This window comes from Lathyrus oleraceus, chromosome 4, assembly GCF_024323335.1.
Source record: "Lathyrus oleraceus cultivar Zhongwan6 chromosome 4, CAAS_Psat_ZW6_1.0, whole genome shotgun sequence".
In the NCBI taxonomy this organism is placed as follows: Eukaryota; Viridiplantae; Streptophyta; class Magnoliopsida; order Fabales; family Fabaceae; genus Lathyrus; species Lathyrus oleraceus.
Window position 1 is genome coordinate 411,965,026 of NC_066582.1, and position 72,089 is coordinate 412,037,114.

A 72,089-nucleotide genomic window follows, 5' to 3' on the forward strand; every position below is an offset into this window, starting at 1 on the left:
GGCCATTATTTCAGCTTCCTCCCCAGTTGATTATCTGGATGGAACCACTCCCCTTGAGTTATATCCTCATTGGGTTAAGTCCTTTGATTGACCTTTTCTTTCTAGATCTTACCTAGATAGATGCTTTTGGTCCCCTAAGAGCCTATTACCCAGCAACTGGTAATATTCTTCTCATGTTTATCACTTTTTCCCAATACCCGACAAAGGTAACCTTGTTTCCCTAGCGGATTCGTTTCCACGTCTCCCAAGAAGTATATCTTTGATATGTTCATCCTAACCAATGACGGATATTTTCTTCCCTTGTTTGAGTCTATCCTTGATATGTTCATCCTAACCGGTGACAGATATTCTCTCCTTTTGGTATTCTACCCAGTAACCGGTAGTTGTAATCCCTATTTTGTTCCCCATAGAGTTAATCCTTGATATGTTCATCCTAACCGGTGATGGATTTCCTTCTCTTTGCGGTCTTCTGCCCAGTAACCGGTAGTTGTAAATCCTGCTTTTTCCCCTTTGCAGATTTTGCCCAGTAATCCTTGATATGTTCATCCTAACCGATGACGGATACCCTTCCTAAATTCCCCAAGCAAGTCTATCCTTGATATGTTCATCCTAACTGGTGACGGATTTTCTTTCCTTTAAGTATATCCTTGATATGTTCACTTTAACCAGTGACAGATATTCTCTCTCTTTGGTTTTCTGCCCAGTAGCCGGGAGTTGTAAATCCTATTTTGTGGCTTTTCCCCAGCAGTTTATTCTTACCCAGTAACTGGTAACGAATACACCTCCTGGTTTCCCTCAGCGAGTCATCCTTGATATGTTTACCCTAACCGGTAACGGATGTCATCCCTGTCAGACCTTGTTATTCCCTTACCCAGTAACCGGTAATGGATAATATGTTTCTGCTCCTCCTGTGTTAAAGATCTTTTCTTCCCCAGTTGAGTTTGAGTGCGTATTTCCTTAGTGAAATCGTTGTTTCCTATTTGGTTTGAGTAATTCAGCTTTATTCTGATCTACCCGCAGATGTTCCTCTTGTTCCCTGGATGAGTCGTTCCATTGATTTATTTTCATGGGATCCCTTGAGTCCCCCAATTGTTTTAAGTCGTAGTCTGGCCTACGCACAACCCTTTTTCCCCAGAGTCTCTGTCTACCTAGTGATTTCCTTATGGAATGCATTACACTCCTGTGGAATTTCGCTCTCTCTAGATTCTTTTCCTTTGTGGCAACATTTTCCGACAAAGATTATTTCAACATTTCATATCATATGCATCATACGGTCTCTTAGGGACCAAAATTTGTTTCTATATGTTGTTATTTAAGCCCATTCTACTGATTTGATGCAAAGATTTTAACCTTCATCTCCTAAGCTAGAACATCCTTAAATAGGGGCAGCTGTAAGACCCCAGTTTTAACCCTAAGATCCCTCATCTTATCTCATCATATGCATTAGCATGGGGATCACATCTTTGAATCCTCCTTACCCCTCATTCATTGGGTTTGCATTGGGAGAGATCACCAAGAACCATTTCATTGTATCATACTTTGTATTTTATCATTTTTACTAACCAAAATACCAAAAATATGTCTTTTTCTAATCTAACTCTTTTGTAGGTAGGGCACAAGGTCACCTTTGATCTATCAAACTCTCATATAGGGTTTAAGACCCTCAGTGCAAGGATTTCAATCAAGAATTGGTTTACTATGGCTCTAAGCATAATATATGAGTCCCCATGGACTTTACATGTTATTTTGATCAAGAATTCATCAAGAGTTTGGAGTTGGTTTGCCTTGGAAATCCTAATTCATCTAGGTATCTTGTGTAACTTCTTCCACAAGCTTCTTCACCAATTGATCAAATATTTCAAGGTATACTTAAAATTTCATCATATTATGCATATATGATCCTGCATGAGTCCCAAAAGTCAAGATAATATCAAGCTAGCAAGTTGGTTCATGGTGGTTGACCAGAGGAATTCATCTGATCAAAATAGGGGTTCCCTAGACCCAATCTCCTACAATATTTGTCATATGAAAATGATTACAAGAGGAAGGTTACTCTAAATTACATTCCAAACAACTTTCATGTTGAGGTCAAGAGCTAGTTTTGCTTGGAAAGTCATTTTTTGTGGTGAAAGATTATAGGTCATTTTGTCTAAACCCTAATTGGGAGGTCAACTTCCCAAGGACATAACTTGCTAAATTTTTATGAGATGAAAGCTATTCAAGTTTCACAATCAAATTCAACATGTCTAATTCAACTTTTATGTTTGGAGGAAGAGCAAATTCAATTTTTATGTGCATGTGATATGAGGAGACATTATAGGTAATTTTGGACCAATGCCATTGAACAAGTGATTTTCCTCAACTTCAAAAATGCATAACTACTTCATGCTAAATCTAAATAAGGTCAAATTTGTGGACATTTTTAATTACTTTGAGAGAGATACAACTTTGATGAAGGAATGTTTCTCATTTTAAGCTCACATAAAAAGTTAGCCAAGGTGGAATAAGTGAACATATGGCTTGACACTTAGAAACTTTTTTGCCATGTTTGATTTTCCCAACTTCCACCTCAAAATTCATCATGATCCAAGCTTCAAATGAAAAAGTGTTCAACAATAAAGTTGTTCCTCTTGATTTAACCTTTCTAAAATGTTTAATTTCATCCCATTTGGAAAAAATATGAGTGACTTGCGTATGGCTTGAACTTGAATCACCATTTGGCATAATTGAACTTGCATTCCTCATACACAATTGCATGGCTTACCAATGTGACTTCAGCAATGTTTGTACTTATTCTTGGATATGAAGAGATTATTACATGGGCCTATCACACGCCCATGCATCCATGCAATGTACATTGCTATTTTTGGAACTTAATTTCAAGTGTGCAAATAACAATCATTTGGCCTATAAATAGAGCCCTTCATGCTCAGAATTAAGGACCCTGTGCGCCAGCATTGAATCCCTAGCTCCAAACCCTCTCATTCAAAGGATAACCTTGAGAATTTCCATTGGAAATTGAGTTTGAATCTCCACTGTTTTGAGATTCAAATCTCCAAGAGTGTTGTGCCTTTTGTTGATTCAATTCCATTCTATCAAGTGTCCAGAGCAAGATCAAGAGCAATTGGAAGCAAGATCGTGTTCATACAAACCTGCATTGAAGGTAATTTTCAGAATTTTTCATCTCTTCGATTCTCACTCAATTCTCCGAAATTCTTCTTGATCTTTGGTTGTCTGAAGTCCTACCAATGTAGGAAACAAGATTGAGTTGCTTTGAGGTCAAATCGAAGCAACTCAGATTATGATCCACAAATTTCAACTCCCTGTATCTTTCAATATACTTGGAGTTATGAGAAATTGAGGCCAAATTCGAGCTCCTGAGCATTTTTACTTTAAATTCATGTCCTTCTTTTTTATTTTGGTGATGGTTGAGAGTGAATCAGTCCGGTGAGGCTCACCGGAGAAGGAGACCGGAGCTTTGGCTCCGGTGGTGTGTTGGCGTTCATCTGAGCCATGGGATCCTTTTAAATGTTCTAATCTCACGCGTTGGTTTTGATTACCTTTCCTACTGCACATTGACTAAAGTCTACTATGGAACACGCGCTAGGAGCCACTTGATCTGCCATCTCAATTAATGAGGGAGATCAAGTGTTCCACGTTTTTTGCTATTTTTTGTTTTTCATTTTATTTGGTTCATTTTCATTAATTCATATTAATTTTAATATTAATCCAAAAAATATGAGATTTCACCAAAAAAATTTAAATAAATTCCTCTTTCATTTTCTGAATTAAAATTATTTTTTGGATCATTATTAATAGTTTTCATGATTTAATTGTTTTTGTGAATATTTTTAATTGTTTAAAAATAGTTTTAAGTTTCCAAAATTAATGAAATTTTTTCTCCAAGGTCCTTTGACCTTGTTTGACCTATGATAAATCTCATGCCCGTTTATTTGTTGTTTTGATGAGGTTTTAGGATTTTGACCAACCATAATTTAATTTAATGCATTTTTTAATTGATTTTAATTGTTTAATTGCAAAATAAATTGTGTTGAGCTTTTGATATTGACTTGTTGAGTTTGACTTGTGTTGATGGGCTTTGATCAAGGTTGATTTGACTTTGTTGAATTAAAATCATTGGATTTAGGGGATTGTTTAAATGTACATTTCATCTCCCAAAATGAATGAATGATTTTAATTTGATAAAAGCCCTCCTTTGACCAATTTGTGTTGATTCCATTTCCCTTCCCTCTTCATCTTAATCCCATTCTCTTTTAATTCATTTCATGGACCTATGATGTCTCTATATCCTAAGGCTAGTTGATTGCAAAATCAACATAAGTGTGGATGAGATTAGGTTCACCCCTTTTGCATATTCTTTTAAGTGTGATATGTTTTAGGAGTATGCTTTATAATATCATATCTCTAACATGCATTAACACCAAAATTTCTATTGCCCGGCCTCAAATAGTTGTGACTTCTACATAAGTCCAATTACGATTGCTTAACATAGCGCTAAATTTTTGACACAAAAGGCATAGCATTCTAGTAAGTGAGATTGTAAGTCTCCCCTCTTTCATGGTATTGTGTGGAAACTTGGCCTTTTTTCCTTCCTTTGGAAGATGTCTTGGTTCAAGGATCCATGCTTGTGAATAGTGGGTAGAGTGTTCTCCAAAGAATGACTTAAACAAAAGAAAAAGCAATACTAACTTCTAATCAACTAACAACTAACATTTAATTTCAAGCCATTTACTTTTATGCACTTTAATTTTTAAGTCTTTATTCATTTGCCATTATTCATACCATTTAACTTGTTTACCTTAATGCCAGTTTCACTTTGCTTATTTGAGCCTTATCTTGTGATTATATTGTGATTGTATATACTTGCTTGTGTTTGTGGTCTTTTGACCTTAATGTACATAATAAAAATAAAAACCCTAAAAGACATTTGTGTAGACTGTTGAATTGGATCTGAGACATTAGACTTAAAATTAGGCAACACTCCCTATGAAAAAGGACTTGGCCAATGCCAAATTTCATGAAACCAAGTTCTTGTGAATTGAAACTTCATCTGAAGCAAGTATTGAAGATCCATTTGAGTTCATCTGCTACAAGGCGTTATTGAAGCTGTTACTTTGAACTTGTGCTTAGTGCCTATTTTTGAGTTCATCTGATACATGGGAGATTATGAAGAAGATCATGGAGTTGCTAAGCTTGGATGTGGCTATCTTTATTTAATGTCTTGCTATTTGTGTATTGATATTTCTTGATTCTAAAGTCCAAGGGAAATTTGGGTTTCTATATGACATTCTTGTCTATTGGATTGCAGTCCATTGGTCAGATCTTTTCAACTCTTAACTTTTAATTTTTGCTTAGGCTTAGTCTCTTCATCTCTTCCCCACTTCTTTAATTTCAAATCTCTCCCTCCTTTTAAAACCTTCTTTGCTTGTGTTTTTTAACTTAGACCATATTGGAAGTTAGAAACTTTGGCCTTATGTTATTGCATTTTTAAACTCTTTTCTTAATCAAACTTGTAAATGAACCTAACTATACTTGACTTAAAATTTCAAAAGACAAAAAGAACTCACACTCATTCAAAGCTTTTTAGGCCTTTTGTGCCTTTGTTAAACTTAAATTTTTGTTAAAAGCAATACACTCATTTTGAAATTGTTACCACGAACTACGAGGATTTGATCTCTCATTTTATGTTGGTACGTAGGCACAAGTCCGAAGGTCTTGTCAAACACAAAAATATAATTAATAAATTCTTTTCTCATCCCTCCACTCTATTTTTTTGCAAACATAATTTTATACAAAAACACATATGCACACAAAAAAGGGCTCCCTAGGAGTACCTAGAACACTTTGGATGCTAACATCTTCCCTCTGTGTAACCAACCCCCTTACCTGTAATCTCTGGCATTTTATTAGTTTTGATTTGAAAACTTCTTATCTTTGGGTTTTGTTCGTAATTTTCCTTTTTCCCTTGGAAACAATAAAAGCGCGGTGGCGACTCTGGTTTAATTGACGTCTTGTTTATCCATAGTTTGATGGTCATGAATTTACCGTTACACCTCCTTCTTGGATGACCCCAATTCAATAGTACATTGAACTTGGAAAACTTTCCCCGGACGCTTCCGAAGCGACCTTGGTGGTCGTAGGGACTTTATATAAAAGAGGCATGTCTACTCCTTTTATAAAGTGCTTAGGAAAAATAAAACCTGACTATGCTCTTTTAGATGTACATGAAGGGATAGTCAGGCAATAGTTGGGAGCTAGAATGTTAGCAAATAAAATTTTGAGACTCGGGTACTACTTTATGATCATGGCACAGGACGCCCAAGAATATTGGAAAACGTGTGATGAGTGCCAAAGGCACGAGGATGTTTTCAACACTCCCACCACCGAGTTTCATGTCCTCACATCACCATGGCCATTATTATAATCGAGACTAGATATCCTCGGTCGATTCACCTTGGAACCGGGGCAACTTAAGTACCTTATCATAGGAGTGACCTATTTCGCTAAGTGGATTAAATAGAAGCTTTAGAAAAAATCATTGAGGGGAATGTTTTAAGGTTCTTAAAAAGGAACATGTTGGCCCAATTCGGCGTTCCTTAGGCCATTGTGATAAACAATAGGGCCCAACTCATCAATAAAAGTTTACAAATCCTTTTGGAAGAGTTGAAGATCAAGTAACATTTCGCCTCATGGAGCATCCGTAAAATAATGATCAGGATAAGGTGCTAAATCGGGTGATAATAGAAGGTTTAAAACAAAGTCTATAGGAAACTAAAGGAAGTTGGGTCGACAAACTACCATATGTCCTACGGGCCTACCTGTAATACCCCAAAATTTACCCTTCATTTTTCCTGGAAGCATGGGATTATGTTTTACACTTCATTAGCATCAAATTAGGTCATACTCATTGCATACTGCATTAGTGACATGGAGATCAGGTTTTGATCGATCACTCCTTAACAGAAGGAGCCCACAAAAAGCAAGATTAAGAATTGGACTTAATTTTCTAAGTATACAAGTCTCAAGGGTCTCAGGGGGGGTCCAAGTATCTTATTATGGTCCTCAGTTCATCAGTGAAGGATTCAAAGCTATCAAAGTGTTAATCTGGATTTAATCAGAAATTAGGGTTTCATGGCTGCGTGCAACAGGAAATGTTTGGGTGTAAGTAGAGGAGCTCATCCATGTCATGATTAGAGAGGCATCTTGGCCTAGTAAGATTCACAATTATCTCAGAAAGATCCATTGGCAATTAGTGCAATCAGTTCCTGATCATTTTGCCCTAAAACTAGGGTTTGGTATAAAATCAGTTTATTTCTGATTCTTTGGGTGAAACTCTTTTCCATGGCCCTCCATATGTCCACAAGGGTCTACGTACAAAAAATCATCTCTTTATTTGAGCTAGAAGTGCTTCAATTGATCAATTGAATCGGGAATCAGACAGTTTGGGAAAAGTCAACTGTGGGGCCAGAAAAGTCAACTCCTGACATTTTGAGAGTGGAATCTCAAAATCCATGCCTAGGGGATCCTACATGTGAAATTTGATCAAGGTTAGATCATGGATTCATCATTTAATCAGGAATTGGAAAAGTTACTTAATTTGGAAATGGTTGACTTTCCATTTAGGGCAAGTTTTCATTATCGTTGCACTCACTTTAAGCCCATTTTGCATCAAGATAAAAGCTCCACTTGAAAATTTCTCCAACATGAAAGTTGTTCCTATTGTTCCAAGATTTCTAGAGATATAAAATTTTCTCCATTTGGATTAGAATTGAGAAAGTTATGCTTAGTCAAAGTGAGACATTTTTTTAGGACACTTAGAAAAATTTCTAAGTCCAAAATCTTCAAAATTTGTCAAGACTTCTTGGCCAGTTTTCTTTCACTTCAAGGCATTATTTGAAATTACTTTCATCACAACAATTGTACCTTGCCATGTCCTCTTTCACGTCCTTTTGGAACCATCTCATTTGGATCCATGGTTTGAGAGATACATTCATTTAAAGTGGGCATCATGACTTGATTTTCTAGGTAGATTTTGGGCCTGGCTGGCCCAATCAGATTTTCTAAGCATGCTGTACAAACCAGTCACGTTTGTTGCCTCTTTTGGCCATGCATTGGACATCCATTCACTTAAGTTTGGCCCAAAATAACAACATTTTACACCTCACTTCACACTTTTATTCTTATGGAAAAATCACTTATTAAAAAGCCCATGAGAACACCTAATCCACCCTATTTAAGAAGCTGAAACCCTAACCCTAAAGGAACATTGGAATTTCGTGGCAAGGAGGCAAAGCTTCATCACATATCAGATTCCATTCCACTTCGATTTTCCATTAGGTAATCATCTCTTCCATGGCCATGTTTTGATATATCTACGCTTGCTTACCATGTTCATCACCATTAATCCTTCCATTTTCATATTTCTTTTTCTTATTTAAAATATTTTCTTCGTCCATAAAATTACCCAAAAATATTTTTCAATTTTCTTAATGTTTTATTTAATTTTATATTATTTTTATTTTCATATTTTTTTAATATTAATATTTTATTTTAATTATTTATTCTAAAGGGTCCATTTTAACACACTTTTATTTATTTATTTTATTTTTATGACTTAAAATTATTTATAGTATTTGATTTTTGGGATGAAGGTTGACCACTGTCACATGGTCAACCTGACCTTTTCTTGGAATTTTATTTCACATTTTCAATTTATTTTTGATTTATTTTTTACCTAGTTTGGTTGGTGGACTTTTAATTTGACTTCTGTTTTATTTTAATTAATTCACGTACCAAATTTCTTTATTTTTAAAATCTTTTTGGGGGATGATGATGTCCTGACCCCACCTTATTTAGTTTGATTTTTCATAATTTTCTTGATTAATTTACTATTTATTCTTGATTTATTTCTAAACTAGTCTTATTAATTAACTTTTGGTTTGACCTATGTTTTGTTTTAATTAATTCACGTGCCAATTTTCATTATTTTTAAAATATTATTGGGGGATGATGATGTCCTGACCCCACCTTATTTAGTTTAATTTTTCATAATTTTCTTGATTAATTTGCTATTTATTTGTTATTTTTTAAGTTGACTTGAATTTTCAGTTGGCTTCTTTATGATCGATGTTTGACTTAAGGATTGCTTATGGCAATTGAAGAGATCTTTTGATCCTCCTTTGTTCATCTCATATGCCATGTATTAGAGGCCTTTTACCTTGATTTTATTTGGTCCTTACCTCATTTCCTGATTAAATTATTCAGTGGACTCTTTGTGTGCATATTTTCATCTGTTTGATTCATCTGTTATCTTTTATACTTGTTTCTCTCATTCATGCTTTCTATTGCTTGATTATTTAACATGTTCATACTCCCATGCATTGTTTAAATGCTCCATTATTTGATTCTTTGGTTTGATTATATATTTTTTATTTATCCGATCTGATTGATAATTGTTGCCTACTTGTATGATGTATGAGGCATATATTCTTATTGTTTGTTTGCCATGAACAATCCCCATTCATAACAAATGTACCCCTCTCCCATAAAGTGTATAATATTTATTTCTTTATTTCTTTAGTCACCTGTTAATACAAGAATTAAAACTAACATCTGATAACCATTTCAAAATAAGATCAAAAGCGCGATCCAACGTCGAGTAATCATTTTCAAAACTTAACAGAACCAACACGCATTCATCCATCCTCTTGTAAGTCGATTGCCTCAGGCATCGCCATCTACCTGTAAGTCGATTGCATCTGGCATCGCCATCTACCCTTATCCGTAACTCCTCTCCGCGCTCCATCCGTCGACTCTTGTCCCGTTTAGGTAGCACCCATTAGGTAGAACCCTTTGTATGATAACATAGGTACAATTCCCTTATTCTTTGCATGCTAACATTAGGTAAATGTTCCCTTTTGTAAATCCTAACACATAGGTCCATATTGCATGACAACTCTAGAGCAGACCTTCCCCACTTTTAGACTTTCCGTTCGTCTCCGATCTTGTGGCATGTCAGTTCCTTCTATTGCAAAGAGTTAACTGCCTAAGACTCTATTCAGCGAGCTGCGACACCTACTGCTAGGAAGTTGAACACACTGCCCACCCTCCTTTGACACAGCTGGTGTCCTCTTTTGTAAGTCCATGTTCATATGGCAATCCTTAACCCCTAGTTAGCCGAACTACGTTTTGCTCTGATTCTCATTCCAGACGAGATACGTAGGCATAAGACGCGACGTCTTACCGAGCACACTTCTATTTAACCCATATGTATCCGAGCTACGAAGACTCTGATTCTCATACTCAGATGAGATACGTAGGCAGTGGATGCGACATCCTTGCGAGTCATTTTCTTTTAACCTTCCTTTTAGTAAATAGTACTTTAGATATACCTACACCCTTTAGACTAGAACAACACTTATGAAAAGGGCTCCCTAGGAGTACCTAGGATGTTTTGGGTGCTTAAAACCTTCCCATTGCATAACCAACCCCCTTACCCAGATCTATGACATTTTTACTAGTTTTTGACTCGATAAAACTTTTAGGTTTTTGTTCGCTTTCTAACCATTCCTTTGGATAAATAGAAGTGCGGTGGCGACTCGACTTGTATGGTTTACCTTGGATTTAGTTAATATATCTAATGGTAACGAATACCCCGCTACAGAAAAGTGGCGACTCTGCTGGGGAATATCATTTGCCTAGTGGGTTTTGCCTACTTTTCATATTTGTTGTATTGTATGGTATATTGCTTTGTGACGTATTTTTGTGCAATTTGGGATTATTGTATTGTATGTAATGATTGAATTGTTTGAATATTAATTCCTTGTATGCTTGGTGATCTTTGTGAGAGAAGTTTTATACCCGAACTCGAGTGCACTTAGGATAGGAAAATGGCATAGTCTTGTTGACTTGTGTGGAGTTATTCCTTAGCAAGTTGACTTGCAAGCCCATTCACTTGGTAGAGGTTATGTTGGGATCAATAATGTCACACGAGTAGTCGTGGTTAGGCATTACTCTTTCCAATATATGCCTTAGAAGCCAAGGACCTTAGTTTACCACGCCCATCTTGGCCTATTTTTAGGACGAAGTGCGAAGATCGTTCAAGTGTAAGATATGATACGATTGTTACGCGATACTACACTCATAAGAGTCTCTCTTGACAATATTTTTGGAATATGAGTAGTCGTTTATCCGATAATATCCGAAAGATGGGATGATGACTATAGGAACCTCTTGTAGAACATGATTGTCAGGTTTAACCATAGTACACTCCCTTTGGGTGGTTCTTAACCAAGACTCCATGCTCGCGACTCGCAACAAACCCTTGATTCGTGGTTGATCCGTTCTTGTGTATCCTTAATATCAATAGAACTTGGGTGTTGATAAGGTGTAAACCATAATCCACCAAAATGGATGATTGATATTAAGGATGACTTGATCTATCCCATAACCTTTGTGTGGTGTGATTTGCTTGATCCTTGAGTATGATTGTTGCATCCATGCATTCATGCATTCATACACATACATATCATCAACAATGAGAAAATTTTCAAGGAACTTAAGAGGTCTATTTGCAAATTTTCGGACATGGATAAGCAAAGAAGGAATATGAAGAAGTACAGTTTCAGACAACCCGACTTGAAAGAGTTAAGGAGTTTGACATCCTATGTATTAGATCCCTTGGAATTCAAGGCTCGTCATGGAAAGCTTCTGTTTATTCTGGCTACTCAAGTGGATGAAGGTCTAATGAGGGTGTTGGTGCAGTTCTATGATCCCTTGTACCGTTGCTTCACTTTTCCGGATTTCCAGCTTTTGCCCACGCTTGAGGAGTATGCCTATCTTGTGGGCATACCTATCCTAGACCAGTTGTCGTTCAGTGGCTTGGAGAGAGTTCCTTCTTCTCAAGAGATTGTTGATCTGTTGCGTATAGATGAATCTATTATTGGTGCTCATATGACTACCAAAGGTGGAATTCAAGGTCTCCCGTCTGATTTCCTCATTAGTTAAGCTACTATGTTTGGGAATGCCATGAGTGAGGACGCCTTTGAGGCCATATTTGTACTTCTCATCTATGGGCTAGTGTTATTCCCCAACATCGACAAGTTTGTGGATGTGAACACCATTAGGATTTTCTCTACTCTTAATCCCGTTCCTACTCTATTGGGTGACACTTATTTCTCTTTGCATATGAGGAATGCAAAGAGCGATGGTACCATTGTGTGCTGTTTGCCTTTGTTGTACAAGTGGTTTATTTCGCACTTGCCTCAGACGCTCGCCTTCAAGGAGAACAAAGGATGTCTATGGTGGTCCACGAGACTTATGTCTCTCACTAATGATGATATCTTTTGGTACAACCGTGTATATGATAGTGTGCAGATTATCGACTCTTATGGTGAATTCTCCAATGTACCTCTTCTTGGTACATGCGGTGGAATTAAATACAACCCTATTTTGGCACGTTGTCAGCTTGGGTTCCCCCTAAAGGATAAACCCAATAACATTCTGTTAGAGGGTGTGTTCTTTCAGGAGAGTAAAGATCCCCAAGGCTTGAAGGGCAGGATGGTCCACGCTTGGCGCAAGATCCATAAGAAAGGAAGGAAGGAGCTAGGTTCGAAGAACTGTATCGCTTTGGAACTCTATACCTCTTGGGTTAGGAGGAGAGCTTCCGAGTACCTCATGCCTTATGAGTATCCAAGACCCACACCTTTGGTTGTGGCTGGGCCTTCAACCCTCCCTAGCCAAGGAGTAAAGGAGTTGAGAGACGAAGACCGTTCGCGTGCTTGGATCCGTGAATGAGAGGAGTTGCTTCAGAAGATCAGAGAAAAGGATGCTTTGATAGAGTTCCTTGAGCACCAGGTTATTGATGATCCTGATGACGCATTGACTTCTCTACTTCCTCAGTCTTCCAAGTTTTGGAAGAGGAAGTATGATCGACTTGCCAAAGAGAAGGCAGATATAGAAGCAACCTATGAGAGGGAGGTGAAGAGGCTTCGTGCATCTTATCTTCCGGGCTCAAAGGCTTTGGACGATTGCTTCTAGGGATCCATAGGATGTTCATTTTACTTCTCTCTTGTATTGTATTTAGTTACTAAGACTGTACTTCTTTGGCGTAAAAACGTTTCCAAATATTAATTGACATGATATTTCCGTATGTGATAAACGTGTAATATTTCCAAAATTTGCAAATAAGACTCTAAAGTTCCTCTGATATAAAATTAAATCATAAGCATTGCATGCATCATGTTTATCTATTCCTAGGGGTTTATATCTTCTTATTGATTCTAGTCGGGGTTTTCTTACACTGTTTATCTAATGTGAGACTGGAATCAAGGGGTAGAATACCCTTTGAAATTGATAAACATGTCATTGCATTTGCATATTCATTAGCATGTCTTGCATAACAGGTACCGCCACAGTGTTCTCATCTTGTTTGGTATTCCATTATTAGGATAGCTGACTCAGGCATTCACTGATACGGTACCCGAAGGAATCAATAGAGAGCAATGGAAGGTTACAAGCAGAGCTCGCTGAGATGAGGATTCGCATGAATCAGTTCATGGAAGTGGTCCAAGGAGTGGCTCAGGGACAACAGGAGATTAGATTGTTGGTACAGGGGAATCCCCCTACTACTCAACCGGAGGTTGTGGCTGATCCTCCTGCTGGAGAGGCTAATGGACCCAATGGACTGGGGCCTATCCCAATCCCACATGGCAACCTTGGTCAACAACCCATCCATGATGATCAGGAGGATCAATTCCCCCTGCTTCAGGAGGACTTTGGCATGGGCCATGGTATGGACCCTATGTTTTGGAGACTGGAAGAGAGGTTGAAAGTTGTGGAAGGGCAGAATGCTCTTGGTGTGGATGTTGCTGACTTGGGGCTGGTCCCAGGCGTGAGAGTTCCGCCAAAATTCAAAGTCCCCGTGTTTGATAAGTACAATGGCAACTCTTGCCCGAAGACTCATGTACAAGCTTACTTCTGCAAGATGATCGTGTATTCTGATGATGAGAAGTTGTTCATGTACTTCTTCCAGGACAGCCTAGCTGGGGCATCCTTGGAGTGGTATATGAGGTTGGACAGAGCCCATATTCGCTGTTGGAGAGACTTGGCTGAGGCCTTTGTGAAGCAATATCAGTACAATGCAGATATGGCACCTGACAGGACTCAGCTCCGGAATCTTTCTCTCAAGAGCATGCTCAACGCTGGAGAGAGTTGGCTTCCCGTGTTCAGCCTCCGATGTTGGATCTTATTTGGAGCGTCTGGTGGGTTGCAACGCCTCGAATTTTGCTGATGTGGTCTCTATCGGTGAGAGCATGGAGAACTACTTGAAGACATGTAAGATCCAAAATGGGGTTGGATCATCTTCGGGGTCAAAGAAGCCGTTCTTAGGAGGACTGAAGAGGAGAGAAGGGGATGCAAATGTTGTGTCTTCTTATCAGAGCAGAGGTAACCGCAGGAATAACTTTCAGAATTACCATTCACAACCTCATGTTACAGCAGTGACCATTCCGGCTGCAGTACCAGTGCAACAACAACAACCTCAACATTAACAAAATCAATACCAACAACAACAGGGTAACAGACCTGCTTATCAACAGAGATAGAGGATGATGGATAGGCGTTTCGACACTCTTCCGATGTCGTATTTCCAGTTGCTTCCCAACCTTCAACATTTGCAACTTGTGTAGTTACGCACTTTGGCTCCTCCCATTGGCAGGCTTCCAGTGGGTTATGATGCCAATGCTAGGTGTAATTTCCACTCTGGGGCACCTGGCCACACTATTGAGAACTGCAAAGCTTTTAAGCACGTAGTTCAGGACCTTATTGATTCAAAGGCCATTAACTTTGCGCCGGCTCCTAATGTTGTCAACAATCCCATGCCGCAGCATGGTAGAGCAAATGTTAACATGGTCGAAGGAGAAGTCGAATCAGTCAAAGATGTTGGCCAGGTCTCTGCAATCAACAAAGAAGATGGGGATAGTGATTGCGACATTGACAACTGGGTGCGTCCAAGGGTCCCGGGTGAAGTTCTCCGCAAATGGTCTTCTGAAGAGATTATCCAAGTCACTCTTCTTAAAGAGTAATTTTCTTTGCTTATTCATGCATATCCAAGTCTTACGTTCCGCCCAGGGCGTGATGACTCATTGTAGGGCTCATCTATGTGGACACCTGCATTTTTTATCATAAATAAAGGACGTCTTTTTGCATTCAAATATTTTGTTCACTGTCTTTCTATTTTTGCAGTTTTCAAAAATCAATATATATATATATATATATATATATATATATATATATATATATATATATATATATATACATTTGGCAATGTTTTGTTTAGTTTCCACTTCTTGTTCACACTCATAAGCACATACCATCACTCATGCAGATGCACGTCACCGGATCCTATTGATAACAGTTCTGCTATGGCTCGCTTCGACTTTGAAAATCCATTCTTTCAAGCTGAAGAAGAGGGTGATGAAGACTGTGAACTCCCTGAAGAACTTGCCAGATTATTAAAACAGGAGGAAAGGGTCATTCAACTGCATCAAGAGTCTGTTGAAGTGATTAATCTCGGCACCGAGGACGCCAAGAGAGAAATCAAGATAGGGGCTGCTTTGGAAGATAATGTGAAGAAGGGGCTGATTGAATTGCTGCAAGAGTATGTTGACATCTTCGCTTGGTCTTATCAGGACATGCCAGGGCTTGACATAGACATTGTGGTACACCGTTTGCCTCTCAAAGAGGATTGTCCTCCGGTCAAGCAGAAGCTCAGAAGAACAAGACCGGAGATGGCTGTCAAGATAAAGGAAGAAGTGCAAAAACAGTTGGATGCAGGGTTTCTAGCTGTTACAAATTATCCGCCATGGGTTGCAAATATCGTTCCAGTACCTAAGAAGGATGGAAAGGTACGGATGTGTGTTGACTACCAGGATCTGAACAGAGCTAGTCCTAAAGATGATTTCCCATTACCTCACATCGATGTTTTGGTGGATAACACGGCTCAGTTCTCGGTATTCTCCTTCATGGATGGCTTTTCTGGCTATAATCAAATTAAGATGGCACCAGAAGACATGGAGAAGACAACTTTCATAACCCCATAGGGCACCTTCTGCTACAAGGTGATGTCATTTGGTCTAAAAAATGTTGGGGGCAACATATCAACGAGCTATGGTAACTCTTTTCCATGATATGATTCATCATGAAATCGAGGTTTATGTTGATGATATGATTTCCAAATCTCAGACGGAAGAAGAACATCTGGTGAATTTGCAGAAACTGTTTGAGCGTTTGAGCAAATTCAAGCCGAGGCTTAATCCGAACAAGTGTACTTTCGGGGTGAGATCTGGAAAACTGCTGGGTTTTGTTGTTAGTGAAAAAGGGATTGAGGTGGATCCGTCCAAAGTGAAAGCAATATAAGAAATGCCTGAGCCAAGAATTGAAAAACAAGTTTGTGGTTTCTTAGGAAGGTTGAACTACATTGCAAGGTTCATCTCTCACCTAACAGCCACGTGTGAACCAATATTCAAATTGTTGAGAAAAGATCAGGCCATCAGGTGGAATGATGATTGCCAAAGGGCTTTCGAAAAAATAAAAGAGTATTTGCAAAATCCTCTTATCCTTATGCCTCCAGTCCCAGGGAGACCGCTGATTATGTATTTGACAATACTCGATAATTCCATGGGTTGTATTCTCGGTCAACACGACGAGACAGGTAGGAAAGATCATGCCATCTACTACCTGAGTAAAAAAGTCACAGATTGCGAGTCGAGATACTCAATGCTTGAAAAGACATGTTGTGCACTTGCATGGGCTGCTAAGCGATTGAGACAATACATGCTGACTCACACGACCTTACTGATCTCCAAGATGGATCCAGTCAAATATATATTTGAGAAGCCTGCTCTCACCGGAAGGGTTGCTCGTTGGTAAATGGTACTGACAGAGTACGACATCCAGTACACATCCCAGAAATCCATCAAAGAGAGTATTATGTCAGACTATCTTGCTCAGCAGCCGATTGATGATTATGAGCCGATGAAGTTTGATTTTCCGGATGAAGATATCATGTTCCTCAAGATGAAAGACTGTGAAGAGCCAGTTGTTGAGGAGGGACCTGACCCAGATGAAAAATGGACTTTAATGTTTGATGGAGCCGTCAATGCCAAAGGAAGTGGAATTGGTGTTGTCATTACCACTCCTAAAGGTGCCCACATGCCTTTCACCGCTCGTCTGACTTTCGAGTGCACCAATAATGAAGCTGAGTATGAGGCCTGTATCTTGGGTATTGAGCAAGCCATTGATTTGAGAATCAAGACTCTAGACATCTTCGGAGATTCAGCTCTAGTTATCAATCAAGTGAATGGTGATTGGAATACTCTCCAGCCTGATCTGGTCCCCTACAGAGATTACACGAGAAGACTGTTGACTTTCTTCACAATAGTAAAGATGTATCATATACCTCGTGATGAGAACTAGATGGCAGATGCTCTTGCTACTCTGTCATCCATGATCAAGGTGATTCGGTGGAACTATGCTCCCAGTATCGATGTTATGCGCCTTGATAGGGCCGCGTATGTGTTTCCTGCTGAACTGGTAGTTGATGACAAGCCCAGGTACCACGACATCAAGTGCTTTCTGAAGAATCAAGAGTACCCTGCAGGGGCATCCAACAATGATAGAAAGACTTTGAGAAGATTAACAGGTAGTTTCTTCTTAAACAAAGACGATGTGATGTATAAGAGGAACTTCGACATGGTTTTGCTCAGATGCAAGGATAGACACGAAGCAGACATGTTAATGCAGGAAGTTCATGAAGGCTCCTTCGGTACTCATGCCGGCGGACATGCAATGGCTAAGAAATTGTTGAGAGCGGGTTATTACTGGATGACCATGGAATCTGATTGTTTCAAATATGCTCGGAAGTGTCATAAATGCCAGATTTATGCTGATAAGGTGCATGTGCCGCCAAATCCTCTGAATGTGATATCTTCGTCGTGGCCATTTGCTATGTGGGGCATTGATATGATTGGAAAGATTGAGCCGACTGCTTCCAATGGGCATCGTTTCATCCTTGTTGCCATCGACTATTTCACCAAGTGGGTCGAAGCATCGTCCTTTGCGAAGGTCACCCGACATGTGGTTACCCGATTCATTAAGAAAGAAATCATTTGTCGTTATGGGATTCCCGAAAGAATCATTACTGATAATGGTTCTAATCTCAATAACAAAATGATGAAGGAGTTGTGCAAGAACTTCAACATTCAACATCACAACTCTTCCCCTTATCGTCCTAAGATGAACGGTGCTGTTGAGGCAGCAAATAAGAACATAAAGAAGATTATGGAGAAGATGGTCGTTACGTACAGAGATTGGCATGAGATGCTACCCTTCGCCTTGCATGGGTACCGTACTTGAGTACATACATCGACCGGGGCAACCCCTTATTCCCTTAGGTATGGTATGGAAGCAGTCCTACCTGTTGAAGTGGAGATTCCTTCTCTAAGAGTCATGTTGGATGTCAAGTTAGACGAAGCTGAATGGATTCAGACAAGGTTCAATGAGTTGAGTCTTATCAAAGAGAAGCGAATGACAGCCATTTGTCATGGGCAGTTGTATCAGAGTTGGATGAAGAGAGCCTTTGATCAGAAAGTGCATCTTTGATGCTTCAAAGTCGGAGATTTGGTGTTGAAAAGGATCCTTCCTCCTTCGACAGATCGCAGAGGCAAGTGGACTCCTAACTATGATGGACCATATATTGTCACAAAGATTTTTGATGGTGGGTCCTTAATGCTGGCAACTATGGATGGTGAAGACTTCACTTCCCCTATGAACTCAGACGCAGTTAAAAAATACTTCGCATAAAATAGACCCGCTGGACAATAAAAAGATGGTCCAGGCAAAAAATGGGCATCCCGGCGAACCAAGAAAATGAAAAAGGTTCGGGCAAAAGTTAGGGATTAAAAAATGAAAAGATTGTACACCCGGTAAGTTGAAAACCTGAAAGGGCAACTTAGGCAAAAATGGGTATCCCGGTGGATTGAAAACCCGAAAGGGCGATCCGGGCAAAAGTTAGGGATTAAGCGAATGGCTGCGTTCTGAGTAGTTCTGAATATCATCTCGTGTCGATAACCGGAAACTTCCGAAGGATAGGAAACAGTCCAATCACCTTTTTCGGAAAGCTAATCATCTGGAGGATCTTAAAGACGAGCGAATCATAGCAGAATTGGAACTCGATAGAAATCCATTTCACATTGCCATTAGATTAATTTCTGTTCTTATCTGTTGTGCAATTACCTCTTTCCAGGGATTGCTTCCTGATGTAAATACCTATTCAGAGGCCACTCAATCAATAAAATCATGTTATTCAGTACATCTCTGTGTTCATTTTCATCTTACTGTTTTGTTTGCAAAAATGACGTCCGAAATTCTTATAAACATTGCATCATGAAACATAAGAGCTTTACAGGTACGTGCTTAATAAACATTGAAAATTGCTGTAAATTTTAAGTGCTTTGGATCGTCTATTCAGAACAGGTACACTCGGGGCATTTCCTTAAGGTCCCCATCAAATGATCGCGGATGTTTTTCCTCAACAGTTAGAATTTGGTATCTTATCCCTGCAGAGCTGGTCCGAGCGTTGGATTCTTCAATCCCCAGCAGGCTCTCACTACTGTACTCCCCAAGCATTTGTTTCAGATTATACACTCCCCAGTAGAGTTGACAGTGTCAGACTATATATCCCCAACGGAGTTGACAGTGCCAGACTGTATCTTCCCAGCAGAAGTGGCTGCTCCTCAGAGTTCGATGCCAAATCGATGATCTTGATGCTAGACCCATGGTCTCTTTCCTTGAAGCAGAATCTCGGTACCGTATCGGTGTTTGCTTCCCCTGCTGAGTCGTCTCTCTAGCAGATTATGGTTGCCATAACCACTGTCGCTTTCCTCAGCAGCAAGTTTTCAGTGCCATTCTCTCCCGAGTCAGAGCCTCGGTATTTTATTATTTTCCAAAACACCGTGTGGTGGGTCATTTCCCCACAGAGTTCTTTATGATGTGCATCTCCAACAACCTTGCCAGGATCCAGAAGATGGTGATCATTTCCCCAGCAGAATTCCTTGCCTCAGCTTGGCGTTCTCTCTAATCAAGCATTTCGCATCCCTGCATATAGAATCATATTGCATTACATCCTCCCAAGTTGCGTAGCATTTCCATTTTCATGGAGCATTACGCCATTGAAAAATTCAAACATACGCATGTAAGCATAAGACATTCTCGGTATCCCAAGTGATAAGCCAGAAGTTTGTTTCCAGTGCTCAGGTTGAAGATTGTTCATGACTTATCTTTATTATTCCCAGCAGGGGTCGTTGGCCCACGCGCCGCCTCAATTATCATTTTCCCTATTTCTGCCGATGCTAACAGGCATGAGAGTTTTTGGTATTCAGACCGAAGTGGCATTCAGGCCAGTTTTCCGATGTTCAGATCGAAGAAGTTTCCGACGTTCAGGTCGACGCAACTTGTGGCATTCAGGCCAAGTTTCCGGTATTCAGACCGAAGTGGCATTCAGGCCAATTTTCCGATGTTCAGATCGAAGAAGTTTTCGACATTCAGGTCGACGCAACTTGTGGCATTCAAGCCAAGTTTCCGGTATTCAGACCGAAGTGGCATTCAGGCCAATTTTCCGATGTTCAGATCGAAGAAGTTTCCGACATTCAGGTCGATGCAACTTGTGGCATTCAGGCCAGTTTTCCGGTATTCAGACCGAAGTGGCACTCAGGCCAGTTTCCCGGTGTTCAGACCGATGTTTGATAATCAAGTATCGTTCGATGCTCAGATCGAAGTCATTTCCAGTATTCAGATTGATGAGTGGCATTCAGGCCATGGTTATTTCTGTGTTACCATTTATTTTGGTATTCAGGCTAACATTCCTTGTTTCAGTGTTCAGACTGACTCTCACCGTACCAGACGGATTCTTTTTCAAGACCACCTCTCGGCCGATTCTGACAGGCATTGTTACTTCATTTTTCACTTCAGTGTAAATTTTCGGGCTTTTATCGTATTCAATCACTTGATACCTCGAAAGTGTGAAAGTCGTTGCTATCTTCCTTTCGGGTTTCTAGTTGATTGAATAGGGGCAGCTGTAATACCCCAAAATTTACCCTTCATTTTTCCTAGAAGCATGGGATTATGTTTTACACTTCATTAGCATCATATTAGGTCATATTCATTGCATACTGCATTAGTGACATGGAGATCAGGTTTTGATCGATCACTCCTTAACAGAAGGAGCCCACACAATGCAAGATTGAGAATTGGACTTCATTTTCTAAGTATACAAGTCTCAAGGGTCTCAGGGGGGTCCAAGTATCTTATTATGGTTCTCAGTTCATCAGTGAAGGATTCAAAGCTATCAGAGTGTTCATCTGGATTTAATAAGAAATTAGGGTTTCATGGCTGCCTGCAACAAGCAATGTTTGGGTGGAAGTAGAGGAGCTCATCCAGGTCATGATTAGAGAGGCATCTTGGCCTAGGAAGATTCACAATTATCTCAGAAAGATCCATTGGCAATCAGTGCAATCAGTTCCTGATCATTTTGCCCTAAAACTAGGGTTTGGTATAAAATTGGTTTATTTCTGATTCTTTAGGTGAAACTCTTTTCCATGGCCCTCCATATGTCCACAAGGATCTACATACAAAAAATCAGCTCTTTATTTGAGCTAGAAGTGCTTCAATTGATCAATGGAATCGAGAATTAGATAGTTTGGGAAAAGTCAATTGTGGGGCCAGAAAAGTCAACTCCTGACATTTTGAGAGTGGAATCTCAAAATCCATGCCTAGGGGATCCTACATGTGAAATTTGATCAAGGTTGGATCATGGATTCATCATTTAATCAGGAATTCGAAAAGTTACTTAATTTGGAAATGGTTGACTTTCCATTTAGGGCAAGTTTTCATGATCGTTGCACTCACTTTAAGCCCATTTTGCATCAAGATAAAAGCTCTATTTGAAAATTTCTCCAACATGAAAGTTGTTCCTCTTGTTCCAAGATTTCTAGAGATATAAAGTTTTCTCCATTTGGATTAGAATTGAGAAAGTTATGCTTATTCAAACTGAGACATTTTTTTAGGACACTTAGAAAAATTTCTAAGTCCAAAATCTTCAAATTTTGTCAAGACTTCTTGGCCAGTTTTCTTGCATTTCAAGGCATTATTTGAAATTACTTTCATCACAACAATTGTACCTTGACATGTCCTCTTTCACATCTTTTTGGAACCATCTCATTTGGATCCATGGTTTGAGAGATACATTCATTTAAATTGGGCACCATGACTTGATTTTCTAGGCAGATTTTGGGTCTCGCTGCCCCAGTCAGATTTTCTAAGCATGCTGCACAAACCGGTCACGTTTTTTGCCTCTTTTGGCCATGCATTGGACATCCATTCACTTAAGTTTGGCCCAAAATAACAATATTTTACACCTCACTTCACACTTTTATTCTTATGGATAAATCACTTATTAAAAAGCCCATGAGAACACCTAATTCACCCTATTTAAGAAGCTGAAACCCTAACCCTAAAGGAGCATTGGGATTTCGTGGCAAGGAGGCAAAGCTTCATCACATATCAGATTCCATTCCAATTCTATTTTCCATTAGGTAATCATTTCTTCCATGGCCATGTTTTGATATATCTACGCTTGCTTACCATGTTCATCACCATTAATCCTTCCATTTTCATATTTATTTTTCTTATTTAAAATATTTTCTTCGTCCATAAAATTAGCTAAAAATATTTTTCAATTTTCATAATGTTTTATTTAATTTTATATAATTTTTATTTTCATATTTGTTTAATATCAATATTTTATTTTAAATATTTATTCTAAAGGGTCCATTTTAACACACTTTTTTTTATTGATTTTATTTTTATGACTTAAAATTATTGTTAGCATTTGATTTTTGGGATGAAGGTTAACCACTGTCTCATGGTCAAACTAACCTTTTCTTGGAATTTTATTTCACATTTTCAATTTATTTTGGATTTATTTTTGACCTAGTTTGGTTGGTGGATTTTTAATTTGATTTCTGTATTATTTTAATTAATTCACATACCAATTTTCGTTATTTTAAAAATCTTTTTGGGGGATGATGATGTCCTGACCCCACCTTATTTAGTTTAATTTTTCATAATTTTCTTGATTAATTTACTATTTATTCTTGACTTATTTCTAACCTAGTCTTATTAATTGACTTTTGGTTTGACTTATGTATTGTTTTAATTAATTCACGTGCCAATTTTCATTATTTTAAAAATATTTTTGGGGGATGATGATTTCCTGACCCCACCTTATTTAGTTTAATTTTTCATAATTTTCTTGATTAATTTGCTATTTATTTGTTATTTTTTAAGTTGACTTGAATTTTCAGTTGGCTTCTTTATGATCGATGTTTGGCTTAGGGATAACTTATGGCAATTGAATAGATCTTTTGATCCTCCTTTGTTCATCTCATATGCCATTTATTAGAGGCCTTTTACCTTGATGTTATTTGGTCCTTACCTCATTTCTTAATTAAATTATTCAGTGGACCCTTCGTGTGCATATTTTCATCTGTTTGATTAATCTGTTATCTTTTATACTTGTTTCTCTCATTCATGCTTTCTATTGCTTGATTATTTAACATGTTCATACTCCCATGCATTGTTTAAATGCTCCATTATTTGATTCTTTGGTTTGATTATATATTGTTTATTTATCCGATCTGATTGATAACTGTTGCCTACTTGTATGATGTATGAGGCATATATTCTTATTGTTTATTTGCCATGAACAATCCCAATTCATAACAAATGTACCCCTCTCCCATAAAGTGTATAATATTTATTTCTTTATTTCTTTAGTCACCTGTTAATACAAGAATTAAAACAAACATCCGATAACCATTTCAAAATAAGATCAAAAGCTCGATCCAACGTCGAGTAATCATTTTCAAAACTTAACAGAACCAGCACGCATTCATCCATCCTCTTGTAAGTCGATTGCCTCAGGCATCGCCATCTACCTGTAAGTCGATTGCCTCCGGTATCGCCGTCTACCCTTATCCGTAACTCCTCTCCGCGCTCCATCCGTCGACTCTTGTCCCGTTTAGGTAGCACCCATTAGGTAGAACCCTTTGTATGATAACATAGGTAGAATTCCCTTATTCTTTGCATGCTAACATTAGGTAAATGTTCCCCTTTGTAAATCCTAACACATAGGTCCATATTGCATGACAACTCTAGAGAAGAGCTTCCCCACTTTTAGACTTTCCGTGCGTCTCCGATCTTGTGGCATGTCAGTCCGTTCTATTGCAAAGAGGTAACTGCCTAAGACTCGATTCAGCGAGCTGCGACACCTACTGCTAGGACGTTGAACACACTGCTCACCCTCCTTTGACACAACTGGTGTCCTCTTTTGTAAGTCCATGTTCAGATGGCAATCCTTAACCTCTAGTTAGCCGAACTACGTTTTGCTCTAATTCTCATTCCAGATGAGATACGTAGGCATAAGACGCGACGTCTTACCGAGCACACTTCTCTTTAACCCATAGGTAGCCGAGCTACGAAGACTCTGATTCTCATACTCAGATGAGATACGTAGGCAGTGGATGCGACATCCTTGCGAGTCATTTTCTTTTAACCTTCCTTTTTGTAAATAGTACTTTAGATATACCTACACCCTTTAGACTAGAACAACACTTATGAAAAGGGCTCCCTAGGAGTACCTAGGATGTTTTGGGTGCTTAAAACCTTCACATTGCATAACCAACCCCCTTACCCAGATCTCTGACATTTTTACTAGTTTTTGATTCGATAAAACTTTTAGGTTTTTGTTCGCTTTCTAACCATTCCTTTGGATAAATAGAAGTGCGGTGGCGACTCGACTTGTATGGTTTACCTTGGATTTAGTCAATATCTCTAATGGTAACGAATACCCCGCTACACTACCGTACCACCCCTATTCAACCACGGGGGAAACCCTTTTTCCGACTAACGTATGAGGTTGAAGTTTTCATCACGGTGGAGATCGAAGAGCTAAGCTAGACTGTTTCTATCAAAAGATAATGGGAAGGCCATTAGAGAAGATATTGATATGTTGGAAGAAAAGAGGATGGTTGTCACCTTTACTAGTGCCATCATCATGTAAACCATGACTTCTAGGTATAAACGTTGCATCTAACCACAGGAATTCCAAATCGGGGACTTGGTGCTCCAAAGAGTATACATATGAGGGAATAATGCTCGCGATTGAAAGCTAGTAGAAAATTGGGAAGGGCCCTATTGTGTGCGGGCCGACAACGGGAGGGGAGCGTAAATTTTGGAAACCCTAGAAGGAGAATAGATACTGAGGATGTGGAACGCCGCCAAAATAAATCAGTATTACAACTAAAGATCTATTTATCTATTCATTTCCCTACTTTAATGCAACAAACTCACTTCATTATGAACGAAAATACTTATCTGCTATTTTTCCTCTATTTCACTCTTTTTTGTCTACCTCTTTGTAGGACCCAAAATGAAAGGAGAGACATATTACAAACATTTCTGATACATGCTACACACATTTATGCATATCTGGTATGACTTCAACGCATTTATGATACAGACTAAACACATTTATGCGTATATGATACGAGTAAAATGCATTTATGCGTAGCAGGCACACCTATCCACGGATCTAGCCAATTCAAGGGTATATATGGTGGATCCTGGAGACGTCCACCTTTATCTGATTCATACCTTGGGGTAGGGGCGGAGGTCCTACCCTTGGTATGGGAACAATCATCTATAACCCAGATCGCAGTTTTACGTTATAACATATCTCACCGGTCTCGCAAGTTTCGAGCTCCTCTACAAGGAATACATGCAACACATTAATACATTGAATGCCAAATACAATAAACAAGAAAAACATATAAGTCGTAAAGAAGATATTAATGAATGCATCCAAAACTTGGGTTACAACAAGCCACTATCAAACAAAGGAGAAAGGTTCGTGAAAAGCCCAGAGATCATCCATGAAGGAAGAAACTTCATCCAGATGAGTATGCAACATAAAGCAACCCTTTCGAAACTGGAAACTTTTACCTATGTAAGAGTATGGCGTACCTTAGAATCATTGACCCCTTGGGAAGAGGCACATGGAAAAAGAAGTTCTGAGTGCTTTACTGGAAGCTGATTTAAGAATGAAGCCTCCTAGAACACTTGGTTAGAAGTCTCAGCCGGAATGTTAGATTTACCAGCAGCGGAGAGCTTGCGAACCTGGGCGTAACCCTAAACTAACACACAGTCCTTCATCTCCACTGCAGTTCGAGTCAAACGGCCAATCATAAGAGGCAACAGGAGAGAAGTGTTTCCCAAGTGGACTCTCAGATAGTACCTAGACTTCCGTAACCTCTTTGTCTTTACATGATTCCCAAGGATGATCGACTAGCCCTTGCCCATTTTAGAAAACCGATTGTGGATCTTCTTATCCAACCCTCCGAAGGTGTCTACATGATTGAGGGGACCCAGACATCCAGAGAAAGCCTAACCTTTGTAGTTAAAGGATCCTTCTTTTTCAGGTCACCGGAGAAAGATAAAGATAATCAACCAACAAAAAGTAGGGTGATGTCACATACCACAAATCGAATAAAGTAAGAAAGGTACCAAAATGTTTCTTACTCTCCTCAGTAGATTTTGCCTCAACAATGTATCTCATGATCTAAGAAGAAAAGCAATATTTCTTTCATATCATTCTGCATAGGTTAGGGTATTGTACATGACATATTAATCTTTAGGTTTCCTCAAGAAATGGTTTAAAGACCAGAATCACCTCCTTTGTTTGGTGCATGCGGTCGGCTCCACAAAAGGGATAGGAACAATGAAGAACACATCATGTACACCAGGAGAGAGAGGACTAACCATCAAATATGCAGTTTGGAAAAACTTCCAGCTCTCATTGTAAACCTGAAAAACTTTCAATTTAGTGGAGCCATTATCGTGGCCTTGTATTGGTGATGCTTTATGCTGAGTTTTAGGTTCGAGAGGAACCAATGACAAATATTGAAGTTTGAGGTTGAGATGAGTATTGCATATATTTGTGTAGCATTCATGCATCATATATATTACAGATAGGTAGGACTTATGTCCAGTGACGAGTTAGGACTTCGATCTAGTAACGAGTAGGACTTCAGCGTAATGACGAGTTAGGACTTCGGTATAGTGACGAGTTGGATGATTCAATAACACACCGTTGAATATCCTAGTTTTGGTAACACACGCGTTGGAGTAGAGGATATGAATACTTGGTATACATAATTGCATTTGTGAATGATTATTGTTGTGGATGGATTGTATGATTGATTATTTATGATATTTGTATTATCCTTGTTGTTTTATGAATCATTAGCATATGTGAATATATTCTCACCCCGTGTTTGTTTCAGTGTTGTTCTTTATGCATGTGGTGCATATAATTAGGTAGATACTGTGGAGCTTTAGTTGTTGCTTGTATTGGAGGATGACATAGTTGGCCTTATTCATTATTTATCTTTTTGCGTTGTTTAGTTTTTTGTGTGTCACTCTGATAGTGTAACATTGGGTTGGGAATACCTTATTCTGTTTTTCTACAAGTTGTTGAATTAACTATTTTATGGTTATATGAAGTTGATTTTTATTTATGAGACAATTAAAGTTGTGTTGAAGTTTATTTTCGTTGCTATTGTGATTTGAGAATGTTATGCCGAGAAATGTGGCACCCTTTTGAGTATTTTATTCTGCATGTTTTATAAATTAAGTGTGTAGGATTCCGGGTGTTACAGTCTCCATATAGGAGATCAACACTACTAATTCAAGAGGTTCAATTCGCCAACTTCATCTATTTTTGATTCATGAATGAAAGAATATGAAAGAAAACAAACTTGCTCACAAATGCAAGGCTTGTTTTGAATTCTTATTATTAGTGAGACACATTTTTTCATAATGTTGTATATGCTTTTACGAGATATAGATTTTGATTTTGATTACCCAAGTTCATATTTTTCTAATTGTTTTTTACACACTATATGTGTTTAACGATAATGTATTTTACATATGTAAGACTTTTTAACGAGAGACATTTGTTATTTGTCCTTGATTTTTTACCTAATACCCTTATCATTTATTTTTATCTTTTAATTTTTTTATAAACAAAAGGAACTATATTGAAAGGAGCCCTATGGGTGCTCAACCCAATATAGATGAAGAGAAAGGAAATCAAAACAAGAGAGTCATAACCCGAGTCAACCCGATACATACAAGCAATATGATTTGCACATAAATCCTTAAAAGAAATCTCAATATTACTACTATAGCTAATACCAAATTAATCTCACGGAAAAGATTTAACAAGAGATATAACATTGTTATAATCAAATGATCTCCTTCGAATAAAATTGCATTCTTAGAAACAGAAACCCAAATGCTCCAAGTCACCGCAAACAACAATAGGCTCCGATATCTCTTCTTGATCCTAACTAATAAAGTAGAATCAAAGAAAACGAAGTTATCTACAATCGAATCCAGCAAACGAAAATCCGGAATCCCCATCCAATTCAACGCACCTAACCTAATTTGACACGAAATTCTACAACAATAAAAAATGTGAACAACCAATTCATCAACATGAAAACAAAGAGTCATATTAAATAATTCGCAACTTGATTCTCAACCCTCCATTTCTTTTAGATCTAATATTCGCCCATGAGACCCAATTGATCCTAGGCCTGTTCTTATCTTTTAATTAATGTTAAGATAGTCATGTTACATAATAAGACTGAAGTAGCTACCTAGAGGGATATCAATTCTAATCATCTCTTTCTTTTACTTAAAAAATAAAATAACATAAAAAATGCCTCAATCATACAAGTATCTACTACTCTTATTTGAAAATGCCACATTATTATATGTAAAGTAATTGTACTCATTTAATTGGAAGTAAGACCGTGTTTTCAGGTTATGTGCAGAAACACATGGGTGTCAAGTAATTCAATAAATATTGTTGATTTTTGGGTGAAATTTATGGTTTACCTAATGTTGATATAATCTTATCTATCTTCCTTCAGAATTTTTATTTTCAAAGCATGTTTTCATTTATGCATGGCTGCATATAATAAATGCCCATGTGTCTTGTTCAACAATGTGTCACTCTTTGATCACCAGATTATATATACGGCTACACTCTTGGTACGATACTAAATAAATTACAAGTACAATTGATAGAATGCTGTGACACCCTTGAGAAGAGTTTCCAATAACTCTTTTTTAGGTAATCACGGTGATCCCTACAGATTCTCAATTATTTAATAACATGTTATTTTTTATATTTAATTATTTTAAAATAAATTTAATTTTTTAATTAATTTTAATTGTATGTTGGGTTTCTTACTTCTAAAGAAGATACATCTAAATTTATAAGTCTTAGGGTCAGTTTATTTTACTTTTTAAAAAAAAGATTTTTTTTTTATATTTTTTAAAATGAATTAAAAAATGTCTTTTAAAATATTATAATTTTTTAAAATTTGTTTTTTATAAATTAAAATATCAATTTCAACATTCTATAACATAAACATACATTGTTAAAGATTAAAACATAGTCAAAATCACAATTTTTCAAAAGTGATATCTTAAAAATGGTTTTTATGAAAAGCTATTTGAAATAACTTCAATAATTTTTTGAAATTTTGATATCCCAATTTTTTTTTTGATAAAATGATAAAATATCTAAAATAATATTTTAAAAATTACTATTCAAACTAAATTGTCATTTGAAGCTTTTATAAAAAACATTTTAAAAAAAGTCAAAACTAACATACCTTTATTACCTCATCTATTTGAGACGAGGTATCAATGATTTTCTCGTCACTATTTAAACCTATGAATAAAATACTTGAGTTTCTTATCTTGAACATAACTAAAAAAGTTAATGCAATACAAAGGAATGAAAGGGTGAGAGATAAGTACCTTGAATATTTTGCATGTTTCGAAGAATGAAGAATAAATGAATGGAGAAAAAAGAGTTTGGAATTCAAAAAGTTGTCAATTCTAAAGAGTGAAGAGCAAAGACATAAAGATTGGGGAGTTTAAATCCTAGAGAATTGCAATAGTTATCATTTGAATCACAAAGAGTAAAAGAATGCCAATAGCGAGAAGAAGACGAAAAAGAGAATAAAAATCCACAATCAACGATCAGGATGAAACCTCAATCTTGTAACAAAACTCAAGTGCTCTAAATGTTTGGCCCTTTTATCCCATGCGCATGAGGGTGGGCATAAAATGTGTGCATTCCCAATCCCACAAACTCTCACTCACCTTCTCAACATAACTATCACTCTTTTTGAAAAATCTTCTTAATGAACCTAATTCCTCAACAGAGCATCCATATTGACCGGTCTCAAAGCTTCCATGTCAATATTCCTCATTAGATTACTGGCAACAATGAATGGGAGAGAACTGTTCTAGGATGACCAAAGACTTAATAAGATCGACACAATCCAACTAAAGCGCTATACCCGCTGGTGAACAAGTAAACCTCCACACCGTAACACCACATGGAACAGGGTTGCGTCTCCATCTCAACCTTTTTATGATTATCCAATAGTCTTCCACATCTCATGTCGGACCAACCGATGACGATTCAAAACATCACCCCAGTATAATATGACTCTAAGTCACGCAAATATATTCATTCACACTTGTACTTGCAAGTTCCACCCCCCTTGTTGAATATCTTAAATGTTGGAATGTTAACCTTTGTTTAATCCCTTCTTTCGATCACAAAGAACCATTATCCACTATTCTAGAAGTTTTTCTATGGTGGTCATATTCAATCTATTATCAGTTTTTATTCCTATCTAAAGTATCAAATACATTTTCTTATTTTTATGAGATTTCTAGGGATGATTAACTTATTTACATTTTAATAGACTTTAAATAATCTAAAATAAATCATACATACTTTAATAAATTTTATTAAAATATTAAATTTTATTATTATTATTATTATTATTATTACACCACAATTTTTTTTGGATGCGGAACAATTTGAGTATATCTCTTCTTTGGTGTTTATTCATAAAAATTGTACCATAATCCCTCGATTATGACATGATTTTAGCAGTGCCAATCTTATTTGTGAATATCATGTGATCATGTCACAATCCTCCCTAATCGCAACATAATATTTGGAACATTTCTTTTTCCCTTCAAATTATGCGTGTTGTCTTTTCTTTTGGTTATAGTAACCTCCGGTCATGTTTGACATTGTAAACTTGTCTAGTTAGCAAAATTTTATGTGAGTTGAAACTTTTCATAAAAATATTGATTTATGTTATAATTTTCAAATATTCACTCAAAACTAATATAAATATTTATAAAAATTTGCTCAAATAGATAAAATAATTGAATGTCATCACAAACTTAACTTAAATTATTATTTGTCCTCAAAAAACAAATTGGAGAGATGAGAATCTACAATAAAGTAACAACCTTACCAAACCAATTATAACTTTTAAGTTTAATGTTATTACCATAATAATTCCATGAACTTTCCCTAATTCTACTTCCATTCTCAAACTTCAACATATATAAGTTCAAAAAAATCTATTTATCATTCACTTCTACATAAACTTTCTTTCCATATCACAAATTTTCTCAAATGAAAATCAAGGTTATCACTCAATAACTATATAGATTTTCATTTTATCATACATTTGACAATTTTCTAAATAATCAATCATATCAACATTTTGAGATATTGAAGGTGGTAACGTGACTTGAAATATTGTTATTCCATGTGAAACTCTAAACTTGAAACTTGTATTTGATATAGATTTTAATTATCACTGCCTAACTCTAAAGAGATAGGGTTAATAACAAAATTTAGGTAAAGACATTATAATATTTCTTATAAATCAAAGAAATGATTAAGATCAAATGGATTAGGAAAGGCATAATCATGAAAAAAGGGTGTCTAGAAAGGTTTAGAGTGTTAAGAAAAATTGTCTTAGTATGTGTAAAGTGTGACAATCAACTATAAATAAATATCGCAAGTTCAAAAAAAATAGGTGTATAGATACACTCATATACATAAAATAAGTAAAAATTAAAATATATGGCTAAAATATCACCATCTTAGATATTTGGAAGTTGAGCAAATCTTAAGATGGATTTCATTATGTGTTCTTACCATGCGAACAATATTTTTTAACTTCAATTTGTGGTTATACAATCACATGAATGCTATCCTTTATATTAGACTCTTGGTTATTATTAGTAAAGAGAGAATGTGATGCGACTGAGAAACTCATAAAACAAGAAAATTCATAAAAAGAAAATAGACAATTCAAATAAATGATATTGCGAATAACACTCAATCTAATATCAAACAAATATAACAAGTACTAAAGTATTATAAACCAAAATAACACAAAATAAATAAATTAAAAAGGAGTAAGGTGAAATGCGTGAATCTATCATGATGTAAAACTTTCACTTTGGATTACCTTACAAGGAAAGCACGTTTAATGTCATTAGCTTGACACTTCATCGCCCAACTTAGGATAGATACTTCATTCTTGAATTACCAGTGAATTTATTCTTTAATTTTAAGATCATTTCTTCTTAATCATGATAGACATGTCATATTATGTTTTCTTCTGACTTGATACAATGGAATACGTCAGTTTCATCCAAAATGGTGTTACTTGATTTGACTTCATTAGTTTCTTCTTGGTTATTTTAAACTAGGATCGGCCATTTGGTCATTTTTTTCTTCTACATACCTTCCATGATAGCTTTAGCATACTCCTTCTCCTCTTCTTGGCTTCATGGTTAAGATTAATAGTAGGATTTTCTACCAATCTTTGATTATGAGGAGTTGGTTATTCATTTACATTACCATCCTCTTGAGATACATCAATTTTGTAGCATTATAACAGTCTCACATACCTTTTAATATAACTTTATCTTCTATCAATCTTAAGATGACATCACATGTCTCTAAATAAAGTTTTTCCCTATAAGTTTTTAAGAACAACCTACCGAGGATGATATGAATCTCAACACCTTCTTCCATATAAAGAATTGTAAAATCAAGAATGCAAAGTTATTGATTTTCATTAATACATCTTCCATATACCATAATGATATGCAACAAATATGTCAGCTGGTATTTGTCGCTACCGGGATTTTCTCGGCGATAACGAAAACCAGGAACCCTATTGTCTAAAAAGAATAAAAAGAAGAGTCGCCACCGAATGTTATTGGACTTCCTTTATGGGAGAGGAGAGGGAAATAGTCTATAAAACCCTAGAGATAAAGAATTCACAAAGGAAGTGCAATAGGATAAAAAAACGGTCTCGCAACCAAGACTTGAGTTCGGAAGTCAGTTACGTAAGGGGAAGGTATTAGTACCCTTCACGTTCATGATACTCCATGGGAACCATTTAGGTTGTCTGCGTACGTGGGTATTTATCTTCTTTATTGTGTTTATCTTATAAAGAAATTGAAAGAATTGAGTTTTGAATTTTTCATTATTGTGCTCTCCAATGATTATGGCCCTTGTGCCTACGTATCATCCATCAGGTAATGAAGAATCAGAGCTCCCTAGTTCAGAGTAGAATATGTTTGTGTGTTCATTGATTTTACCTTTGATAAAAGTGTTTCTGGGGTGGTTCCCTAGGGCACAAAAAATAAAGTTTGATGAGTTGTATTGCTTTTACCTTGAATAAGGGTTTATGAAAAATTGTTTATGATTAGATTGCACTAAAGTCTATGGGTGGAGGTGAAAATTCTTGACAAGCAAGTCAAGTGTCTTGTGTTCAAAATAAAATAAGGGTAGGAAAGCTTCATTCTTACTCATTCTCCACCACTTAAGGCTCGTGGAATACAATACTAATCATAGTTTTAAGTATTTTGAATTTGATAATGAAAATGTCGCTTGATGTTGAATCAAGGGTTTGTCTATTTGATTATGAAATTGGGTAATGTAATGAATATACAAAGTAACCAACAAGAAAGTAAAGGGTCTCATTGTAAGGTAGCCCAAGAGAAAGCATTGTGTGTGCAAAAAGTGACTTAAGCTAAACAAATGATGATGGTCTTACAAACATGTCTCTCTAGGATAGTATCATGATGTCATTCTTACAACATGTACGTAAGTTACAGATGAAATTTCCAATTTTTGAACCAAGGCCAAATGAAATTGGCTCGTGCTTTTTGTATGAAATTTATGTCAAATGTTCCTTGTCATGTCCTTGATTAGATGCAAAAAGAACCAGGTCAAAAGGATTTGTGGTTTGAAAATGGAAATGTGGTAAAGTGGTGGTTTTGGTCATGATTTTAGGTCATGCTAAGCCAATGGACCAGCTTGGCCAATGCAAAAATTGAGGTCCTTACCCAATAAATTAGGTACTGTACATTGAAACATAGTTGAAGATGGACTCAATTATTACATTTGGATCAAAGAAGATCTTAAAAATATTGCAAGGTGAAAACATTATGAACTTTGAACCAAATCAGATGCCATTCTGGCCAAAATGACACCAACCAACTTGACCTAGAAATGTGACTTTGGGATTTCTTGATTTTTAAGGAACAATGGTGGATGTTTAAAGCTCATATGATCACATAATGATGTAAAATGAATCTTGGATATTTGTGAAGTAATTTTGGGCCATGTTCATGGGGAACCCAATTCCTCGAAAGTTCAAAAATCATGACATAGGCAATGACTTGTAATATGAATTGAATGAGTGTTTAAATGGTGAATTATGGTAGAATTTGATTTGAATTGATGTTAAATGAATGGTGGTATGATAGGGTGATCAAAAGACTCAAGGCCAAGTTTCAAAGGATGCCCAAACTAGGGTTTCTTGAATCACAAGTTTTATCAAGAATCAAAGTCATACAAATTAGGGTTTGGTGATGCAAGATTTGTATTGAGATGATTCAAAGGATTTGGGTGTGAACATAATTTGGATATTAGGGGTCCTCAATGGTTTGGTCAATGCACAGTGTGAATGGGAACTTGCAGAAGCCATTGAGGGTTAAGAACTAGGGTAGAGGTCCTTGGGTGACCAGATGAATCTTCACATGTCTTCACTAGGGACTCACCATCCAATTAGGGTTTTGGAGAGTGAGTGAGATGACTTGAGTGATCCTCTAAGATTATGGGATGCTTTAGGAGGGAGATTAGGGTTGAGGTCGCTTTGGCACACCTAAACATGATTAGTGGGTCTTAAGGCTTCATGATAGAACCCCATGCCTTAATTTTATGAATCATTATGGATAATTAGGTATGAATGCTTATGAAATGATATGTGAGGGATGTATGATTATGTAGTTGGGTGTTTGAAGGTAAGTTAAATTTGAGAGTATGACAGCTGCCCCTATTTAATTTTCTCGGACCTAAATGCACGGATAGCAATGACTTCCAATGTGTTCATGGTAGAAGGGGATAAAAAATTAAAAGAGTAATCGGAAATTTTCCCTGTCGGGGATGATATCGGTATGATTTGATTTGCTTGGGAGTTATCTGTGGGGATTTTATTGGGGAGGAATATGGTTATGATGATCATAATATGCAATTCAATGAATGTTATGCTACATAAGTATCTCCTTTAAGGGGAATGTTTGAAAGACAAAAACTCCAAGAAGAAAGGTAGGGGAGAAAACTCCACCGGGGATGAGAACCATAAAGAAAAAGCGATTGCCCATAGTGATGTTTGGGGAGAAAAAATTGATGATTCTCAGCAACGACTGGAAAGCAAGACTCTGATGGAAAGATATAGATTCAGTAATGATTCCTAGCAACGGTTGGAATACCTGACCTCTATTGAGGAACACCCATATAAGTTTAGTGACGATTCTTAGCAATGACTAGAATACCTGACTCAGTGGGGTATGAAAATATAAGTTCAATGACAATTCTTAGTAACGGCTAGAATACCTAACTTTACTAGAGAGAAATGAAGAGGTATGATGATGATTCTTAGCAACGGCTAGAATACCTGACTCTAAGGGGAAAAAGGAATTCAACAACGATTCTTAGCAACAACTAGAATACCTGATTCCTATTGGGGATGAAACCAAATGGTTCGATTATGATTCCTAACAACGACTGGAATACTTGACTCTGGTTGGGGATGAACGGAAATTCAGTGATGATTCTTAGCTACGGCTAGAATACCCGACTCGTGATGGGGGAAAGAAACAATTTCAGCAACGATTCTTAGCAATGTCTAAAATACATGACTTTGCAAAGGAGATAAGAAGTTCAACAACGATTATTAGCAACGGTTGAATACCTGACTCTTCTAGGGAGAATATGAAGGTAACAATTTCTGAAAACAGTTGTAATGTCTGTTTTGCGAGGGAACCAAAATAGTTTAGTAACGATTCCTAGCAACAGCTGAAATACCTGACTCTGCTTGAGGAGGGATTTGAAAATTGATGTCGACTCTATTGGGGATAATCCCTAACAATGATTGGGGAGTTCTGGAATCTGAAACAGACAATCCTAGAAACGGTAGGGAAAGTCAGGACCTTGATGAATCGTTCTCGAGTAAGATTAGGATGTGAATTAAAGAGGATACTTATGATGCAATGTTATGTATGCTGAAGGAGAAGGGCGATCCAAAATGCAACGGAAATTAAAATTTTCTCCTTTAGTGATCCTTACAAATGGGCATGATCAGTGATAGAATATTTACCTCTTGTGATGATTGAAACCTTTGATGCAGATCTACAGAGCAATCAAGAACATTGAACGAAGACAATGCCTCTACTCAGTCCATACGAACGGATTCCTTCAATCTCAGTGCTAGCTACTATGAATGAAGGCTTTGAGTGAGAGAGAGAGAGAGAGAAAGAGAAAACAAAAATGCAACCGCAATGAATGCTTCTGCACAAGGGTTCTATTTATAGAACCACTTGTGTGGGCTTCAAGCTAAAAAGCCCACTTAAGTGTATGTGGCCCATATCTTATAATATGCCCAAAATCACTTAAGCGCGTGGTACCTTACCATATTTCATATTCTACTTAAGTACACCATACCTTACGATGTTCTACAATTCACTTAAGTGCACCGTACCTAACGGTGTTCCTTAGTTACTCTATCTCTCATCAATTCGTCCTTGTGTGTGACCCTGTAGGTTTTCGCGACATTGGCAATTATATTAAATCACGTATTTAACATAATAAACAGTGAGCGGTATCTAGCAACACATCATTGCTACCCAAGACACGAAAATGTCATGTGATCTGACAAATCCTTATGTGATAATACTTATGCGTATAATTACCCTTTTGCCCTTATGTCTATATTGAACACAAGGCATAGACCGTGTCATCCTTGTCCAATTCAATATTGGGCCCATAGACATTTATCCTGTTATGCAGGATGGGAAAATTCCATCTAGGTCACTCATGTCCCTCAGGATGCTTCGTGGAGTACCCATCAACTGTCTTTATAGTTATCCCGTTACGGACAATGTTTGATCAGCAATAAAGCACTCGACTCTACATCTAGGGTCCATAGTGGTTTCAGGTCGAAGGGTGGTATACACCATTATCACCATGAGAATAACTTATGACACTTTGCATAACATTCTATATAGTATTCTCATAGCGGGTCAATCCAGTATAAATATTACTCTTAATATTCATACCTATGTTTAAGACTTGATAACTCCTTATCCGTGATCCATGAGATGTGATCATCAGTCTATATACATAATAGTCTTAATGCTTTAATGTTATCCCACTTCATAATAAAGCTCGACTACAGATACTTTAAGAATAGTGTCCTTATGTTTAATGTAATCTCATGATCAAGTCACACTTGATACATTAAATGGACTAGCTATTCTAGGGACTTTATTAAACAAACGTAATAAAGAAAAAACCTTTTATTATTAATAAATAATTCGATACAAGTACCAAAAGTATTGGCCTCTAGGGCTTACACCAACATATGCAAGATGCCGATGTATGTTAGGGCTATGCGGGGGATAATTTATTAAGAATGTCAATGGTGATTGGGCTTTGCTTTTGTTTGGGGAGAGTGTACTGACTTCCCAACATCATAATCTAGATCTTCTAACGACCAAATTGCAGTTGGTGCAGTTACTGGGGATCTTCATGCTGAGGAATTATAATTTTTATTGGGCAAAACTCAAAGGAGTTTGAGGCGTTGTCATGTTGAGGTATACCAAGTATGCTGGAGTATGGTTACCTTTGAAGAATTTTGAAAGAGAAGTAATTTCGATTTTTTCCCTTGAAAGTTTTTTTTTAATAAAAGTTTGTTTTACTCGCAATTTTCAATGCAATGTCAATTAAGGAAGGTCATACTTTGCAAACAAAGAAGGAAAAGTAAAAGCATTTGGCACATATGAGGGAAATTTTTATTAAAAATGATCCCAAAAATAGGTGACTCGTACAAGGATGTAATCCCTCAAAAGAGGTAATTGCACAATAAATTGAAAAAACTATAATGGCCAAAGAAATAACTCAAATTTCCACCAAGTTTCAACTATGTTATAGTCCTTATATCCTCAAGGGTCCTCGAATCTTGCTTCAAAAGAAGATGATTGGATTAACTCGTCGAGGAGTGTAGAATATTCTTCGTGGAATGTAGCCTCTCTCTTTTCATGAATCCCTAAATTTGGCATAGACCGCCCTTTCGGGTTTTCAGTCTATCGGGATACCCATTTTTGCATAAGTCTCCCTTTCGGTTTCAACTTATCGGGCTTTTCTTTTTCATGTGTAGTATTTTTTTACTGCATCCGCATTTACAGGGGATGGAAGTTCTTCACCATCCATAGTTGTGAGTATTAAGGCTCCTCAAAAGAAGACCTTTCTTACAACGTATGTGCCTTCATAGTTCAACATTCACTTGCCCCTTGGGTCAATATGAGTTGGTAACATCTTCTTCAAGATTAGGTCTCCAGCCTTGAGGCTTCGGTGAAAGACCTTCTTATCATGTGCCCTTTTGATGCGCTTTTGATATAGCTGGTCATGGAAGATGGCTGCCAAGTGCTTCTCATCAATAAGGTTCAGCTGATCAAATCAGGCTTGTACCCACTCGGCTTCGTCAAGTTTGACGTAGGTCAAAATCCTTAATGAAGGAATCTCTACTTCAACTGGAAGAACTAAATCCATTCCATACATAAGAGAGAAGGGGGTTTCCCCAGTGGAGGTGTGTTATCTACCAACACATCAATGTGAGGTAGTAGGAAGTCGTCTTTAGGACTCGCTCTATTCAAATCTTTATAGTCTACACACATACATACTTTGTTGTCTTTCTTTGGTATGGGTATGATGTTGGCAATCCATTGAGGGTGGTTATAAACTGCTATAAAACCGGCGTTAAGCTGCTTTTGCACTTCCTCCTTTATCTTCATAGCCATGTCAGGATGGTTCCTTCTTATCTTTTGCTTCATAGGAGGGCAATCTTCTTTGAGGGGTAGATGATGGACCACGATTTCAGTATCGAGACCAGGCATGTCTTGGTAGGACCATGTGAACACATCCATGTAGTCTTGTAGGAGTTTGAACAACTTTGCCTTCACATCTTCTTGTAGGGCTGAGCCTACCCTGACCTCTTTAGCTTCCTCTTTAGTCCCAAGGTTGACCACTTCTACCAACTCTTCATGTGGCTGAATAGCCTTGACTATTGCTTTAGCAGTCGAGCTAGCTCCCCGGAGAGCTCACAATCTTCCTCAATGTCTTCGTCGTCGTGATTGATTAGATTGTCAAATTCATAGGAGACCATAGCAAAGTCGTTATCGGTGGAAATCGGGGGAGATCTGCATGATTCATGATTCATGCTTTTTATTTTGTGAAGTGACAAAAAAGAATGAAAACTTTAAAGAAAAGTAAGAAAAACATTTCCATTTTGGATATAAGTGAAAAGGTATAAATAAATAAAAGATAGTGAACACAATTTGAATGCAAAGAAGTGACAATTTTAATTAATTGATTGGTAGAAAATTTAATGGGGGGATCTACAAGTGATTCCCCCATGCTTTAGGCATAACATGGGTTCTTTTCTTCTTAAAAAGGAAATAACAAACAATAAAAAATTACTTTTCAAACATTGTGACTTTAGGCAACTCGAACGCAGTCCAATTGGTCAATTCTTATCCTTCAAATCTTTTGTAGACTAAACCTCCTTACTTAACTACACCATCCTTTTCCATAGCACAAATTTGGCCATCCACGAGGTGCCCATCATTTTCTAAGAAATATGAGAATGGGGTAACTTGTCCCTCTATAACAACTGGTGCTTATTTCTTCAAATTTTGGGAGTAGTATCCCAAACCAGCACGGTCCTTGCTGATTGTCAATTGTAGTATCCTCCCTCAACCTTTGGGGTGTCCATTCTTGATAATATTCTAAGCGTCCTTCAATGAGGCCATCGGAAATTCAATAGTTTTAAATTCCCCTATAGAGACAACCATCTCCACATTGACAATTTCAAATGCTTGAAATAGGATTTCATATACCTCTCATCCTCCTTCAACATAACAGAAAGATGCCAAATGACTAATCATAATATCCTCTTCACCCTCAACAAGTATTAGCTTGTTGTTGACCAAGAATTTTAGCCTTTGATGAAATGTTGATGTAATAACACTAGCTGAATGGATCCATGGTCTTCCAAGCAGACAACTATAAGCAGGGTAAATGTCCATGACATATAATGTTATAAAGAAGGTGTGAGGCTCAATATTGATGGGTAGGTCCACTTCATCAATCACAGTTCATCTTGGACCATTAAATTCTCTCACAACTAGCTCACTAGGTTTCATAACGAGCCCCTCAATAGTCAATTTGGATAATGAGCTTTTCGAAAGCACGTTAAGAGATAAGTCGGTGTCCACTAAGACTCTAGACAAGATAGTGTCTACATATTCAACGGAAATGTGTAGAGGCTTATTGTGGTTCCTCCCTTCGGAGGGAAGCTCTTCATCATTAAAACCCAAAATGATACTAGCAGAGATATTATTAACTATACCATTGAACCGACAAATGGATATTTCTTGTGGTATGTGTGCGACCTTCAAGAATTTCACTAGGGCCTCCTTATGTTCCTTAAGCACATGAGCAAAGACATCATCGAGATTTTCGATGGGGTTTGGTTGAGTTGGCCAACTACCCTATAGTCCCTCTTCTTGATGGTGCGCAAGAATTCCTCCACCTCATTGTGAGGTGAGGAATCTTGCCTTTGCTGGGCGATTTCAGTTTACTTGCCTTTTTCTTGACTTGAAGGGCCATCATTGTCAGTTGCTGAGGGTATTTATGCAAAGATTCTCCCACTTCTTGTCACTCTGCCACTTCCAATTATATTTACCATTGGCTCAACATACACTGATGGTTTTTCTTTCACTCTTTGTCCATGGATATAGAAGGTGGAGTCATAAATCCAAGGAACTACTTTTGTATCGTTGAAAGGGAACAATGTTGGTACTATTATCACCATGGGAGTAATGGGGTTGTTGGAGATAGTCATATGAGAGAGTTCATGTGGTATTTGTAGAGGTAAGATTTCATCATATGGGATCTGTAGGGTGAACACTTCTTCCTTGGTGAATGAACAATCTACCACCAAGATCCCTTGGTCCATTAATCGTTGTATAGAATTCTTCAAGACTTCACATTATTGGGGGTCAATCAAATATTTCTCACAATTGGAATTATAGATAGGAAATGCACCATTCTTCAACAGAACATTTTTTTATATCAAGGAGGGGTGTTTTCAGCTCGTCCACACGGGACATTAATCTTCTTCCATTATCAAATACTACCATATTTACTACAGGTTTGTTGTGGGGTGGCATTGGGTTTTTGTTAACATTTGGGTTGTTAGGCACAAACTTAATTGCATGAGAATCTATCAGATCTTGCCCTTTATATTTTAAGGTTTTACAGTTTTGATGAAATGGCCGAGAGCACCTGAATGGAACTCACATCGGGCGTTGACATCATAACCGAGAGGAAGGACCACTGGGGGTGGTCCTAACTCTCTTAATCGTACCAATGATCCACGTAACAGGTATGGTAGTATGTTACTATACAACATGGGGACTGGATCAAACCTCCTCTCGGGTCTTTTTTGACGTTGTTGTTGTTGTTGTTGTTATGGAAAATATTGTTGTTGTTGATGACGTTGTTGTTGATATTGTTGTTGATTATGAGCTAGTTGTTATTGAAGTTGCTGATTAATTGTAATTGTAAATGGTTGTTATTATTGAACAAGTGCTACAGAAGCGACTTGTTGATATGGGACTCGATAAGCTGGTCCTCTTCCTCTAACCATGACAACTTCATTTGCCTCACCTTCCCTTTTCTTTCCATATGCCACAAAGGGTTTCTTTACAACACCGGAGGTACTTGCAGAGTTTTGAATCTTACCCATTTTAATCATATTCTCGATCCTCTCACCGACCAAGACTAAATCGGAGAAACTAGATGATGTACTTCCAACCATTCAGTCTAGATAAGGGCCTTGCAAATTCCCCATAAACATATCCACCAATCCACGCTCCAATAATGGAGGTTGTACCTGCCACGAGCTCTCTCCACCTTTGTGCGTATTCCTTGAAAGTCTCTTCAAACTTTTGAGTCAAGTTCTATAGTTGAGTGTTGTTAGATGCCATATCAATATTATACTGGTAATGTTTAAGGAAGTCCTCTTCCATATCTCTCCACGTCAAAATGTGGGTTCCCTCTAATTGCATGTACCGGTATAAAGATGCCTCACTTAAGAAGTCTTGAAAGAAATGCATCAGGAGCTAGCCATTATTGGAATAAGCAACCATCTTGTGGCAGTATGCACGAACATGTGTTCTTGGGTCACTGGCTCCTTTATATTTTTGAAAGTCTAGAACTTTGAATTTGGCAGGGATAACCATATCAGGGAACTAAACATATTTCAGATGCGTCGAGACCGAAATCATTGGAGCCCTTCAATGCTTTCAAATTTTCTTCAATAGCCTTGACCTTCTTTTCTACCTCATTGGCGGGAGGACCAAGAGCGTCAGAAATAGAGCTCTCTCTTGGACTAAAAGAGGTGTCATGCTGATCATCAATTTCTATGACGGGAGGAGTAAGAACAGGTCGAGGGACACCGTCGAATGGTCCCACGGGAATCTGGACTTAAACGTTGCCATGTGGAGGTGGAGGATTTTCCATAATAGGAGGGTTGGCAGCAGGAATAGGAGTAGAGGCAACGTGAGTTCTTTGATTCATTTCTTCTTGCATTTTTTCCATAATCTCTTGACCTCATGCAACGGCCTGTATGGTCTCCATTAACTATCTCATTTGTGCTCTTACTTGGGATACTTCCTCGTGGAGAACGACTTGGTTCTGTTCCAACTGATCCATTATAGCTTGTTGGTTGTGTGGCATCTAGTAATGATGTCTGGAAGTCAACTTCCTGGTTTCTAATCAAGAAATGGTGAATGATAAGTTTTTGGTTTTGGTTTTTGAAAATTCAAATGATGCATGAATATTTTTGTTTTATGTTTATTAATTACAAAGCTCTAAGTTATTTCGTGTTGTTTAATGCGAGAAACACTTAACATTTAAACATTGAAATCAAGAATCAAGATGTAAACACAAATTGAGTCAAAGAAACTTCATTCATCCTTGATAGGGAAATAGTTTCAAATACATAGAAGTTGCAAGTTTCAAGTTTAAAACTGGAAGTAAACAAGTAAACTAGATATCAACCCTAAAAGTAACCCCTTGAGATCCGCGGAGAGCTTGTATGTCGGTAATAAGATCTGCCATTGTCTTTTTACGGAATTTGACAAAATGATAAACTTCTTTAGGTGTGTTCTCAAAGAACATGATCAAATCAGCCTCCTTCAACTTGTCAGGAAAGTCTTGGAGGGCATAATTAGTCAAGACAATCATGTTTGTGTACTTTTTCTTCCATTATTCATAGAGAGATTGGAGGTTTTGAATAATTCCATCCATATGAGCCATTGAAGACTCTTCCCCACAACATCTCTCTTCCTTGTATTGGTAGTTGTTTTGCAACTCTATGTAGGCTTGATCATAATTCCCATCCTCAAGTTCTTGATTTGCTCGCGAGCTTGTTCATGTTGTAACTGCTCACACAAAAAGCTTCTATATACTTTCTCCCTTTCTAGATGTTCTTTGTCCAAAATATCCTTGCACTCTTTAAGAGTGGTCCTCAACTCTAGGATTTGGGCTTCATAGTCCTCCCTGGCTTCCTTCTTCATTGCGTTAGACCTCTCGACAGTCTTTTCAAGGTCCTTGATAGTTCGGTACGCTTGATCCAACATGTCGTTTCAGAAGTCTAGCTTAGAATTTGCTCCTTTTAGAGCACACCTACCCACACTCTCTTGCCTTCTACCTTTCTAAGTCTCTTCTTATTAACCCTCGAACTCTTCATTGACCTGCTTACCCTTGTCTTCGAAGTCGAAGTTTCGTTGCTTGGTACGGTTGAGTCGGACTCGTAGTTGACCATTCTCCAACTCTAAGTCTTGTATCTGATTGGTAAGCTTATCCACATCTTCTTGTAAGATGGGCTCAGGTTCGGGCATCAAGAGAAATGATGAAGGGTCATAAAGTAAAGGCATCTTGACAAATAAATATCTTTCTCTTACCCATTGAAAGTAAGGTTCCTTAGTTAAGATGTTTTTTTGCCCCACTCTTGGTCAATTAGGATTATGCATGTCTAATCCTTTTTTAATCCCTTCACAGCTGAATGAGTGGGTCTATTATGTTGATGACAAAGGGTACAAATTCTCGAACTTCAGGAGGACTCATCATTGTACACCTCAACTGCCTCTTAAGTTGCACAGGGTTATAGTTGAAGCAACCTTGTGTTCCTATCAGAGGGACATTAAGGAACCCTCCACATCTAGAAATGACTTCTTTGGGTTCCCATTCACTCTTGTACCACATAATTGAACTGGCGGAGAGAGAAGCAAATCTTTATGGCCAAGTCAAACTGCTATAAGCAAAAGGTCCTCGCTGAGGCATATAAGTATTCATCCATAACTGTAAAAGGGATGCACAACAAAGAAACATCCCACCTCTTTTCTCATGCTTTGTATGGAAGGTATGGTAGAAATCTACGAGCAAGAATGACACTGGGTTGTTGGTTAGGAAAACTTCCACGAAAAAATGATCCATGAAATTGTCTATATTAGGGAATAGAACAATTTCATGTACCAATAATGCTAATGTTGCACTACAAAATTCCAGTCTCTTTTTTTTACCATCTTCCAAGCATGGTCTTCAAGTAACTTCTCCGTAAGTCCTTTGACAACACCCTTTGGTCCCCAATTGGGAACTAAGTCATTGGCGTTGATGCCCAAGACTAGAGCTAGCTCGGACAAGGTGAATCCCTCTTCCAACTTGGGGAATGGATTGAAGTTTTTGATTGGTCATTTTAGGAGCCTTTCAATTTCTTCCAAAGTCGGGCATAGTTGATTTTCCGGGAATGTGAAACATCTTAGCTGGATGTCATAATATTTAGAAAAGGTGGTGAGTGCTCCATAGTTGATCGTGTGAATTCGCAAGTGCACGAATTACGTCAAAGTAATATAAAAGAATATCGATCCCACAGAGACCAAATCGTCAATCTATCGATTTCTATCGTTACGGTGTTTATCTAAGGCGGTATAAAAGAGATATTGGGTTTGCAAAACAACGGTAAATAATAAATGCAGGAAAAGACAGGTTGAATGTATTTCACGTTAGTTAGGTGATGTTTCAATTGTCTAAATAGAAATACTTATGAGGCAATATTTTCTACTCTTGAAAAGAATCCATTTAACAGGAACTGTCGCTTTCGCGTATTCAGAACCGAGTTTACCCTTAAATTAAGGCCTTTTATTGTCACTTATAAAAGGTGCGCAGAACGCTAAAGTAGTAAACTTATTTTTAAGAAATGAGACTCGTAAACTTAGTTGAAAAGTGATTTTGATTTGGAAAGTTTACCCAAGGAGTTTCCTGATTTTAAATCCATCAACACGTCCAAAAACAGTTTCAAAAATAGTTTTTCCTTAAATTGATAAAAATTCCTAGTTACTAAGCCAGGGTGTTCTCGCACTCCTCGAATAGTTAGAACTAACCAGGTTTGTTTTAGAAAACTCAAGTTAAAAATGAAAACAGCCTTTAAAGTATTTATACAGATTCAATTTTGGAAACATCTCTTTAACCGCGATCCTTACATTCTAACCTTTAAAAGATTTACCTAGACATGGTAATACAAACAAACACAACGGTATTGATCATGATGAAAAGTTTGTTTTAGAATGTGAGGCGTAAAGAACGAGGAAAGAGCGTAAAGTAAATAAAATAAAGCGAGTGCGGAAAATAAATAAAGTAAAGCGAGTGCGGAAAATAAATAAAGTAAAGCGAGTGCGGAAAATAAATAAAGTAAAGCGAGTGCGGAAAATAAATAAATTAAAGCGAGTGCGGAAAATAAATAAAAATAAAAGCGAGTGCGGAAAATAAATAAAATAAAGCGAGTGCGGAAAATAAATAAAATAACAGAGTAGACAGAAAGTAAATAAAATAAAAGCGTAAATAAGAACCTGCTCCAAACGGAGGGCTTTAAATCTAGTACATGAAAAATAAACCTCCGACTCCTGAAGCTAAAGACGACAACAACTCGAAGTGACCCAACTCAATCTCACTAAGGTGCGATAACCCCCCGATGTGACGGATTACCGCTTTTACAAATGATAAATATGTGCTTAGTATTGTAAACTAAGTTGGATGATTTGAAAATGAAATGGAACGAACTGTTTATAGAGGATTTCAGCAGCTTGTAAAGACCATGGTTCCCTCCAACTTCTCCTTAGTGGGAACATGATTTCCAAAGATGGCGCCCGTCATCCCTTCATGGCGCCCTCCATGTGTGTAAATGGGAAATATCATGGGAACATGGCGATTACCTCCTGGTTGAGGGATGATGAGTCATGGCTTCTCCTATAGCGGCCGCCATGTGCAACGCCATGTGTACAATTTTCGCCGAAAAACCCTAATTTTAGGTATTTTTGCTTCGTTTCTTCTAAAAGGTTCCGAAAGTGCTAAATATCTGAAAACAACATAAAAGAGAGCATAATACAAATAAAATGATAATAAAGTCCTAATAAACATGTGAAATCTGAGTAAAAAACACGGTGTAATTCAGTGTGATCAAATTCTCCCACACTTAAACCTTTGCTTGTCCTCAAGCAAAACTCTTTATAGTTTATGCAAGAAAAACAATATCAACTAGAGTTAATTCAAGGAAAAAGACTTATGAGTTCATTCAAGGAATGTATCGATAGGTACTAACGAATCGAACTAAAGATATTGTAGTGACACTTCCCGCAAATGCGGTCGTAGGCTTCGTTCCTATACAAATCAATCCACATTACCCCATCATACCTAGGCCTTCTTTTCGTTTTCTTAAAGTCCTTTTCATTCAGGTGCAATCACATTAAGCCCGTTATCCGTACATACTCATAGTAAAGTGACCGGTTAGTGATTATGATCTTAAGCACGGGGCTCTGGTATATAAGTTGGTATAACCCCTTTATTCAACCCAATTTGCAGTTGTGGGGGATTGGATCGTAATCCACCCTACCAAGTTCAGCACCAGATACCTATGAACCAACAAACAAATAGGCTTATTATTTTTTATTTTTCTAAGCATGGGGCTCTGGTACATAAGTTGGTGTAACCCCTTTATTCAACCCAATTTGCAGTTGTGGGGGATTGGATCGTAATCCATCCTACCAAGTTCAGCACCAGATACCTTTGAACCAACAAACAAATAGGCTTATTATTTTTTATTTTTCTAAGCATGGGGCTCCGGTACATAAGTTCTTATTTGGAATAAAAATTGGGGCTACAGCATATGGGGTATCGGGATCGACTCTTATAATCATGAAGCCTAAGGTGTTAAGACAATACCGATTTTTAGAAAAAGTTTTCCCAAGTCTTTTACATCCTGTTATAAACCTGTCTTATAGCCTGAATATTCAAGATGTATTGTTTTCTTTGCTTAAAATTTTTTTTGGTAAGGTTAAAGAAATGGGAGAAATACGGATACACTACACAGATGACTCGTCGGACACATGTTATTTTATTGAAAGGATAAGCAAACAACTAAAACATGTAAAGCATACTAAAAATAAAAGAAAACGGTAAAAAGCGATAAAAGTAAAGGAAAGCGATAAAAAGCGAAAAAAAATAAAGGAAAGATAAAAAGCGATAAAATCTCCTACCACACTTAAACCGAAAATTGTCCTTAATGTTTCGATATGAGATAGGGTAGGAGTAACTTGGAAGAGAGAGGGAGAGAACTAGGGGTGAGCACCGGTACCATCACCGTCATTGCCCTGGTCAGGATGCCTGGGTCGACGACGTCTGCTACGAGTACTAAGTCCTTCTTGCAACTACTGAGAGCGACCTAAGAGAGATCCTTGGGTGGCCTTGATAAGAGCGAAGTGACGCTCATTAGCCTGTGTCTGGCGATGTTGCTCATTAGTGATCGCAAGTAAGGACTCAGTGATAGTATGAAGTGCTTGCTCACTACGCTGTTGGGAAGCTACCATAAAACTCATATTATTTGTCAGTTGTTGGTTTATGGTATTCAGGAGGGTGTCACGCCTTTCCTCACGAGCCAGGTGCTCCCGCCACATCTCCTCAGTGATGTAGAAACCGGGAGTGGTACCTGCAAAAGGGTTAGAGGAAGAAGGTGCGGTGTGTACAGGTGATGCAGCAGGAATATCATGAGCAGGTGACTAGTCGTTGTAGTGGGGTATTCGTTACCATTAGAGATATTGACTAAATCTAAGGTAAATCATACAAGTCGAGTCGCCACCGCACTTCTATTTATCCAAAGTAATGGTTAGAAAGCGAACAAAAACTTAAAAGTTTTATCGAATCAAAAACTAGTAAAAAAGTCAGAGATCTGGGTAAGGGGGTTGGTTATGCAATGGGAAGGTGTTAGGCACCCAAAACATCCTAGGTACTCCTAGGGAGCCCTTTTCATACTTGTTGTAAGGTCGTTGTTTTGTGAAAATAGTTTGTGCAAACATGATTGAAGAGGTGAGAAGAGAATATACAAGTTATTTACATTTTTGTGTTTGGATGAATAAACCCATTGCCTACGTACCATCTTAAAAAGATTAGGATCAAAACCTCGTAGTTCGGGGTAAAAATCTCAAAATGAATTGGTGAATTGATTGGTCCAAAAGCCTTAAGGTCTTTTGTTATCCAAGGGAGAAGACTCAATCTAAAACCACAAATCCACCATGTGAGGATAGCTTCAATATGCTAGTGAGGGGTTAACCCTATAATAAGCATGGAAGACTCATTGTCCATCACTAAGGATATAGGTGAGTATTACATCTACCTCAAGGATAACTCAAACCTAATATCAATGTTATACTGGTAATGTTTAAGGAAGTCCTCTTCCATATCTCTCCACATCAAAATGTGGGTTCCCTCTAATTGCATGTACCAGTATAAAGATGCCTCACTTAAGAAGTCTTGAAAGAAATGCATCAGGAGCTAGCCATTATTGGAATAAGCAGCCATCTTGTGGCAGTATGCACGAACATGTGTTCTTGGGTCACTGGCTCCTTTATATTTTTCAAAGTCTAGAACTTTGAATTTGGCAGGGATAACCATATCAGGGAACTAAACATATTTCAGATGCGTCGAGACCGAAATCATTGGAGCCCTTCAATGCTTTCAAATTTTCTTCAATAGCCTTGACCTTCTTTTCTACCTCATTGGCGGGAGGACCAAGAGCGTCATAAATAGAGCTCTCTCCTTGACTAAAAGAGGTGTCATGCTGATCATCAATTTCTATGACGGGAGGAGTAAGAATAGGTCGAGGGACACCGTCGGATGGTCCCATGGGAATCTGGACTTAAACGTTGCCATGTGGAGGTGGAGGATTTTCCACAATAGGAGGGTTGGCAGCAGGAATAGGAGTAGAGGTAACGTGAGTTCTTTGGTTAATTTCTTCTTGCATTTTTTCCATAATCTCTTGACCTCATGCAACGACTTGTATGGTCTCCATTAACTATCTCATTTGTGCTCTTACTTGGGATACTTCCTCGTGGAGAACGACTTGGTTCTGTTCCAACTGATCCATTATAGCTTGTTGGTTGTGTCGCATCTAGTAATGATGTCTGGAAGTCAGCTTCCTGGTTTCTAATCAAGAAATGGTGAATGATAAGTTTTTGGTTTTGGTTTTTGAAAATTCAAATGATGCATGAATATTTTTGTTTTATGTTTATTAATTACAAAGCTCTAAGTTATTTCGTGTTGTTTAATGCGAGACACACTTAACATTTAAACATTGAAATCAAGAATCAAGATGTAAACACAAATTGAGTCAAAGAAACTTCATTCATCCTTGATAGGGAAATAGTTACAAATACATAGAAGTTGCAAGTTTCAAGTTTAAAACTGGAAGTAAACAAGTAAACTAGATATCAACCCTAAAAGTAACCCCTTGAGATCCGCGGAGAGCTTGTATGTCGGTAATAAGATCTGCCATTGTCTTTTTACAGAATTTGACAAAATGATAAACTTCTTTCGGTGTGTTCTCAAAGAACATGATCAAATCAGCCTCCTTCAACTTGTCAGGAAAGTCTTGGAGGGCATAATTAGTCAAGACAATCATGTTTGTGTACTTTTTCTTCCATTATTCATAGAGAGATTGGAGGTTTTGAATAATTCCATCCATATGAGCCATTGAAGACTCTTCCCCACAACATCTCTCTTCCTTGTATTGGTAGTTGTTTTGCAACTCTATTTAGGCTTGATCATAATTCCCATCCTCAAGTTCTTGATTTGCTCGCGAGCTTGTTCATGTTGTAACTGCTCACACAAAAAGCTTCTATATACTTTCTCCCTTTCTAGATGTTCTTTGTCCAAAATATCCTTGCACTCTTTAAGAGTGGTCCTCAACTCTAGGATTTGGGCTTCATAGTCCTCCCTGGCTTCCTTCTTCATTGCGTTAGACCTCTCGACAGTCTTTTCAAGGTCCTTGATAGTTCGGTACGCTTGATCCAACATGTCGTTTCAGAAGTCTAGCTTAGAATTTGCTCCTTTTAGAGCACACCTACCCACACTCTCTTGCCTTCTACCTTTCCAAGTCTCTTCTTATTAACCCTCGAACTCTTCATTGACCTGCTTACCCTTGTCTTCGAAGTCGAAGTTTCGTTGCTTGGTATGGTTGAGTCGGACTCGTAGTTGACCATTCTCCAACTCTAAGTCTTGTATCTGATTGGTAAGCTTATCCACATCTTCTTGTAAGATGGGCTCAGGTTCGGGCATCAAGAGAAATGATGAAGGGTCATAAAGTAAAGGCATCTTGACAAATAAATATCTTTCTCTTACCCATTGAAAGTAAGGTTCCTTAGTTAAGATGTTTTTTTGCCCCACTCTTGGTCAATTAGGATTATGCATGTCCAATCCTTTTTTAATCCCTTCACAGCTGAATGAGTGGGTCTATTATGTTGATGACAAAGGGTACAAATTCTCGAACTTCAGGAGGACTCATCATTGTACACCTCAACTGCCTCTTAAGTAGCACAGGGTTATAGTTGAAGCAACCTTGTGTTCCTATCAGAGGGACATTAAAGAACCCTCCACATCTAGAAATGACTTCTTTGGGTTCCCATTCTCTCTTGTACCACATAATTGAACTGGCGGAGAGAGAAGCAAATCTTTATGGCCAAGTCAGACTGCTATAAGCAAAAGGTCCTCGCTGAGGCATATAAGTATTCATCCATAACTGTAAAAGGGATGCACAACAAAGAAACATCCCACCTCTTTTCTCATGCCTTGTATGGAAGGTATGGTAGAAATCTACGAGCAAGAATGACACTGGGTTGTTGGTTAGGAAAACTTCCACGAAAAAATGATCCATGAAATTGTCTATATTAGGGAATAGAACAATTTCATGTACCAATAATGCTAATGTTGCACTACAAAATTCCAGTCTCTTTTTTTTACCATCTTCCAAGCATGGTCTTCAAGTAACTTCTCCGTAAGTCCTTTGACAACACCCTTTGGTCCCCAATTGGGAACTAAGTCATTGGCGTTGATGCCCAAGACTAGAGCTAGCTCGGACAAGGTGAATCCCTCTTCCAACTTGGGGAATGGATTGAAGTTTTTGATTGGTCATTTTAGGAGCCTTTCAATTTCTTCCAAAGTCGGGCATAGTTGATTTTCCGGGAATGTGAAACATCTTAGCTGGATGTCATAATATTTAGAAAAGGTGGTGAGTGCTCCATAGTTGATCGTGTGAATTCGCAAGTGCACGAATTACGTCAAAGTAATATAAAAGAATATCGATCCCACAGAGACCAAATCGTCAATCTATCGATTTCTATCGTTACGGTGTTTATCTAAGGCGGTATAAAAGAGATATTGGGTTTGCAAAACAACGGTAAATAATAAATGCAGGAAAAGACAGGTTGAATGTATTTCACGTTAGTTAAGTGATGTTTCAATTGTCTAAATAGAAATACTTATGAGGCAATATTTTCTACTTTTGAAAAGAATCCATTTAACAGGAACTGTCGCTTTCGCGTATTCAGAACCGAGTTAACCCTTAGATTAAGGCCTTTTATTGTCACTTATAAAAGGTGCGCAGAACGCTAAAGTAGTAAACTTATTTTTAAGAAATGAGACTCGTAAACTTAGTTGAAAAGTGATTTTGATTTGGAAAGTTTACCCAAGGAGTTTCCTGATTTTAAATCCATCAACACGTCCAAAAACAGTTTCAAAAATAGTTTTTCCTATAGTGATAAAAATTCCTAGTTACTAAGCCAGGGTGTTTTCGCACTCCTCGAATAGTTAGAACTAACCAGGTTTGTTTTAGAAAACTCAAGTTAAAAATCAAAACAGCCTTTAAAGTATTTATACAGATTCAATTTTGGAAACATCTCTTTAACCGCGATCCTTACATTCTAACCTTTAAAAGATTTACCTAGACATGGTAATACAAACAAACACAACGGTATTGATCATGATGAAAAGTTTGTTTTAGAATGTGAGGCGTAAAGAACGAGGAAAGAGCGTAAAGTAAATAAAATAAAGCGAGTGCGGAAAATAAATAAAGTAAAGCGAGTGCGGAAAATAAATAAAGTAAAGCGAGTGCGGAAAATAAATAAAGTAAAGCGAGTGCGGAAAATAAATAAATTAAAGCGAGTGCGGAAAATAAATAAAAATAAAAGCGAGTGCGGAAAATAAATAAAATAAAGCGAGTGCGGAAAATAAATAAAATAACAGAGTAGACAGAAAGTAAATAAAATAAAAGCGTAAATAAGAACCTGCTCCAAACGGAGGGCTTTAAATCTAGTACATGAAAAATAAACCTCCGACTCCTGAAGCTAAAGACGACAGCAACTCGAAGTGACCCAACTCATTCTCACTAAGGTGCGATAACCCCCCGATGTGACGGATTACCGCTTTTACAAATGATAAATATGTGCTTAGTATTGTAAACTAAGTTGGATGATTTGAAAATGAAATGGAACGAACTGTTTATAGAGGATTTCAGCAGCTTGTAAAGACCATGGTTCCCTCCAACTTCTCCTTAGTGGGAACATGATTTCCAAAGGTGGCGCCCGTCATCCCTTCATGGCGCCCTCCATGTGTGTAAATGGGAAATATCATGGGAACATGGCGATTACCTCCTGGTTGAGGGATGATGAGTCATGGCTTCTCCTATAGCGGCCGCCATGTGCAACGCCATGTGTACAATTTTCGCCGAAAAACCCTAATTTTAGGTATTTTTGCTTCGTTTCTTCTGAAAGGTTCCGAAAGTGCTAAATATCGGAAAACAACATAAAAGAGAGCATAATACAAATAAAATGATAATAAAGTCCTAATAAACATGTGAAATCTGAGTAAAAAACACGGTGTAATTCAGTGTGATCAAATTCTCCCACACTTAAACCTTAGCTTGTCCTCAAGCAAAACTCTTTATAGTTTATGCAAGAAAAACAGTATCAACTAGAGTTAATTCAAGGAAAAAGACTTATGAGGTCATTCAAGGAATGTACCGATAGGTACTAACGAATCGAACTAAAGATATTGTAGTGACACTGTAACACGGTGGGAGAACTGACTTTAGTTAAATGTTGCGGATAGCAAGAGTCGCCACCGACTTTTATTTTATCCAAAAGGAACGGACATAAAAGAACAGGAAAGACCTTAAAAAGATTTTGAGTTCGGGGGGGTAGGTTATACAAAGGGAAGGTATTAGCACCTTTTATATCCATGGTTATCCATGGGCTCTTAGTTACTTAGCTCACTTTGTTTGTTTGCAAGAGTGTAGTGTGTGATTAGAAAAATTTCTTTAAGTACTTTGTAATGACCCTCGTATGGGTGTATACAAAGCCTAGTTTAGAAATTGTGAGGTGTAAAAGTAATTTTGAAAAGTGTGAGCAAGTAACTATGAGATACCTACCCTAGATTAAGTCTTTCGTGTTCTCGTATATTCTTTCAATGGTAAGACTGTCCCTATTATTAAGGAATAGGTAGTCATTACCTTGGATGTGTTTAAGGGACGGGCGTAGGGTCATCGTATGGTCAATGAAGGCAACATAAGGGGTGTCTTTAGCAACTCGTAGGGACTATCATCATATTTACCGAAGGGACAAGATCATTATATCGTAGGCAACCTCGTAGGGACTTGATCTTTTAAGTTTATAAGGACTTGATGATTTTTCTGTTTGAAGGGACTTTGCTTAAGACACCCCTATTTTCGAGGGACTTGACCATTTAAAGAAGGAAACCAAGAGGAATACCCTAGGAAGTACAGATGGCGATCAAAGATCGACTTACGTGTGTGAGTGTTATTTTTCAGATATTTGTCTTGAATTTAATTTTCTAAGTTCAATTATTTACAGTTAGTTTTTTGCACTCCCTAAATTACTAACCACGCAATAAATATTTACAAAAATAAAAGCAAGAAAAATAAATTCCTAAACTATTACATGGCTATGGGACAGATACATAATAATCAGGCGAGAAAGAATAAATTTACAACCTATACATTTATTCCTAATATTATAAATAAAACAAAATTAAAATAAGGAAAATAATGAAGCAAAAATAGAATAGATAAAATCAAATAATAATAAAATAATAAATAAACAATGGTAATAAAGCAATAGTAAAATAACAATAATAATAAAGTGATAATAAAAAGGTTAGAATTTTAAAAGAAATTATTTTAGGTTAAACAAGTTAGATTTTTTTAGAAGTTATTAGAAAAATATGAGTTTAAAATAAATTAGTAATAATAAAAGAATTTAAAATACATTAATGTACAAATTATAAAATAAAAGAGTTATATGAAAAATATTAAGTTAGTTATTTACAAAATAAATAAAGATTATAGAAAATATCAAATTATTAGATTAATAGGTTTATTATTATTATTCAATTAGAAAAATGGTCAATTAGATTTTATTTACAAAATATATAAGGATTTATTATTATAAGTAAGTAATAAAAAAAAGTTATTAAAATAGTTAGTATTTATTATTTATTTACAACAAAAAATAAAGGTTATAGAAAAATATTAAATCATTAATTTAGTAGGTTTTCACGCCCTACATTACTAAACCACGCAGTTAATATAGGATCAATGGCAGGAATTTAAATGGCAGAAAAATAAATGGCAGAAAAATAAAATGGCAGAAAATCAATGGCAGAAAATAAAACCCTAATTATTACAACGCTTTGGTGCAGTTACATAATAAAGATGGCGAAAAGTAAAACTGAAAATATTACAAGTTAAAACTTAAAATATTACAAGGGCGAAGCAGTTACAGTGTATGAATAACATAAATAAGAGTGAAAATAGGAAATAATAATAAGGTTTGTTAAGGTTTAAGAAAATGTTTATCGTTTAGAGGAAACAACACGGTTAAAGTTTTAGGTTTGAAATTTAGAGTTTGTGACGAAATTGTCAGGGTTTAGGAAAAATCAGGGTAGTTAGTTATGAAAAAAATGTGCAGATCTAAATATATGTATATAAAAAAATATGAATTAAAAAAAAACAACGGCGTTGCTAGCGCAAAATTGCGATCATCGCAACTGGATCGGATAACACAAATGTCACGCCTCATACACGTATATGTGGAAACGGCGTATTGACACGATCCGATCCGAAAACATAATCAAATTATAACATAAAATAGAAATATATATATATTTAACACACTAGTTACATATATGAACATGTATTTGAAACACAGTAACAAATATCAACAAAATAGATAAAGTATATATCATATATAAACTATTACCAAACTGTGTGTACGATAGTATAAATCAGCCACTCTCAGTTTCTCTTTTTTGTTCTGTCTTTTTGGCCTCCTTCTATCAGTCATGCTAGTAAATATATATAGGAACAAATTACGTTAATGATAATGGGCCTAAGTTTATTTTGAAACCCAATATTAAATTAAAAACTGAATAAAGTTAAATAATTAAAATAGTTAAAATTAAAATAAAAACTAATTAACCTATATATTTATTCTAGACCCAATATAAAAATAAATAGACTCAAAAAAAAAAGTCGGGCACCAAAATGCTCGAAAAAATAAAATGAACACGTCAAAATAATCAGCGCGAAATAAATGACTCGGAAAAATACAGCGTTTGGTCGGATTTTGAAATAAAAATTATGACCGTTTAAACTGTTCAGACTGATCAACATATGACCAAAAATAGTCGTAAAAATATTTTTAGCATGTCAAATTAAACCACGTGAACCGCAGATTAATGTTACCGACATTTGCAAACTTAAACTTGACATTTTTTCGTTGACAAATTTTAGGCACAGTTAAAAAGTTAATTTGACCAGTCTGTTTGTAAATTCCGAGAAATTATTCCGGCTAATATTAAGACAGAAAAAAATGTTATGCTATGAAGATGATGTAAATGAATGTGAAACAAAAAATTGGTTAGAGTTAAAAATAGAGGGCAAATTTTGGGGTGCAACAGACACTTCCCGCAAATGCGGTCGTAGGCTTCGTTCCTATACAAATCAATCCACATTACCCCACCATACCTAGGCCTTCTTTTCGTTTTCTTAAAGTCTTTTTCATTCAGGTGCAATCACATTAAGCCCGTTATCCGTACATACTCATAGTAAAGTGACCGGTTAGTGATTATGATCTTAAGCACGGGGCTCTGGTATATAAGTTGGTATAACCCCTTTATTCAACCCAATTTGCAGTTGTGGGGGATTGGATCGTAATCCACCCTACCAAGTTCAGCACCAGATACCTATGAACCAACAAACAAATAGGCTTATTATTTTTTATTTTTCTAAGCATGGGGCTCCGGTACATAAGTTGGTGTAACCCCTTTATTCAACCCAATTTGCAGTTGTGGGGGATTGGATCGTAATCCATCCTACCAAGTTCAGCGCCAGATACCTTTGAACCAACAAACAAATAGGCTTATTATTTTTTATTTTTCTAAGCATGGGGCTCCGGTACATAAGTTCTTATTTGGAATAAAAATTGGGGCTACAGCATATGGGGTATCGGGATCGACTCTTATAATCATGAAGCCTAAGGTGTTAAGACAATACCGATTTTTAGAAAAAGTTTTCCCAAGTCTTTTACATCCTGTTATAAACCTGTCTTATAGCCTGAATATTCAAGATGTATTGTTTTCTTTGCTTAAAATTTTTTTTGGTAAGGTTAAAGAAATGGGAGAAATACGGATACACTACACAGATGACTCGTCGGACACATGTTATTTTATTGAAAGGAAAAGCAAACAACTAAAACATGTAAAGCATACTAAAAATAAAAGAAAACGGTAAAAAGCGATAAAAGTAAAGGAAAGCGATAAAAAGCGAAAAAAAAATAAAGGAAAGATAAAAAGCGATAAAATCTCCTACCACACTTAAACCGAAAATTGTCCTTAATGTTTAGATATGAGATAGGGTAGGAGTAACTTGGAAGAGAGAGGGAGAGAAGTAGGGGTGAGCACCGGTACCATCACCGTCACCGCCCTGGTCAGGATGCCTGGGTCGACGACGTCTGCTATGAGTACTAAGTCCTTCTTGCAGCTACTGAGAGCGACCTAAGAGAGATCCTTGGGTGGCCTTGATAAGAGCGAAGTAACGCTCATTAGCCTGTGTCTGGCGATGTTGCTCATTAGTGATCGCAAGTAAGGACTCAGTGATAGTCTGATGTGCTTGCTCACTACGCTGTTGGGAAGCTACCATAAAACTCATATTATTTGTCAGTTGTTGGTTTATGGTATTCAGGAGGGTGTCACGCCTTTCCTCACGAGCCAGGTGCTCCCGCCACATCTCCTCGGTGATGTAGAAACCGGGAGTGGTACCTGCAAAACGGTTAGAGGAAGAAGGTGCAGTGTGTACAGGTGATGCAGCAGGAATATCATGAGAAGGTGACTGGTCGCTGTAGCGGGGTATTCGTTACCATTAGAGATATTGACTAAATCTAAGGTAAATCATACAAGTCGAGTCGCCACCGCACTTCTATTTATCCAAAGGAATGGTTAGAAAGCGCAAAAAAACTTAAAAGTTTTATCGAATCAAAAACTAGTAAAAAAGTCAGAGATCTGGGTAAGGGGGTTGGTTATGCAATGGGAAGGTGTTAGGCACCCAAAACATCCTAGGTACTCCTAGGGAGCCCTTTTCATACTTGTTGTAAGGTCGTTGTTTTGTGAAAATTGTTTGTGCAAACATGATTGAATAGGTGAGAAGAGAATATACAAGTTATTTATATTTTTGTGTTTGGATGAATAAACCCATTGCCTACGTACCATCTTAAAAAGATTAGGATCAAAACCTCGTAGTTCGGGGTAAAAATCTCAAAATGAATTGGTGAATTGATTGGTCTAATAGCCTTAAGGTCTTTTGTTATCCAAGGGAGAAGACTCAATCTAAAACCACAAATCCACCATGTGAGGATAGCTTCAACATGCTAGTGAGGGGTTAACCCTATAATAAGCATGGAAGACACATTGTCCATCACTAAGGATATAGGAGAGTATTACATCTACCTCAAGGATAACTCAAACCTAATATCAATATTATACTGGTAATGTTTAAGGAAGTCCTCTTCCATATCTCTCCACGTTAAAATGTGGGTTCCCTCTAATTGCATGTACCAGTATAAAGATGCCTCACTTAAGAAGTCTTGAAAGAAATGCATCAGGAGCTAGCCATTATTGGAATAAGCAGCCATCTTGTGGCAGTATGCACGAACATGTGTTCTTGGGTCACTGGCTCCTTTATATTTTTCAAAGTCTAGAACTTTTAATTTGGCAGGGATAACCATATCAGGGAACTAAACATATTTCAGATGCGTCGAGACCGAAATCATTGGAGCCCTTCAATGCTTTCAAATTTTCTTCAATAGCCTTGACCTTCTTTTCTACCTCATTGGCGGGAGGACCAAGAGCGTCATAAATAGAGCTCTCTCTTGGACTAAAAGAGGTGTCATGCTGATCATCAATTTCTATGACGGGAGGAGTAAGAATAGGTCGAGGGACACCGTCGGATGGTCCCACGAAAGGCTGGACTTAAACGTTGCCATGTGGAGGTGGAGGATTTTCCACAATAGGAGGGTTGGCAGCAGGAATAGGAGTAGAGGCAACGTGAGTTCTTTGATTCATTTCTTCTTGCATTTTTTCCATAATCTCTTGATCTCATGCAACGGCTTGTATGGTCTCCATTAACTATCTCATTTGTGCTCTTACTTGGGATACTTCCTCGTGGAGAACGACTTGATTCTGTTCCAATTGATCCATTATAGCTTGTTGGTTGTGTCGCATCTAGTAATGATGTCTGGAAGTCAGCTTCCTGGTTTCTAATCAAGAAATGGTGAATGATAAGTTTTTGGTTTTGGTTTTTGAAAATTCAAATGATGCATGAATATTTTTGTTTTATGTTTCTTAATTACAAAGCTCTAAGTTATTTCGTGTTGTTTAATGCGAGAAACACTTAACATTTAAACATTGAAATCAAGAATCAAGATGTAAACACAAATTGAGTCAAAGAAACTTCATTCATCCTTGATAGGGAAATAGTTACAAATACATAGAAGTTGCAAGTTTCAAGTTTAAAACTGGAAGTAAACAAGTAAACTAGATATCAACCCTAAAAGTAACCCCTTGAGATCCGCGGAGAGCTTGTATGTCGGTAATAAGATCTGCCATTGTCTTTTTACAGAATTTGACAAAATGATAAACTTCTTTCGGTGTGTTCTCAAAGAACATGATCAAATCAGCCTCTTTCAACTTGTCAGGAAAGTCTTGGAGGGCATAATTAGTCAAGACAATCATGTTTGTGTACTTTTTCTTCCATTATTCATAGAGAGATTGGAGGTTTTGAATAATTCCATCCATATGAGCCATTGAAGACTCTTCCCCACAACATCTCTCTTCCTTGTATTGGTAGTTGTTTTGCAACTCTATGTAGGCTTGATCATAATTCCCATCCTCAAGTTCTTGATTTGCTCGCGAGCTTGTTCATGTTGTAACTGCTCACACAAAAAGCTTCTATATACTTTCTCCCTTTCTAGATGTTCTTTGTCCAAAATATCCTTGCACTCTTTAAGAGTGGTCCTCAACTATAGGATTTGGGCTTCATAGTCCTCCCTGGCTTCCTTCTTCATTGCGTTAGACCTCTCGACAGTCTTTTCAAGGTCCTTGATAGTTCGGTACGCTTGATCCAACATGTCGTTTCAGAAGTCTAGCTTAGAATTTGCTCCTTGTAGAGCACACCTACCCACACTCTCTTGCCTTCTACCTTTCTAAGTCTCTTCTTATTAACCCTCGAACTCTTCATTGACCTGCTTACCCTTGTCTTCGAAGTCGAAGTTTCGTTGCTTGGTACGGTTGAGTCGGACTCGTAGTTGACCATTCTCCAACTCTAAGTCTTGTATCTGATTGGTAAGCTTATCCACATCTTCTTGTAAGATGGGCTCAGGTTCGGGCATCAAGAGAAATGATGAAGGGTCATAAAGTAAAGGCATCTTGACAAATAAATATCTTTCTCTTACCCATTGAAAGTAAGGTTTCTTAGTTAAGATGTTTTTTTGCCCCACTCTTGGTCAATTAGGATTATGCATGTCCAATCCTTTTTTAATCCCTTCACAGCTGAATGAGTGGGTCTATTATGTTGATGACAAAGGGTACAAATTCTCGAACTTCAGGAGGACTCATTATTGTACACCTCAACTGCCTCTTAAGTAGCACAGGGTTATAGTTGAAGCAACCTTGTGTTCCTATCAGAGGGACAAAAAGGAACCCTCCACATCTAGAAATGACTTCTTTGGGTTCCCATTCTCTCTTGTACCACATAATTGAACTGGCGGAGAGAGAAGCAAATCTTTATGGCCAAGTCAGACTGCTATAAGCAAAAGGTCCTCGCTGAGGCATATAAGTATTCATCCATAACTGTAAAAGGGATGCACAACAAAGAAACATCCCACCTTTTTTCTCATGCCTTGTATGGAAGGTATGGTAGAAATCTACGAGCAAGAATGACACTGGGTTGTTGGTTAGGAAAACTTCCACGAAAAAATGATCCATGAAATTGTCTATATTAGGGAATAGAACAATTTCATGTACCAATAATGCTAATGTTGCACTACAAAATTCCAGTCTCTTTTTTTTACCATCTTCCAAGCATGGTCTTCAAGTAACTTCTCCGTAAGTCCTTTGACAACACCCTTTGGTCCCCAATTGGGAACTAAGTCATTGGCGTTGATGCCCAAGACTAGAGCTAGCTCGGACAAGGTGAATCCCTCTTCCAACTTGGGGAATGGATTGAAGTATTTGATTGGTCATTTTAGGAGCCTTTCAATTTCTTCCAAAGTCGGGCATAGTTGATTTTCCGGGAATGTGAAACATCTTAGCTGGATGTCATAATATTTAGAAAAGGTGGTGAGTGCTCCATAGTTGATCATGTGAATTCGCAAGTGCACGAATTACGTCAAAGTAATATAAAATAATATCGATCCCACAGAGACCAAATCGTCAATCTATCGATTTCTATCGTTACGGTGTTTATCTAAGGCGGTATAAAAGAGATATTGGGTTTGCAAAACAACGGTAAATAATAAATGCAGGAAAAGACAGGTTGAATGTATTTCACGTTAGTTAAGTGATGTTTCAATTGTCTAAATAGAAATACTTATGAGACAATATTTTCTACTCTTGAAAAGAATCCATTTAACAGGAACTGTCACTTTCGCGTATTCAGAACCGAGTTTACCCTTAAATTAAGGCCTTTTATTGTCACTTATAAAAGGTGCGCAGAACGCTAAAGTAGTAAACTTATTTTTAAGAAATGAGACTCGTAAACTTAGTTGAAAAGTGATTTTGATTTGGAAAGTTTACCCAAGGAGTTTCCTGATTTTAAATCCATCAACACGTCCAAAAACAGTTTCAAAAATAGTTTTTCCTTAAAGTGATAAAAATTCCTAGTTACTAAGCCAGGGTGTTTTCGCACTCCTCGAATAGTTAGAACTAACCAGGTTTGTTTTAGAAAACTCAAGTTAAAAATCAAAACAGCCTTTAAAGTATTTATACAAATTCAATTTTTGAAACATCTCTTTAACCGCGATCCTTACATTCTAACCTTTAAAAGATTTACCTAGACATGGTAATACAAACAAACACAACGGTATTGATCATGATGAAAAGTTTGTTTTAGAATGTGAGGCGTAAAGAACGAGGAAAGAGCGTAAAGTAAATAAAATAAAGCGAGTGCGGAAAATAAATAAAGTAAAGCGAGTGCGGAAAATAAATAAAGTAAAGCGAGTGCGGAAAATAAATAAAGTAAAGCGAGTGCGGAAAATAAATAAATTAAAGCAAGTGCGGAAAATAAATAAAAATAAAAGCGAGTGCGGAAAATAAATAAAATAAAGCGAGTGCGGAAAATAAATAAAATAATAGAGTAGACAGAAAGTAAATAAAATAAAAGCGTAAATAAGAACCTGCTCCAAACGGAGGGCTTTAAATCTAGTACATGAAAAATAAACCTCTGACTCCTGAAGCTAAAGACGACAGCAACTCGAAGTGACCCAACTCAATCTCACTAAGGTGCGATAACCCACCGATGTGACGGATTACCGCTTTTACAAATGATAAATATGTGCTTAGTATTGTAAACTAAGTTGGATGATTTGAAAATGAAATGGAACGAACTGTTTATAGAGGATTTCAGCAGCTTGTAAAGACCATGGTTCCCTCCAACTTCTCCTTAGTGGGAACATGATTTCCAAAGGTGGCGCCCGTCATCCCTTCATGGCGCCCTCCATGTGTGTAAATGGGAAATATCATGGGAACATGGTGATTACCTCCTGGTTGAGGGATGATGAGTCATGGCTTCTCCTATAGCGGCCGCCATGTGCAACGCCATGTGTACAATTTTCGCCGAAAAACCCTAATTTTAGGTATTTTTGCTTCGTTTCTTCTAAAAGGTTCGAAAAGTGTTAAATATCTGAAAACAACATAAAAGAGAGCATAATACAAATAAAATGATAATAAAGTCCTAATAAACATGTGAAATCTGAGTAAAAAACACGGTGTAATTCAGTGTGATTAAATTCTCCCACACTTAAACCTTTGCTTGTCCTCAAGCAAAACTCTTTATAGTTTATGCAAGAAAAATAGTATCAACTAGAGTTAATTCAAGGAAAAAGACTTATGAGTTCATTCAAGGAATGTACCGATAGGTACTAACGAATCGAACTAAAGATACTGTAGTGACACTTCCCGCAAATGCGGTCGTAGGCTTCGTTCCTATACAAATCAATCCACATTACCCCACCATACATAGGCCTTCTTTTCGTTTTCTTAAAGTCCTTTTCATTCAGGTGCAATCACATTAAGCCCGTTATCCGTACATACTCATAGTAAAGTGACCGGTTAGTGATTATGATCTTAAGCACGGGGCTCTGGTATATAAGTTGGTATAACCCCTTTATTCAACCCAATTTGCTGTTGTGGGGGATTGGATCGTAATCCACCCTACCAAGTTCAGCACCAGATACCTATGAACCAACAAACAAATAGGCTTATTATTTTTTATTTTTCTAAGCATGGGGCTCTGGTACATAAGTTGGTGTAACCCCTTTATTCAACCCAATTTGCAGTTGTGGGGGATTGGATCGTAATCCATCCTACCAAGTTCAGCACCAGATACCTTTGAACCAACAAACAAATAGGCTTATTATTTTTTATTTTTCTAAGCATGGGGCTCCGGTACATAAGTTCTTATTAGGAATAAAAATTGGGGCTACAGCATATGGGGTATCGGGATCGACTCTAATAATCATGAAGCCTAAGGTGTTAAGACAATACCGATTTTTAGAAAAAGTTTTCCCAAGTCTTTTACATCCTGTTATAAACCTGTCTTATAGCCTGAATATTCAAGATGTATTATTTTCTTTGCTTAAAATTTTTTTTGGTAAGGTTAAAGAAATGGGAGAAATACGGATACACTACACAGATGACTCGTCGGACACATGTTATTTTATTGAAAGGAAAAGCAAACAACTAAAACATGTAAAGCATACTAAAAATAAAAGAAAACGGTAAAAAGCGATAAAAGTAAAGGAAAGCGATAAAAAGCGAAAAAAAATAAAGGAAAGATAAAAAGCGATAAAATCTCCTACCACACTTAAACCGAAAATTGTCCTTAATGTTTCGATATGAGATAGGGTAGGAGTAACTTGGAAGAGAGAGGGAGAGAACTAGGGGTGAGCACCGGTACCATCACCGTCATCGCCCTGGTCGGGATGCCTGGGTCGACGACGTCTGCTACGAGTACTAAGTCCTTCTTGCAGCTACTGAGAGCGACCTAAGAGAGATCCTTGGGCGGCCTTGATAAGAGCGAAGTAACGCTCATTAGCCTGTGTCTGGTGATGTTGCTCATTAGTGATCGCAAGTAAGGACTCAGTGATAGTCTGATGTGCTTGCTCACTACGCTGTTGGGAAGCTACCATAAAACTCATATTATTTGTCAGTTGTTGGTTTATGGTATTCAGGAGGGTGTCACGCCTTTCCTCACGAGCCAGGTGCTCCCGCCATATCTCCTCGGTGATGTAGAAACCGGGAGTGGTACCTGCAAAACGGTTAGAGGAAGAAGGTGCAGTGTGTACAGGTGATGCAGCAGGAATATCATGAGAAGGTGACTGGTCGCTGTAGCGGGGTATTCGTTACCATTAGAGATATTGACTAAATCTAAGGTAAATCATACAAGTCGAGTCGCCACCGCACTTCTATTTATCCAAAGGAATGGTTAGAAAGCGCAAAAAAACTTAAAAGTTTTATCGAATCAAAAACTAGTAAAAAAGTCAGAGATCTGGGTAAGGGGGTTGGTTATGCAATGGGAAGGTGTTAGGCACCCAAAACATCCTAGGTACTCCTAGGGAGCCCTTTTCATACTTGTTGTAAGGTCGTTGTTTTGTGAAAATTGTTTGTGCAAACATGATTGAAGAGGTGAGAAGAGAATATACAAGTTATTTACACTTTTGTGTTTGGATGAATAAACCCATTGCTTACGTACCATCTTAAAAAGATTAGGATCAAAACCTCGTAGTTCGGGGTAAAAATCTCAAAATGAATTGGTGAATTGATTGGTCCAAAAGCCTTAAGGTCTTTTGTTATCCAAGGGAGAAGACTCAATCTAAAACCACAAATCCACCATGTGAGGATAGCTTCAACATGCTAGTGAGGGGTTAAGCCTATAATAAGCATGGAAGACTCATTGTCCATCACTAAGGATATAGGAGAGTATTACAACTACCTCAAGGATAACTCAAACCTAATATCAATATTATACTGATAATGTTTAAGGAAGTCCTCTTCCATATCTCTCCACATCAAAATGTGGGTTCCCTCTAATTGCATGTACCAGTATAAAGATGCCTCACTTAAGAAGTCTTGAAAGAAATGCATCAGGAGCTAGCCATTATTGGAATAAGCAGCCATCTTGTGGCAGTATGCACGAACATGTGTTCTTGGGTCACTGGCTCCTTTATATTTTTCAAAGTCTAGAACTTTGAATTTGGCAGGGATAACCATATCAGGGAACTAAACATATTTCAGATGCGTCGAGACCGAAATCATTGAAGCCCTTCAATGCTTTCAAATTTTCTTCAATAGCCTTGACCTTCTTTTCTACCTCATTGGCGGGAGGACCAAGAGCGTCATAAATAGAGCTCTCTCTTGGACTAAAAGAGGTGTCATGCTGATCATCAATTTCTATGACGGGAGGAGTAAGAACGGGTTGAGGGACACCGTCGGATGGTCCCACGGGAATCTGGACTTAAACGTTGCCATGTGGAGGTGGAGGATTTTCCACAATAGGAGGGTTGGCAGCAGGAATAGGAGTAGAGGCAACGTGAGTTCTTTGATTCATTTCTTCTTGCATTTTTTCCATAATCTCTTGACCTCATGCAACGGCTTGTATGGTCTCCATTAACTATCTCATTTGTGCTCTTACTTGGGATACTTCCTCGTGGAGAACGACTTGGTTCTGTTCCAACTGATCCATTATAGCTTGTTGGTTGTGTCGCATCTAGTAATGATGTCTGGAAGTCAGCTTCCTGGTTTCTAATCAAGAAATGGTGAATGATAAGTTTTTGGTTTTGGTTTTTGAAAATTCAAATGATGCATGAATATTTTTGTTTTATGTTTATTAATTACAAAGCTCTAAGTTATTTCGTGTTGTTTAATGCGAGAAACACTTAACATTTAAACATTGAAATCAAGAATCAAGATGTAAACACAAATTGAGTCAAAGAAACTTCATTCATCCTTGATAGGGAAATAGTTACAAATACATAGAAGTTGCAAGTTTCAAGTTTAAAACTGGAAGTAAACAAGTAAACTAGATATCAACCCTAAAAGTAACCCCTTGAGATCCGCGGAGAGCTTGTATGTCGGTAATAAGATCTGCCATTGTCTTTTTAGAGAATTTGACAAAATGATAAACTTCTTTCGGCGTGTTCTCAAAGAACATGATCAAATCAGCCTCCTTCAACTTGTCAGGAAAGTCTTGGAGGGCATAATTAGTCAAGACAATCATGTTTGTGTACTTTTTCTTCCATTATTCATAGAGAGATTGGAGGTTTTGAATAATTCCATCCATATGAGCCATTGAAGACTCTTCCCCACAATATCTCTCTTCCTTGTATTGGTAGTTGTTTTGCAACTCTATGTAGGCTTGATCATAATTCCCATCCTCAAGTTCTTGATTTGCTCGCGAGCTTGTTCATGTTGTAACTGCTCACACAAAAAGCTTCTATATACTTTCTCCCTTTCTAGATGTTCTTTGTCCAAAATATCCTTGCACTCTTTAAGAGTGGTCCTCAACTCTAGGATTTGGGCTTCATAGTCCTCCCTGGCTTCCTTTTTCATTGCGCTAGACCTCTCGACAGTCTTTTCAAGGTCCTTGATAGTTCGGTACGCTTGATCCAACATGTCGTTTCAGAAGTCTAGCTTAGAATTTGATCCTTGTAGAGCACACCTACCCACACTCTCTTGCCTTCTACCTTTCTAAGTCTCTTCTTATTAACCCTCGAACTCTTCATTGACCTGCTTACCCTTGTCTTCGAAGTCGAAGTTTCGTTGCTTGGTACGGTTGAGTCGGACTCGTAGTTGACCATTCTCCAACTCTAAGTCTTGTATCTGATTGGTAAGCTTATCCATATCTTCTTGTAAGATGGGCTCAGGTTCGGGCATCAAGAGAAATGATGAAGGGTCATAAAGTAAAGGCATCTTGACAAATAAATATCTTTCTCTTACCCATTGAAAGTAAGGTTCCTTAGTTAAGATGTTTTTTTGCCCCACTCTTGGTCAATTAGGATTATGCATGTCCAATCCTTTTTTAATCCCTTCACAGCTGAATGAGTGGGTCTATTATGTTGATGACAAAGGGTACAAATTCTCGAACTTCAGGAGGACTCATCATTGTACACCTCAACTGCCTCTTAAGTAGCACAGGGTTATAGTTGAAGCAACCTTGTGTTCCTATCAGAGGGACAAAAAGGAACCCTCCACATCTAGAAATGACTTCTTTGGGTTCCCATTCTCTCTTGTACCACATAATTGAACTGGCGGAGAGAGAAACAAATCTTTATGGCCAAGTCAGACTGCTATAAGCAAAAGGTCCTCGCTGAGGCATATAAGTATTCATCCATAACTGTAAAAGGGATGCACAACAAAGAAACATCCCACCTCTTTTCTCATGCCTTGTATGGAAGGTATGGTAGAAATCTACGAGCAAGAATGACACTGGGTTGTTGGTTAGGAAAACTTCCACGAAAAAATGATCCATGAAATTGTCTATATTAGGGAATAGAACAATTTCATGTACCAATAATGCTAATGTTGCACTACAAAATTCCAGTCTCTTTTTTTTACCATCTTCCAAGCATGGTCTTCAAGTAACTTCTCCGTAAGTCCTTTGACAACACCCTTTGGTCCCCAATTGGGAACTAAGTCATTGGCGTTGATGCCCAAGACTAGAGCTAGCTCGGACAAGGTGAATCCCTCTTCCAACTTGGGGAATGGATTGAAGTTTTTGATTGGTCATTTTAGGAGCCTTTCAATTTCTTCCAAAGTCGGGCATAGTTGAATTTCCGGGAATGTGAAACATCTTAGCTGGATGTCATAATATTTAGAAAAGGTGGTGAGTGCTCCATAGTTGATCGTGTGAATTCGCAAGTGCACGAATTACGTCAAAGTAATATAAAAGAATATCGATCCCACAGAGACCAAATCGTCAATTTATCGATTTCTATCGTTACGGTGTTTATCTAAGGCGGTATAAAAGAGATATTCGGTTTGCAAAACAACGGTAAATAATAAATGCAGGAAAAGACAGGTTGAATGTATTTCACGTTAGTTAAGTGATGTTTCAATTGTCTAAATAGAAATACTTATGAGGCAATATTTTCTACTCTTGAAAAGAATCCATTTAACAGGAACTGTCGCTTTCGCGTATTCAGAACCGAGTTTACCCTTAAATTAAGGCCTTTTATTGTCACTTATAAAAGGTGCGCAGAACGCTAAAGTAGTAAACTTATTTTTAAGAAATGAGACTCGTAAACTTAGTTGAAAAGTGATTTTGATTTGGAAAGTTTACCCAAGGAGTTTCCTGATTTTAAATCCATCAACACGTCCAAAAACAGTATCAAAAATAGTTTTTCCTTAAAGTGATAAAAATTCCTAGTTACTAAGCCAGGGTGTTTTCGCACTCCTCGAATAGTTAGAACTAACCAGGTTTGTTTTAGAAAACTCAAGTTAAAAACCAAAACAGCCTTTAAAGTATTTATACAGATTCAATTTTTGAAACATCTCTTTAACCGCGATCCTTACATTCTAACCTTTAAAAGATTTACCTAGACATGGTAATACAAACAAACACAACAGTATTGATCATGATGAAAAGTTTGTTTTAGAATGTGAGGCGTAAAGAACGAGGAAAGAGCGTAAAGTAAATAAAATAAAGCGAGTGCGGAAAATAAATAAAGTAAAGCGAGTGCGGAAAATAAATAAAGTAAAGCGAGTGCGGAAAATAAATAAAGTAAAGCGAGTGCGGAAAATAAATAAATTAAAGCGAGTGCGAAAAATAAATAAAAATAAAAGCGAGTGCGGAAAATAAATAAAATAAAGCGAGTGCGGAAAATAAATAAAATAACAGAGTAGACAGAAAGTAAATAAAATAAAAGCGTAAATAAGAACCTGCTCCAAACGGAGGGCTTTAAATCTAGTACATGAAAAATAAACCTCCGACTCCTGAAGCTAAAGACGACAGCAACTCGAAGTGACCCAACTCAATCTCACTAAGGTGCGATAACCCCCCGATGTGACGGATTACCGCTTTTACAAATGATAAATATGTGCTTAGTATTGTAAACTAAGTTGGATGATTTGAAAATGAAATGGAACGAACTGTTTATAGAGGATTTCAGCAGCTTGTAAAGACCATGGTTCCCTCCAACTTCTCCTTAGTGGGAACATGATTTCCAAAGGTGGGGCCCGTCATCCCTTCATGGCCCCCTCCATGTGTGTAAATGGGAAATATCATGGGAACATGGCGATTACCTCCTGGTTGAGGGATGATGAGTCATGGCTTCTCCTATAGCGGCCGCCATGTGCAACGCCATGTGTACAATTTTCGCCGAAAAACCCTAATTTTATGTATTTTTGCTTCGTTTCTTCTAAAAGGTTCCGAAAGTGCTAAATATCTGAAAACAACATAAAAGAGAGCATAATACAAATAAAATGATAATAAAGTCCTAATAAACATGTGAAATCTGAGTAAAAAACACGGTGTAATTCAGTGTGATCAAATTCTCCCACACTTAAACCTTTGCTTGTCCACAAGCAAAACTCTTTATAGTTTATGCAAGAAAAACAGTATCAACTAGAGTTAATTCAAGGAAAAAGACTTATGAGTTCATTCAAGGAATGTACCGATAGGTACTAACGAATCGAACTAAGGATATTGTAGTGACACTTCCCGTAAATGCGGTCGTAGGCTTCGTTCCTATACAAATCAATCCACATTACCCCACCATACCTAGGCCTTCTTTTCGTTTTCTTAAAGTCCTTTTCATTCAGGTGCAATCACATTAAGCCCGTTATCCGTACATACTCATAGTAAAGTGACCGGTTAGTGATTATGATCTTAAGCACGGGGCTCTGGTATATAAGTTGGTATAACCCCTTTATTCAACCCAATTTGCAGTTGTGGGGGATTGGATCGTAATCCACCCTACCAAGTTCAGCACCAGATACCTATGAACCAACAAACAAATAGGCTTATTATTTTTTATTTTTCTAAGCATGGGACTCCGGTACATAAGTTGGTGTAACCCCTTTATTCAACCCAATTTGCAGTTGTGGGGGATTGGATCGTAATCCATCCTACCAAGTTCAGCACCAGATACCTTTGAACCAACAAACAAATAGGCTTATTATTTTTTATTTTTCTAAGCATGGGGCTCCGGTACATAAGTTCTTATTTGGAATAAAAATTGGGGCTACAGCATATGGGGTATCGGGATCGACTCTTATAATCATGAAGCCTAAGGTGTTAAGACAATACCGATTTTTAGAAAAAGTTTTCCCAAGTCTTTTACATCCTGTTATAAACCTATCTTATAGCCTGAATATTCAAGATGTATTGTTTTCTTTGCTTAAAATTTTTTTTGGTAAGGTTAAAGAAATGGGAGAAATACGGATACACTACACAGATGACTCGTCGGACACATGTTATTTTATTGAAAGGAAAAGCAAACAACTAAAACATATAAAGCATACTAAAAATAAAAGAAAACGGTAAAAAGCGATAAAAGTAAAGGAAAGCAATAAAAAGGGAAAAAAAATAAAGGAAAGATAAAAAGCGATAAAATCTCCTACCACACTTAAACCGAAAATTGTCCTTAATGTTTCGATATGAGATAGGGTAGGAGTAACTTGGAAGAGAGAGAGAGAGAGAACTAGGGGTGAGCACCGGTACCATCACCGTCACCGCCCTGGTCAGGATGCCTGGGTCGACGACGTCTGCTACGAGTACTAAGCCCTTCTTGCAGCTACTGAGGGCGACCTAAGAGAGATCCTTAGGTGGCCTTGATAAGAGCGAAGTGACGCTCATTAGCCTGTGTCTGGTGATGTTGCTCATTAGTGATCGCAAGTAAGGACTCAATGATAGTCTGATGTGCTTGCTCACTACGCTGTTGGGAAGCTACCATAAAACTCATATTATTTGTCAGTTGTTGGTTTATGGTATTCAGGAGGGTGTCACGCCTTTCCTCACGAGCCAGGTGCTCCCGCCACATCTCCTCGGTGATGTAGAAACCGGGAGTGGTACCTGCAAAAGGGTGTGAGGAAGAAGGTGCAGTGTGTACAGGTGATGCAGCAGGAATATCATGAGCAGGTGACTGGTCGCTGTAGCGGGGTATTCGTTACCATTAGA